The sequence below is a fragment of the Populus nigra genome, chromosome 14 (genome assembly GCF_951802175.1).
Source record: "Populus nigra chromosome 14, ddPopNigr1.1, whole genome shotgun sequence".
Classification (NCBI taxonomy): Eukaryota; Viridiplantae; Streptophyta; class Magnoliopsida; order Malpighiales; family Salicaceae; genus Populus; species Populus nigra.
Genome location: NC_084865.1, coordinates 13,725,736 through 13,795,322, shown reverse-complemented (window position 1 = coordinate 13,795,322; position 69,587 = coordinate 13,725,736). Strand labels below are relative to the sequence as shown.

Here is a 69,587-nt window from a genome sequence, read left to right as displayed (position 1 = left end):
CCATCTAAAAGTCTTGATCAGATTAATCACACATTTATGATCGATTTAGGGTTTCTAGCAAAAAATCAAAATCAAAATCAATGAGGTTTTTTTTAAAAAAAATATTTACAATTTGTTTTCTAAATGATCTTTGTCAATCAAGTCTGATGCATTAAGTATTACTTAATCTTAAGTATTGCTATATATATTTCCATTTGCATTTGGTTTATTAAATTTGATCTAAGAAAAATCTTATTAATCTTCTGCGATGAATTATGAATTATTTGAAAGTTACTATATTTCTTTAATTCTTATTATATCAAAATAATATTTTTTAATTTTTAATATTAATGTATTAAAATGATTTAAAAAATAAGTTAAACAATAAAAACAAATACATATTATCTAATCTCTTGCTTATCAATGGTATTAAATGCCAATGAGTTCTTAATTTAATCTGCAAGATTAATTGTCTTCTTTCCTTAATAATATATTTTCTTCAAAGGGGTCTACCTCTCCTTTGTATAATAATAATAATAAAAAAAAGGGTTAATGTTTGCGAGGTTATTTACTCTTCACTTCGTGTTTAAAACGTTTTTTTTAAAAAAATATTTTATACGACTTTGTTACATCATACTGTTAGGACCGGTGAGTAAGGATGTTAAATGTTATCATTGAGTGTAAAATTAACATGAAATGCGTCCAATTCAATAAAAACTACAAAAAAAAAGGATTAATGATAAATAAACGAACGGGAAAAAAATTGAATATGTTTTTTTTGTGTATATATTATGATTTGAATTGGAGATACAAAAAAAAACTAGGAAAAAATGAATTAAAAAAAAACTCTAGAAAAGTAAGAGGAAAAGAAAATGAATTAAAAAAATGGCAAAGAAATGTCGTAGTATATAGGTTTTCAAAAGAATAAAAACTACCGCAATATAATCACAATTTGTTTGTTTTTTTTTCTAATTTTCATTGTTTTTCAATTAAAAGTATACGATATTCCAAAAACGAAATAAGCTTTTTCTGGGTGTCATCCGATTTTATTTATTTTCACTTTTTTTTCTAATTTTATTACATTTTCAGTTGATTTGTTTAATATTTTATTGGATTGGACACATGACAATTTTGTATACTTCACGACAATGTTTAATATCATTGATTCTATAGAAAGAGATAACAAAGATAAAAAAAAAAACAAATATTTATAAGAATAACAATAATAAAAAAGAGTAGAGAAACATTTTAAACAAACGAAAAAAAAACTATAGAGGAACCTTCAAGCATTAACCCAAAATGATAATGATAAAAAAGAAAATTACAATATATAGCAACACAATTCTTCAGCCTTCACTTAATAGAATTTTACAATTACAAAGATAAAGCTAAACGTCCATGGATTGATTATCAAAAGTCCTAAAGTGGAGATGTACATCGTTTTCATGACAAAAGATCAACGAGTAAATGATTACCTCAACCTTATAGTTATAGTCTAGAAACAAACACATGGCACCCCATAATTTAGGCTATTAAAATAAATCAAAGTATTATTGACACTAATTGTAGTCTAAGTACGTTCCTAAGATTGTGCTTGATTTTGAGGTGTGAATTTGTGTTTTTAAAGTGTTTTTTTTTAATTTTAAAAAATAAATTAATATTTTTTATGTATTTTTAATGATTTTAATATGTTAATATAAAAAATAATTTGATATATTTTTAATTAAAAAAACATTTATGTGATATTATCAAACACAATACACTAACGTTTGATATTATGATAGCGATTGTTTTTTATAATAATTTAAAAATATTAAAAAATTATTATAAAACAAAAAAAATAATTTAAAAATATATAAAAAATTATTATAAAACAAATAAAAAAATATATCTTTTAAAAAAACAATATCACCGCAAAGAAAAACGCAGACGATGTCTATGAAAATAATTGAAGAGCAAGTATAGGCGTGTAGGAGAAATGAAGGGGTTGTCACCGATGGAACTTTCATCATTTCGAAGGTTGCCTCGATTGGACAAGCAAAGCATAAATACCATCCAATATAACCCTTTGTCTCGGTGCTTGGTGAAAGTGATGCACCGCCTAAAATAGTAAGATGGCACCATCACCCTTTTTTTCTCACATCCATTCTCTTTTCTCACATTATATTTTATATTAATATATGCTCATCATGCCACCATCAAACCCTTTTCTTCTCGCAAATAGTGCCCTGGTTTTTTTAATGTGCCTAATTTTCAATTGATGGTCTAATCCATTTTGCATAACTGTCTTGATTGAACCTGGCGGTGTTCTTTATTGGTTAGAACTTGGCATCCACCTCTAGAGCTCATGGAGGGTAGAATTAGCATGTCAAAGTGCCCCGTTTGATTGCACGGCCAAGCCACACTAAAAGCATCATTCGATGTTTTTAATGCGGCCAACCGTGCATGGCAGCCTAATGATGTATAAATATACTTTTAGAACATGAGTTTCCAACTAGTGGCAATTCCTAACAAAGCAAGAAAGAAAAAAGGGCACGAATATTTGTAGAGCAAAAAAAAGAAAGAGGGTGGAATATTTGGAGTTTCAATTTTCCCATGAGACTGCCAGGCAGAGAGGGAACAACATGCATCAAAGAAGGTTGCTTCACATGAGGGGCAAGTTCATGTTGTTGATGCTCCTTTTCTTGTTTACTACCTAGATTTCATTTGATTGAAAAGAAAAACGAAAACAAAAAAAAAAGGAATTCTCAATCTGTGCGTGGCTGGCAATCATTTGACATACCAGTTAGCCCAGTACCCCACTACACAAGTTAATGCCCTTGTCACCATGTCCATCACCGTACAGATTACAGTCCCTAAGATGGTGTCTTCTAAGTTCTTAACCATTAAAAGGGTTCTTGAAGGTCCTGTTCTGAATTCAATTAAATACGTAAATCTTACTCACCTCACAGCACTAGATCTCTTTTCGTTGATGATGGATGTCCCTTCCTATCCTTTTGACCGACAGCCCTAGGAATCCACCAAGTACGAACTTGTTAGCTCAATGCTTACCTTTCCAGTTTAAAATAAGAACATTTTTTTGCTTTATTAAAGGACATCGAGAAGGATGCAAAAGTGTGTTTTCTGCACAATCAAACGAAGAAAGCAAACCTCTCGTTATCACTCTAGCTTGATGACAGACAATGCATTCAAGACCATCATCCAGGCAGATATTTCTGACAGTGATTTGCAACGTTTAAGATGTAAGGTAAATAGGAAATGTCCGAAGCAAAAATGAAAAGTTGCTTTCACTACAAGTTTATACAAACATTTCCTAAAATCCATGTAAAACTCAGTCAGAGGAGTCCCCGATGTTAACAGTACACATTTTACAGTAAGATCTGGGGGATATTCAGGGGAAGGATATCAATCCTATGAAGCCCATCGAATCCTTTTAACCCTTTACCTCGCATTTCTTAAATCAGTTGCCTGTTAGGCGGATTAAAAGGACTGTTCGACGACTGTACCTCGATGCCCAATATTTTTTTCCTTTTCTTTCAAAGGCCAAATGATCTTCAGTATCACAAGTATAAAACTGTCTTTCATCGAAGACCAGATGAAGCGCGTGGTTTCCCCTTTATGGAGTTTATGTGTTGGGTGACAAAGATAACTCCCATCACAATTAAAAGGCAACCGACCAGAGTGCTGAAGAAGAGGGCACCTGGTGACCTAGTCTGGACAAAGCCATACACCCCATTTGATGTCACAACAATTAGGTCAGTAAGGCCGTCATTTGTGAAATCCTCACAGATCAGAGCATGGGTGGGTGGTGCAGGAAGATCAAACGATGTCTGGACACTACCTCCAGGAGATATAACTGCAGCCTCTTGATCACCAGCTGCGAGGATCATTTGTTGATTGTCATGTGCACGCAAAGTGAATGCCTTTAATGTGGGGACCACCATACCACCTTCCATCATCCCTGATGGAGAAGGAAGATTTGACCATGTAGCGCCTGTCAGTATTTGCCATTGCCAAACAGCATCGTGGCCATGCAGGCCAGGAGAGTATGATGTCACCTGAAAGAAATGGTACACTTCTCAATCTTGTTGCAATTAACAGGGCAAAGGCACGAGTGTGTTTACTACAGCATTTGACCACCTCCCCCCCTCTCCCAAAACCAAAGAGCTGATTTTAAATCAGATACTACAGTAAAGGTGATGGACAAACACTATCTAGACAAGAAGCTAGGTCTAGATTAGAACATACCTCCCCTCGATTTGTTAAGAAGACAACATCACCATGACTCCCCTTGCGATGCCTATGGCCATCACTTCTTGGGATGAGAATAGGGGTTGCCACCTCTAAAGAAGATACATCAGTTCGACCAAAATTTCTGCCGAAATCTCCATGTTGGAACAAGTTAAATGGCGAATGATGACATATAGAAGCATTAAAAAGTTGCTCTCGTACTGGTACACCTGAAGTTGCAACAGCCCAACAAGGTTGCAGCACTTCCATTGCTCCACTAACTACAGTCTTCTCAGCTCCATTTCCCCCAACAGCCTGAAAAGAGGAAATGTTAACCATTATAATGAACACACGTATATCAAGCAATTTTACCCACCCCCACCACTTATTTATAAGCAAAAGAAAAGGTTAAACAAATATAGTTCTCTGATTGGCCATGGATCTAAAACAGTGAATAGCACAGATGTATACAGTTGACATTTCTCAATCTCATTTTTAATTACCAATCACAACAAGCTGTATTGCTGTGGTCTGGGTAAAATGAGAAATGTTTTTGTGGCACATAAACAACAACATTCATGACCAGTGACGAAGATATATGGCATATTATGTAATAAATATTTTAGAAAGAGCACATTTGGAATGTTGAACATAATCCACGAGACAGTTAAGAATAAACTCATAGTTTTCATTTATGAATTGCCTTAGATGAAAAAAAACAATTGCACACCTGGACATGATCTAGGACTCCATCACCGTTGATATCAGCATGAAGGCCACCTTCTTGAAGATGAAGCTGATTGCAGCAATGAATTTCATAGAACTTGTTAGAACTGCCTTGATAATTAATATAATAAGCAGTCGAAATTGTTTCAGTTAACAGAGCACATTCAACTTTCATTTCACCTGAATAAGCAGTGGGTGATACAGCACAAGGGTTTCTAAGAACAAATCTCTAAAAGAAAAGGGCTGGGCATTCTTGCTGTAATAGCAACATTTATGTCTGATATAGTGTTTAACAGCAAGAAGATGGCCAACGCATAACAAGTGAGCCATTTACCAGCTATCAATAGCTATAAAATATTCTTCCAAATAAACTACATGATGGCACAATGTCACATTTTTAACATTTACCTTACAAAGGGTGCGGCCAGATGCCAAATGAATAGCTTCTATCCCTTCTTTTTGGTGAGCCACAACAACATTAGGAACCCACCAAAGCTGAGTGTAGTTTGTTATGGTAGGAATATATTGTGATGGCTGCAGCAATGAAGTATAACAAACAATCATCATTATCAAACAATGGATAGGTAAATTTTTTGGTTGACTCGTACAGATTTGGTGCACTGCAACACAATGCCAACATATAGCAAAGGTAAGCTAGAAATTGCCTATGGAACTCTATTTGTTTTTCACCAAAGATCTTCTTTCAACGAGTAAAAGATTCATATAAAAGCACAAAACAAGAATGGGGAAACAATCACTCCAGAAAAGTTTCAGACCTAATTCTTAAACACTTGATAGAATAGACACGGAGTTATTCAAATTCACAATTCACAAACATTAGCAACACAATGCCTTTCCAAACAATGGTAAAGTTAAATCCACATCACTTCTTGTTCTGGTACCAGTATTTCCAACTAAGGGGAGTTACTATTTCAGTAGCCTCCAACCATACTACAGAATAGGAAGCAGATATGTTTTTTCAAAGGATTTCACACTTGAGTGGTAAAAAAATTGTATCTTAGACACGTCATCACGATTTCAAATTGCATGGAGGAAAAGATAAAAAATAGCCAAATTTTAATGTGGAAAGTAAAGCAGATTATTTAAATGAAGCATGGGATTACATGTTAAAAGGTACAAGCATGAATACATGACATATTTTGATCCTCTTTCAAAGGCATGTGATGTGTAATAAATTCTACCTAAGCTTTTGGAGCAAAGATATAACCATCCAGGAAGAAAGCTGATGGCATATGATGGAGGTTGCTATTGGCAAGAATCCAGGGTCATTGACATGGAGCATAAATAGTTCAAAATCTTGTATAAATGCATTACTGAGGTGGTCAGATCTTACCTTCTTTGATTTTGTTGAGCTAGCATATTTTGCAGCTTTCCCAATCAGGTTTGAAATTTTCTTTGTCGTGTCTTTTCCAGGAGGATGGTTTTCCTCAGGCTTGTGGAAAGGGTAGTTTGAGTTCTTTCCATTTGATTTTTTTGATGTTTTTCTTTTGTGGCGCCTAAAGTGTGATAGCTGCAACACAGTATCTTCTCTCCTATCCTGACATAAAGATGAAGGAATGCCCGGTGAACAACTCCCTCATAACAAAAACATGATCATAAATTAATTGGATTAAGAAACATAATTACCCAGTGATGTGGCATAACTCCAAGGATTGATTCCCTAAACTCCCTGCATTCAAACTAAGGAGTAACATGCCTCAGAAAGCTTATCTTAAAGAAAAATCATCAGTGTAAATGGAGATAATCTGAAGCTTATCCTCTTTTTCTAAGTAAATCTTTTAGCGGGGTTCATTTTAGTTTTTTTTTCTTTTCTCTTTTCTTTTTTGGGGGTGTGGGCATGAGTTGAAATTGACTTGAAAGCAATCTAAACTTAATGACATTCTCTTTGACAATTATGAAAGATAAATTCTTCTAGATTTTATCAATAACAAGAATGTATGGTTTTTTATCTGCATTGAGTTGAAAGCTACCTCTCCAGGATGACGACTGTTTAAAGCATGCACATCAAGCTTGTAGTTATGCTGTGGAATCAACTGTGATGCAGCATCTGAAGACTGTGCTTCAATGTTCTACATACACCAAAACAGAAACCTCAGTAACACAAAGGGAGAATACATTTCATAGCAGAACCATAGAAATACTAATGAACTATGTTCGAATACGGATGACACCTGCCCAGATTAATGCTCTCAAATTATCATAGAATTTCAGAACCCACGTGGTTGATGCATTAGAGCACACATTCGTAGGTATTTTACAGCATAAACCCATTTGGAGCACTCCTCATTTTGTTCAATTATCACTTATGATAATATATAGAACACATAAAACTTAAAGTTCTTTGAAGGACAAATGGAATTTGTGCATGACTCAGCAGCAACTTACCAAGTCATTCACAACCATGTGAATAAAAAGCAAGAATCATGAATCAGGAGGACAGTTCATATAACAATTGACACTGAAATTAGTAATACCCACCATGAGATTCGATGCAAGAAAACTAAAGAACAAGTATACAGAATTTAGGTCACCTCATTCTTTCTACTCCATCGAACGGTACCAGTTCGACCAGCAAAAGCATACAAGGCAAAATGGCGTAAATTCACAGTTCCAGAGTTCTCTGATGGCTACAAAGGATACAAAAATCAATGTGTTAATACCCAGCTGCCAGCAATAAATGAAAAGGAGAATGACATGAACTTACACACAAAATTTAGTAGGTTGGCCCATTATGGATCAACAAATACCATCACTTCAGGATGTTTTCAATAGTAAATACTAATGTCCTGATAGTTGTTGCTAGGTTTAAACAACAATAGATATAGCTTCTTTTTTTTCTTTTTTTTTGGAAAGAACAATAGATATAGCTGCAAGGCTGTAAATCACATTATCAAAAGAATACATGAATAAGCCATAAATGTCCATACCTCTTTCTCACCAGCACTTCTTCTATGCTGCTCAGCATTTTTCTCTGCCATGCCGATTTCTTCAAAAGGATCTAAATAATTCTGAGATGGCAACATAAAAGGCATACATGAGTGCATTGTATAGGAATGAAATTCATGACACTAACATCATACAATCTAACAGCACATCTATAAAATAGCTGATGCGAACAAGTTGTGGAAGGAAGCTTGGTTTCTATCTATCAAAAAACATAAGATTACAGACTCAAAGATTCTACAATCTAAATTAAGCACAAGAACAGCACTTAGAAAAGAAAATTGATGAAGCAAGCCTGAGCTTATTTCAAACCTCAACATGCCAAAAAACTTTATTCATTCCTGTGAGGTTTTAAGGAAAACTAGCAATATTAGGAGATGCTTCCCAAGCATCAGATTTCCACAGCTGTGAAGTATTAATTCCAATTCTACCTTGAAAAAATTGAAGCCAATACATCAAACATGCTATTAAGTCATTGGTAATCATTAAAATCAGGATTATGATATATGTTCCCATGTTTAAGATTTAAATGCATAAACAAGGGAAAAAGGTTTTGAACCATGTAATTAACTTTCGAACACAAATAAGTAAGTACTTCTCATAAGACAATTTCTTTTTCCCAATAAGACAATCAAGTAACTGGAAGTTGGATAAATGTAAGAAATACTAGGAATGAAAAATCACAACTAACATACATGTGGCTGCACTTCCATTCTCCCACCAATAATAACCAATCCCATATCCCCATGCTTCAACGTATAGTTACTTATTGATATTGCAATCTCCCTATGATGTGCATTATGTGGAAAATCCTCCTGTACCAAAAACAAAAAGCCAACTTATTTCATTTTGCAAGATGGACAAATAAAATGGGAAATAGCAAGCACGCAAATACTCAAAACTACTAATGATATAAACTTTCACACAACCTGCACATTAGTTTCCCAAAGCTTCTTAAGGTTATGATCAAAGCACATAACAGACCACCCTGAAGTAACAACAACCAAAACTTGCTTTAACGGGTGTCCTTCCTTATATCTCCTCTCAATAACACCAGTTGCCATAGCTACTGCACGTCTACCAGTCGCAACCCGTGTTTTATCAGGCAATAGTGATAGTTCCGTTAACAATCTCGCTTCACTAAACCCCTCATCTACTCGCCTTGAATGTGGCTCCAATACCTATACACATACATACAAGCACAAACTCACAACTAATAACATAAAAAAGTGTCATCAAAAGAACACCACACACTCGTTCTGAAAAAAAGAACAAAATTAAGCAACTGTAGTTTTCACAATTTGTGAAAAATATTAAATTGAAATAAATACACAAAACTGACAATAAATACATGAACCACATGCCATCCCTTTCAAAATCAGGCAGTTTCCAAAAACATTTGCAAAAAACATTATCAAAAGAGATGCATTTGGCAGCTCTAAGTTAAAAGTTAGTATTTTATCTTCTTTATTAACTTTCCATGTCAGCAACATTATTCATTATGTGGATTTAAAAAACAAATTTCTAGGGTTATGTTGTTTAAAATGCGTCGCCCCAAAACAAGATAAATAAACTGCCTCTATCTTCCATTTCTTTCAAAAGAAAGACTTGGTCTTTCTTTTTTTTCTTTTCCTTCTCTCAATGGTACTTTTCCTATTGAGAAATCTTTTCAAACTCTAAAGAAATGAAATGATTTTCCCTTCCAACCTTTTTATTAATTTTTTGCAACCTCCTCTTTCTGGTTTATTTGCAACAACGCCTCTTTTATGGTTTGTTTGACTCAATGTATCCTGTCATTTTATTTGTTACAAGTGAACGGGTGTTTATAACTATAACTGTTAGATTGAGTTCTTTTAAAGGATACATATGCAGGCACAATAGGTATGCAAAAGAAATTTCAAATCAGTTTCTCTTTATCTCTTCTCTTCCTCCGCCATTACAAAAACAAATTACACAAGTTACACATAAAAAAATTATCATTATTTCATTTTTATTTCATTTTTTCTTGGAATATATGGTTGATTTGGGAGTAGAACTAATATGCACTACATGACGAAGCAGCAACCATGAGAGAGATCTCTATAGATTTAGTTTTCCTTCTAACGTTTTCATGCTTTAAATTATAATTTTAGTTTACTTACTACTAAGAGGTTGTTAATTATACTATGTAAAGGCCTCTTAATCATAACATCCTTGGTGGGTCTCATAGAAAGAATGATATTGAGAAGGCAACACAAGAGCTCTTAGAAGCAGTGGTGGCAAGATGTGATTTTTCTTTCGTTTACAACTTTTTTCCTCCTTTTTTCGGTTAAAGTAATGGATGTATGTGTGAAAAAAAAATAATGTTATAACGGATTACACATACAAATAACATCTTGATGTTCAGGGTAAGCATGAATAAATCATTGCTAATATTGATAAGCATAGTCAAGCGCCAAGTACGGTAGCATACCATACACTTGGATCCACGATTACAAAATTAAATAATGCTATTTGCAATTTTTAGTTTATTTTTACTAATATTTGCTTAACAAAGGTCATGCATAGTAGAAAAATGTTGAGATATATAAATTAGTATATTCACGTAGTTTATGTAAAGCATTCATCACATGAGTTTCTTAGTTATAGTTAATCATACCTGGATTTTGGCGTCGTGAGTGGCAACGAGGACTTCTTTCTTGCCGTCGCCGTTAAGATCGGAAACAATCGGCGGGGGGAGACGGTCGGTCTCGTATTTGATTGGATAATCGTCGGTTAAATGGAACCATGCCTCTCTAAAAGAGAAATCTCCTTCGTGCTGTATATAAAAACAAAGAATTAGTGTTAGTTAGGGTTAGAAATAGCGATTGCTGAGAAAATTTGGGGGTTAGGGTTTAGAGAGAGCAGACCTGGAGAGAGAAGAAGATGGCGAAGGCGGAGAGCATGAGAATGGCTAGATCGCGTTTTCTCATTTCGAAGGAAATTCGATTCTCTTCTTCAGTTGATAGATCAAGAGTGAATTTTGATCACTCCATTACAGCTCTCCGTGATGATGCAGAGCAAGAACAAAAATGAAAAAAACTGGAGCTTCGGGTTCGTACTAAACCGTGTCAGAAATTTAGCTGACTAGAAAGGTTTTTTCTTAAAATGTTAAACTACACGTCGTTTGGAAATGGATAAAGTTTATGGAACGTTTGAAACGACATGTCTTCTGTCATAATCGTATGAGAATTGAGACCCCACTCCGGCCTAATGACTGGGTTGCTGGTCAGGGTTTTGGCCATTGGATAAACCCAGTTTTTTGTTTTTTTAAAAAAGAAAATATGAATAAAACAATTTTAAGTTTTTATTATTCATTTTGTCTAAAAACAATGTTAGAGATTAATATGCTTTTTAAAATAGTTTTTTTTTAAAAAATTCTATTAAAAAAAATTTATATATTTTTAACATTAACATTAAAAATCATAAAATATTAAAATAATACTAATTTAATAATTTTTTCAGTCAAAAATATTTTTAAAAAGTATTTAAGAGTTTGTTTGTTTTTATTTTAAAAAAACACTTTTAAAAGAAATTGAAATTTTTTTATTTTTTATTTGCTTGAAATTAAATATATTTTTATATTTTTGAATTATTTTGTTATGCTGATATTAAAAATAAATTTTAAAAAATAAAAAAATTATTATTTTAATATATTTTTAAATAAAAACACTTTACAAAATAACTATTATTATAATACCATCTAAAAAAACATAGGGGTGGCAAACATGGTTAGACCATGTTTGGCTTTGATATGAATTGGGTTTTTGCATATAAAATTAAAAAAAAATATTATTTTAATTGTTATAAAATAAAAATTTAAAATGTATTTATCTGTGGATTTTGTGTAAAAAAAAATATAAGTTATTTGACTATAACCAATCAGTTTTTTCTTCGTAGTCAGGCAAAAAATATAAGCAACCACATCACCTTTGTCCACCGTCCAAATATCTACGAAATTTAATTCTGGTTTTGTCTGCAATTCAATCTAGAACAAAAGTATTAATTGATGGCGAAATTAAAATATTTCAAAGTCAGTTTTAATTGAAAAAAATACTAAATTAATATATATTTAAATACTATTTAATAATTATAACATGAATATTAACAAAATATCATACGTCCTTGAAACAATGTAGCGATAGATTTTATTCATTCCATGAAAATCATTATTGAATTGATTAGGGGGTGTTTGATTGCTTGGTAAGTAATTTTATGAAAATTATTTTTTATTATTTTTTATTTATTTATTATTAAAAAAATTGATCAATGAAAAATATTTTTCAGTTAAAGAAAAATTTGGCTTGATTTTCAGAAAAGTGTTTTTCTTTTATTTTAGACAGAAAACACTTTCCAGAAGTCATGAAAAATTTAGAAATATCATATTATTTACTGATTATATCAAATTTGGTCTTCAAACTTATGATTAATATATATTTTGTTTGGATCTTTTTTTTTTAATTTCATCCCTTAAAATTTGATTTAATTTGATTTTTATATTAACTTTGGTTTTTATTTTTATAATTGTTATTTGCTTTTCTCTTATCGTTTTTTAATTAAAAACTTTTATCTATCAAATTTGGCTCTCATTATTTTGATTGTTACTTATTTTATTTTAAATAATTTATGATATTTTAATTATTATTTTTTTAATTTAATCATCTTTCAATTTTTTATTTGTTAGATTTGATCTCTATTATTTTGATTATTATTTATTTTATTTGAGATGATTTATGAAATTAGATTTTTTTTCAATTTCATTCTCATTCAACTTTTTAATTTGTAAGATTTGTTCCTCATTATTTTAATAAATTTTTTTTAAAAATAAAACATTAATAAGCTGTTTTCCAACCTATTTTCCATAACATAATCAAACACTAGAAATTGTTTTCCAACTTATTTTCCATAACACTACCAAATATCAAAAAATAATTTACTTTCTAAGAATTCACTCTTCAAGAAAATTATTTTCTAAAAGGAAACTATTTTTTAGGAAACAAACAGGGTAGTGGGGTCTTTTGACAATGTTCACTAGTCATTATCATATTGAACGAAGATAGTTAAGTTTTTTTTATATTCTAAAAATATAGTGAAATAACCAAAATACCATTGAAAATAAAAAATTATAAACTAGCGTTCAAGGGTTTTTTTTATATTTTCATATTGATTTCTTTTGTTATTATTAGGTTAGCTGCATGACAATTTGATATTTTAATAAATATAAAATATAACTAAAAAAAAAAGGTAGTGAAGTTGTGCTCCTGCTCTTCGGGCAGCATATAAGACGCCTCATGACAACTAGAAACCAACTTTTGTGGTGGCGATGGAAGCGTCACACTGATATCTTCTTTTTAGGATGTCGCATGATGGTGATGGAGTGATGATGTAACCTTAATGACCTATTTTTTACTCCTCCCACTTTCCTCTCTCCTCCCTTTGAAAATCAAGCTAGTTATTCAAATTTTCAAAGTTATCTTTTTATTTATTGAGATGTCAACTTCAATTTTTTTTTATTTTGATTTATAATTGTTGTTCTTGATTTTTTTGTAAAATTTCAATTTATTTTCAATCTCATCATTAAATTTCTATTTTTGATGTCATTTTTTTAATTTGATCCTCATTCTTTTTATTTTTTTGTTAAGTTAATTTTTCTTTTCAATTTCACCCTTCAATAAAATTTTTTTGTAGTTGTCCTCAAATTTAGTTTTTTTTATTTCAATTTTAATTGATCCTCATTTTCTTAATTATTATTATTATTGTTTTGGATCTTTTTCTATACTTGATTTTTTTTCAATTTCATCCTTTAACATTTGATTGATCAGGAATTGAGTTTCGTTATTTTTCTAAATAAGTTGCTTCCAACCTAATAACCCGGGTCACTGGTTTGAAAAGTTAACGGGGGTTGATATTTTTTTTACTTATTTTCTTTTTAGATTTCATCATTTAACATTGGTTTTCTTTTTATAAAAAAAACTGAGCCTTAGTGATTATTATTTTTTATAAAACTATCTAGATTTTATAACCTATATTATAAATTTAACAAGTTAATTTGAATTCACCAAATCCTTTTTAAAAGATCCCTTTCTTAAAAAAAATTTTAATTTTTTATCTAGCATGTTTATATATATATATATATATATATATATAAAAGAGTTAAATTATTAAAAAAATATTTTTTAATAAATTAATAGCTGAGAAATATCCAGAGTGCCTTCTAAATGACCATCCATCCGTAAGTCAGCTTAACCCAACTCTCTTTAAGCCAAGTACTAGTTTACTCGAAGATAAGAACAAACTTCATGTGCTTCTACTACACTTAGCTCGTCCATTTTAATGTCGTGAATTTGAAAACATTATCTTTTGAGCACATTCCTCCAAGATCTTATCGCGTTCTCCTCTCTGAAACTAGTCTTTTGCGCACCATTCCTTATATAACCTGATTTTATTTTAAAATATTTTTTTAAAAAAAAATAAAACAATGTTATTTAAATAAAAAATTTAAAACAAAACTTGAAACAAATTTGTTTTAGATAAAAATTAATAAAAAAACCATTAAAGTTGACCTTACTAGATCTCATCTAAATTTAATCAAATCAACCATGTTGTAGGTTAATATTTTAGATTACTCGAGTTTTATCAAGTTAACTACTAACTTGGTTTGGTCAAAGCTAAATTCAGCTGAATTTAATAATTATAGTTGTATGGATTATAACTCAACTTATTTATATCATTCATGTCTTTTTCGGATGAACCAAACAAAATCATGCAGTGCTTGGATGTGGACATGAACACGTAAGACTATACTATTTAATCCATTAATACTGCCTAGTCAGCAGTGACTCACATGGGTTAGTATTTTAGAAAAAAATAAAAAATAACATCTTTGATGCCTCCACCACCCCCCAATAATTTTAAAAAATTTCTTCAATTTTTCCCAAAAATATTATGAGAGGAAAATTGAGATTTTTTTTTTAAAATAATTTGATAGCTTCACAAAGCATTGATATTAAAACCTTAGCCTTTTTGTGGGACACATGAATACCAAATCAGATCGACTTGTTCTCCATCTCAAGGGGCAAGTAGGCACCTGCAACAAGTCTACAAGTACCGCAGTTATAACACTGATCTTAATTTTTCTGCTTCAATGGCAGCGCCTGGTACTTCTGCATCCACTAAGAGGATGTTTGCAGTGTCTGAAGGTGCCAGGCTGCACATAGCCATGACAATCTTTCAGTTTGGTTATGCAGGGAACCATGTGATCATGAGAGCTGCACTTAACATGGGTGTAAGCAAGCTTGTTTTCCCCATTTATAGGAATATTATTGCTCTGGTTCTGCTGGTTCCCTTCGCTTATTACATAGAGAGGTATGTGGTTAGACTATATACTAGTATGCATTTTTGAGATGCATGGATAATTTCAGATCCGCCCAGGTTTCTAATTCGCTTACAATTTTTGTTTCTTGTTGATGTAGGAAAGACAGGCCAACACTAACCCTTTCTCATCTGATACAGTTCTTCCTCCTTGGATTTCTAGGGTAAAATATTATGGATATCATAAATTTTTATACGGAAAATTTTACATAATTCAACTTCCAGTTCTTCCTCTGAAAGATGTTTCTATTGTGACAGGATAACACTCAATCAAGGATTCTACCTTTTTGGTTTGGACAACACCTCACCTTCATTTGCTTCTGCTACAGAGAACGCTGTGCCTGCTGTGACCTTTATCTTGGCCACCTTACTCAGGCAGGAATATATAGCTTATCGTACCTCCTAAATGACTTCAGCGATTTGAATATACTGGTTTGATGTTGTTGTACATGCTTTGTTTTGCAGATTAGAGCAAGTTCACCTGAACCGTAGAGATGGCATAGCCAAGGTGCTTGGTACTCTAACTTCCTTCATTGGGGCTTCTGTCATAACTCTTTATAAGGGACCAACAATATATAGCCAAAATCCACCTTCAGACCAATCAGATTTGATGTTTGCATTAGGAGATGCCAAGGAAAAGAACTGGGCCTCGGGTTGTATCTGTTGTTTTGGCCATTGCCTATGTTGGGCGAGCTGGATTGTGTTACAGGCAGTTGTCTTGAAGAAGTACCCAGCTCGGTTTTCAGTTTATTCGTTTACTTGCTTCTTCAGTATCTTGCAATTTCTGGCAATTGCAGGCTATTTTGAGAGAGATTCCCAGGCATGGCATGTTCACTCCGTTGGTGAACTCTTCACCATTTTCTATGCGGTTTGTAACGCGAACTGATATCATGATATTCTTTTTTAGCGTGCTTGCTGTGAAACTTCATGATTGCTCTGGTTTTTGAAGGGAATGATACAAGGCATTGGTTAATTTAATATCTCTACTCTGCAAGAAGTTGTGTATGACTAATACAGTTAGACTTGGGGCTGCAGGGGTTGGTTGTCTCAGGGATTGGATTTGCCATACAAATATGGGTCATACAGAGAGGTGGACCGGTGTTTGTTTCAGGCTATCTGCCTCTACAGACCATGCTCGTAGCTGTAATGGCATCTATTGCTTTAAGTGAAGAATTCTACTTGGGAGGGTGAGTTTCATTGTCCAGACAACCAATCAATTTTTTTTCATCTCTTTATATCTTTTTATTTCAGAATCGTCAATCATATGCTATAGAGCTATCATTTGTGAAGTCAGTTAATCAAATATTCTTACAGAATGATTGGAGCAATGCTAATTATAGCTGGGCTTTACCTAGTTGTTTGGGGAAAAAGCGAAGAGACCAAGCTTGCCACAGCAAAGGATGCGGTCATGTTATCATCTGACAACAGTCAGGCAAGATTTCCAGGCAAATCCTCTCTGGTCCAACCGTTACTTAACTCCGGGGAATAATGTGTTAAAAAGCAGTGAAGCACAAATCCCTGAGGCAGCTTTCGGAACAGGGTTATCAGCAGCTTTTGTAAATGAACTGATAAGTTATGGACTCATAAGAGAGTGATTCAATATGGCAAATACGGAACGAGCAAGTGACATCAAAGGACATTCAATCACTGAGAAAGTCGGATGCAATTCATTGATGGACAATTGACTGGTGCTGGAACATTCTGCTGTGCATGCATGGCTCCACTATCAAAGATATTACTGTTAATGAATCAAAGATAAAGCCTTTAACCAATCAGATGTAACATGACTTGATTGAATTCATAGAGTATATATTTTTTCCTTGATCAAGGAGATCTTGCCATTGTAGCTGATATATTGTCTCGTTCTTACTTGGCCATTGGGCATCAAGAAGACACTGTGGTGCCTTAATGCAGCAATCTAGCTATGCTGGATACATAACCTAAAATCAAAACCAGAAACTTGCGCTGAAAAAGAGGAAATTCTAAAGGTGAAGCTTCTAAGTTGAGACCCACTGAAATGTGCAGATTCCCTTTATTCTGTCCTCGTAAAGGACACATCTAACATTTGAACAAACATAGAGGTAATAAGAGCCCAAACAAAGTCCTTTCTTGTAGTTCTTACAACTGCGCTCTTCTGCTGGAAGCCAATGCCTATTGTAAAGCCACAGTGAATCAGCTGCAACAGCTTCGCTGTCGTGGTTCCGGTGCCAAGTATAATAAGCATGAGTCCTATTTTTAATCTCAAGAGTTGCATGTCCGAAGCTTGTTTCTTGAAAGGCAGAGTAATTAGGACGTGGTTCAGTGTAACTAAGTAGAAGATCGATCGGAGCATTAGGCTGCTAGTTACTTTTGTAGGAGTTGGTCATCTGATATGGAACTACAGAGGTTTATTGTGCACCTGTTAGCTATGCCTTCAATGTTTCCACCATCTCACAAGATCGACCTTGTGACCTTGTTTTCGACAAACCATTTTAACAAGTAAATTAGGGTAAAGTCTTGTCTAATAATATATTATTTCCCCTCGAAAGAAACAGAGGAATTAATTGACAAAACAACGAAGGAAACTATTGACATTAATTTCTATACACAGGAAAGGCAACTATTCAAGATATCCTCGATTCACTCTAACGGGCTCAAACCACCACCCTCATGCTTTCTCCTTCCATGTAGTGATAGTTATTGCTGTAGTGCCCTGGAGAGTGAAGAAGAACAATCAGCGATGGAGTCTCAGCTCGATTAATCTTAGGGAATTCTTGTTCAAGTCAATTGTACTGTGGTGTGTATTTACAACACACAACCTCATTCTGTTTCTGCAGAGATGGAAGGCTAAAAAATTATCAGATCAAGAATACAATGACATTCAGAGGGGTCTTATGCCATATGCTAAGTAAGAAGAAAGGACAATAATGAAGGCAGATGCGCTCTTGATGGAATACCAAAGCGGAGATGTGCTTTGCGATGCCCTGTATCTTCACCCTGCAAAAAAATATGAATTTAGGCCATCGTTGTCACAATTAAAACTCGAAACCAGGATTAGTTTTGAGCTGGTCTAATGAATTAGTTTCGCGAACTAAGTATTTCATATCGAGTTATTGAATGGCAAGGCACTGAATTTAAGATGGTCTTACGATCTCTAGAGAAAAAACAAGTTCTTGATTGCCAGCAGTCCAAATCCATGGCTGATATGCAGTGCTCTTTCCAACATAGCGACCCCATGAATTCCACCTCAAATTGTCATGGAATGGATAATATTCTGCATAAGAAAGAAAGATCCCTTTCGGATTGGACCTGTAATGTTCCAATGTGCTATCAGAAACAAATGTCTGTCCCAAATCACCTGCAGAAAAAGAAGTCCATGTTAGAAGACATCATTTCGTATTGTGTTTGTAACTGTGTTTTATTAAAATTTAAATTTTTATTTTTGTTAAAATTAAGTGCTGTTTATACTTTTTGGATCGTTTTGATGTGCTGATGTCAAAAATAATTTTTAAAAAATAAAAAAACATCATTGACATGTATTTCGACACAAAAAATTATTTAAAAAATATCCGCAACCACACTATCAAACACGCTCTAAGTATCATCATACGCCGCGAGTAAATGGAGATAGAAATTAAAATTACTGATACTTGCCAATGATCCCAAATGTTTAATATATAGAATGTATTCTCTCTCTGTTTTTTTTTTCCCCTACGAAAGAGATAGAGTGGCAGTTATGATTATGATTTTTGGCTGTGGATTATTTACTATAGTTTGGTGTATTTTTTAAAGTATTTTATAAAAATATATTTTTTTATTTTTAAAAATTAAATAATTAATTTAAATAAATAAAATCTGAATTTTAACTAATTTATATTTAGAGGGCAATCCCAAATAACTCATCTTAGTTTTATCGGTCAATTCGTTCATCAACTGAAAACTTAGTTTAGATTGAGTTTTAAATTAAATTGGATTTTTTTTTAACCAAAACACTTCCATTTTCATTTGTTTAGAAAAGAAATAACTAGTGCTGATCCGATCTGTGAGTTAATCTGTTCAATCCAAAGCCCGGATCTTAGACAGGGTCAACCCGTCTTTTCAAACTATTAAACCAGCAAAAAAAGAAAAAAAAATATTAAACCGTTGCTCTGTCTCTCTCTGATTGGATCTCTCTTTCGCTTTCTATCTACAAAGGCTAAGCATTTGTAACCTCCCAAATCTCTCTCCATTTACAACATACGCATTTCTTAATTTCCCTTGCTTTTTTTTTTTTAACAAAATCAGATCTGTTAATTCAATCAGTGATTTGTGTTTTCCAGGTCAAGATCTAATCTCGTATAGTTAATTTAGTTGATGTTGTTCTTGCTTATGCAAAGTAATTTTAATTTTAGCTAGGGTTTCTACTTCACCAAATCAGATCGATTGTTTTTTTTGCAGGCGATGGGAGAGAATGTGGGCAAGGGGAATGAGATGAAAATGATGTTTGATGATGAAGATTTTGGAGAGAGTAAGCAGCAGCTGCAGAAGATTGATCCTAGAAAAGCTCGGTTTCCGCATTGCATTGTGTGGACACCGCTTCCTGTCATATCATGGTTGATTCCCTTCATTGGCCATGTTGGTATCTGTAGAGAGGATGGAGTTATTCTGGATTTCGCTGGCCCTAATTTTGTTTGCGTTGATAATTTCACCTTCGGAGCTGTTGCTCGCTACATCCAGATCAACAAAGATAAGGTATAATTCTGTGTTTATTGACCAATTACTTGCATTAATTTGGTGTTTTTAGCTCTGATTAATTTAAGCTGGAGGATATATTGTACAAGGATGTGAGTTGTATGTGTTTAAGTGGATGATTACTTGGTTTTTTGAGCTCTTTTATGTAGTTAATAATCGTTGTGGGAAATTTTGGCAGGACTGTTCCATGTCTCTCCTTCCTACTGTATTCAACAATGGGGATCAATACGAGGATGAACCTGGTACAGATGCGTTGGCGTGGGATGATGCTATACGAAAGGGCACACAGGAATTCCAACACCACTCCTACAGCCTGTTCACTTGCAATTGCCACTCATTTGTTGCCAACAATTTGAACCGATTGGGGTTTCATTCTGGTGGGTGGAATGTGGTGAACCTTGCTACTTTGATTTTCCTCAAGGGTCGTTGGGTGAGTACTGGAGCTATGGTGCGATCTTTCTTGCCATTTGTTGTTGTATGTGGTTTTGGGCTCATATTTGGTGGTATGACCTTTCTAACATTTTTGGCATTCTTTACTTTCCTTCTTGTTGGTTGGTTTCTTCTGGGTACCTATTGTTTCAAGGATTTGATCCAGTTGTAGATTTTATTTTATTTTTTTGTTATTTGATCTTCTTCGTGTATTAGAACCCTAGTTCAGCAAACTTAAGTTAATTAATGTGTATACATAATTGAAATTGTGAAAATATTATATGTAACTCAGCAGACAGATGGATTGAAGGTTTTGATAGTTCAATGCTTCTTTGGTACTATTTTCACTCTTGGTAGTCACGGATCTTCTTTTCCTTTGTCTAGAAAACAAGACTCTACTGCTTTCATGTGTAGTGAATCAACAAGTGATAATGAATGATTGCTTTGTCTTGGTCACTCTGGATTTGTTGAACTGACGAAGTCAACTTGATGGCTAATCAAAATTCTTATTTTGTGTTTGATGACAAGCTTTAACATACCCCTTCTCTTCTTGATAGCTAGTGAATGATTGCTTGTCTAGGTCGCTCTGGATTTGTTGAACTGACAAGTCAACTTGATTGCTATTCCAAATTCTTATTTTGTGTTTGATGATAAGCTTTAACATACCCCTTCTCTTCTTGATAGCTAGTGAATGATTGCTTGTCTAGGTCGCTCTGGATTTGTTGAACTGACAAGCTAACTTGATGGCTTTTCAAAATTCTTATTTTGTGTGTGATGATAAACTTTAAACATACCCCCTTCTCTTCCTGATAGCTAGTCCACTTTCTTATTTTGTGTGCTTCAGACATGGAGCGACCACACCTCTTGTATCCACATGGTTTCATAGTAGGGGGGAATGTATTTCTCTTCCATCAGCTTGTTAGCACGAGCTTTCGAAATTGCTTCATATTCATAGCACTACCGTGTTATATTCTGTTGTTGAAAGAGCTGAAGGTAGATGCAGAGAACTTGTTAGGCCAATTAAAAGCAAAAGATGTAAAAAAAAAAACACAAAAATGTTATCAGCAGGCAGATGTTAACTTGTCAGGTGTTAACACTGTCCTTGTCTTGGTTGCCTTTCCTAGGTTGCTGAGGTTTCAAGGACCAAGTTTGGTCCACCATATCAATCGACCTTTCTGTCATGGGTCACTACTCTCTCGTGAGGCCAATCAGAGAAATTTGTGATGGAAATATCATGGTTACATTTATTATATTAGTGCAAAGAATGGTGTCCTAGAACTTTTTTTTTTTTTGTTTTATTGAAGGAACCCCACCCTTTAGAAAGTATATTTTATGGGTCCGGATCAGCGAATAAAATCCCAGCTATTTTAGATTTTTATAAAAGGTACATGTTCTGACTCAAACTTGAGACCTGCTATGCAGATTTCAAGCTTTTTGTCGCTATGTCCTTTGGGGTCGGTGTCCTAGAACAAGAACACAAGGGATTGAAATGTGCTTGGAAAGAGATAAATTTGAGAAATATGTTCTTGGATAGGGAAGATATCTTCTCAATCTTAATTTTCTTCATCCATCTTTAGAGTAACCTAAATTACTGAATAATTTTTAGGTGCGATTTCTTGAAATGGACAAGAACCAGCACGTGAATAATGTGAGAGGATCACGTATCGCAATCTTTACAAGGCAAAATTCACCAGAGAAATTTATGACGAAGGACATAAATATGGATACCACCTACCTATTTACAATGAATATCATTGTCTTTACTGGCAAAGCATTTTGCTGAGATACTGTTTGTTTATTTATTTATAGATTTAAACAAAAATTAAAAAAATTAAATTTTTTTATTGATTTTAGATTATTTTGATGTGTTAATGTCAAAAATAAATTTTTAAAAATAAAAAAATATTTCAAAATATTTTCAAACAAAATATATTTTAAAAATAATTATTATTACAATACCAAATAAACTTTTTTGTAATTTTTTTAAGGTCCTAATGAAAAAAAAAATCAAATACTTCTAAAATAAAAAAATATATATCTTTAAAAACAATCAATATTATTTGGAAGTGTGGTTACGGTTATTTTTTAAAGTATTTTTCACTCGAAAATGTATTAAAATAATTTTTATTTTATTTTTTAAAAATTATTTTTGATATTAGTGCATTAAAATGATCTGAAAACATCAAAAAAATATTAATTTAAAGCAAAGAAAAAAATAAATTTTTTTTTAAAAAAAACATTTTTAAAACATAAAAAACAAATAAAGTGCGTGCTCTCCTACCTATTGAAAAAGAAAGGAAAATGCTCACAAAATTATCGTTGGTCCAACAATATTAATCAGTCTTGTGCGGGCAGATTTTTCTCATTTTTTATTTTTTACTTAGCCTATACACTTAGATCGTGTGACAAGTTAGCTTTTTTTTAAAAAAAAAAAAAACAAAAACCACACACCTTGCACGTTATCTTTGTGATTTCATAAAGATAAGTAACTTAATTCCTTAAGATGTTCAAGAAAAATTGTTTATTTTCAAGTATGTGAAAACATATATGTATCATCTCGTTGTCTTAATCGTATCTTTTTTAAAATAGCAACCAAATACTATATTTAAATATATAATCAATCTATTTGACTTTTTCCCTTATTTTTTATTTTATTTTATTACCAAATCATTGGACTCTCTTTTTATTTTATTTATTTTATTACCAATATCATTTGACTTTCTCTCTTTATTTTTTATTTATTATCGATATCATCTCAAAAACAAATTTCCTTTTATTCTCTACTCTATCTCCCACGCAAGCAAGAAAATATTTTTTAATTATCTAATAGGTGATTCAGAGATAAAAGTTTAAGATTAAATAGTTTGCTTTTCATGTGATCTCAAATTCAAGTCTTATGATTACTAATATGATGGCCACTAAAAGCTTACATGGTCGTTAACTTCAAAACTTGTAGAATTAGTCGAGGTACACACAAGCTGATCCGGACACCCACGTTAATAAATAAATAAAAAATTCTTAAGAAAATCACAAATAATAGACCTTCGGTGTTTATTTTTTTAGGTTCGACCCACTGTCTAAAATGCTTTTAGAATTATTATTTTTTAAATACATTAAATAAATACTTTTTAATTAAAAATATTTTTACAAAACATATTTTACACTGTATTACCAACATGCATCAATAACAAATCAAACCAACCAAAATTGAATTTAATGGGAAAGTAAATAAACAGAATTTATGATAAAGAAAAAAAAATATAATCCGAAAGAATTAATCAATTGGCATTTAACACCAACCAATTAATCAGAAACATTAAATCAAACCCCTATTAGCCGTCCAATTAGATTTATTTTCGTAATTTAAATATTCAACGGCCACAAATTAATTAAAAACAAAACAAATCCTCTTAAACACCCTCAAATCTTAGTGAGTTCTCTCCACGTTGCATGAATTTCTCTTAATCCTTATCAAAATGGCAAACATGTAATATAACTAAAACGAAGCCCTCTTTTCAACCGCTTCTGTGTATTTATAGCAACGTAAGAAAAAGAGGCAGAACTAAGGCAAAGAAAGCGTATCTGTCTTCTGTGATAATAACCTCCGAGTCTGTTTCCTTTGAAAGTCTGTAGAGAGTTCGAGAAATGGCATCTGAAGATGGACAAGTGATCGGGTGCCACACTGTTGAGGCGTGGGACGAGCAGTTGCAGAGAGGAAATGAATCTAAGAAGCTGGTATTGTTTTTTGCGTTCTTTTTTGTATTTTAGGGGGTTGATTTGTGATGTGATTTTGATTATCTTGCTTGTAATTTATGTTACTGGGTTTTTTCTCGCGGTGTTTTTTTGTTGGGATTTTGATATGATATAACATAGATTTGCTCTGTTTTGGCCTCTGTTTATACTATGTTTACAGTTTTTGCTTAGACTGAATTTGATTGTTTCATTGTTTGTGATTTGGTAACTGGGGGTTGATTTGTGATGTGATTTTGATTATCTTGCTTGTAATTTATGTTACTGTTTTTTTTTTTTTTGCGTGTTTCTTTGTTGGGATTTTGATATGATATAACATAGATTTGCTCTGTTTTGGCCTCTGTTTATACTATGTTTACAGTTTGTGCTCAGACTGGATTTGATTGTTTCATTGTTTGTGATTTGGTAATTCGGCTTTGATCTCTTACTGGGGTTTACATTTGTTTTCTTTTACATAAGGAAAAGGGCTGTAATCGACGTAGCTAGGGCGAGGACAATCAAGCTCTTTTGAGAGATCATGAAGTTTATTTTTTGGAGCAAAAATATACTTCCTTTGAATTGAAAATGATTTTGTGTTTTTTGATTGGTGGTTTTGTTTGATAGTTACATGTGATTTTCTTTGTTGGGTTCTGATTTTCGGCAACCTTGGAAAACTATTTGTCTCAGATGGGCTCCACTAGTGGCTTGGCTGTCTTTACTCTTTAGGGACCAAAGCATTGATGGCTCTTAATCTTGGATGATGACTGGTTGCTGGTGGGGTCTCCTGGGATTGGATTGGTTTTTCTACTAGTGGAATCTTTGAATGAGTATTTTTATCTGTCAAGAATAAAACAAAGAAGCGCTTGTTTATGTTTCTATGAGACAGACGTTATTGTGTTTTCCTTAAACAAAGTGGCTTGTTTAATTCACAACGTATTTTGATAATTAACTTATCAAACTTTTTTGGCCAAGTTTGTCCTTTTGTAGAGAGAGTAACAAGATGTCTATTTGGGTTATTTTTCTACTGCATAGATTTAGCTCTGTGGTTGATGCAGGTGGTGATTGATTTTGCTGCTTCATGGTGTGGTCCGTGCCGTGTCATTGCTCCTTTCCTGGCTGAGCTGGCTAGGAAACTTCCCGATGTTATCTTCCTTAAGGTTGATGTTGATGAATTGAAGGTAATTTTACACAAATCATTGTGTTCAGTTTCTGGTGCTGAAGTTGTGAGGTTAGGATTTGATGGGTGATTTTTTTTTTTTTTTTTGCAGACTGTCGCTCAGGATTGGGCTGTGGAGGCAATGCCAACTTTCATGTTCCTGAAAGAGGGGAAGATTGTGGACAAAGTTGTGGGAGCAAGGAAGGATGAACTGCAGCAGGCTATAGCAAAGCACACAGCTCCTGCTGCTGCTACCGCTTCTGCTTGAAGCTGATGAATTTACTTATCGTTTTTTGATATATGCTATTAGAAATCTGGATTCTGAAGCTTGGTTTTTATCTTTTGCTTGAATGGTAAACTATTAGAAATCTGGATTCTGAAGCTTGGTTTTTATCTTTTGGTTGAATGGTGAACTATCAATGGTTTTTGCTATGGCATGAATCCATGTGTTCAACCGATGCTTGTTTTATGAAATATAATCTTTACAGTTATCCCAGTTGCTTTTAACTGCAGCTGCTCAACTCTCATTGCCATGGACATTTATTTCTGGATTTCTTTTTGGCAGTTCATTAGATTCATGAGATCCAATTTATGTGGGGAGGACTTTGGAGCATCTTCATGAGTGGTGTTGTTGGGTATGATGCCACATTACAGTTGGCTCCTGGAGATGTGATCTTAGAAATCAATTGTAGATAGAATGTCCTCAAGGTTTCCTTAAAATGCTTAATGCCCTTTTGATTTTTAATCCCCCAACCAAAAAGAGAATAAACGAGAAAGCTAAAGGAAGAAGAATAGCTTTCTACAGTATGTAACTGTTTTTGAGCACAGGAAATTTTAGTTGGGTAGGCAAAGCAATAGCCTTTTGTTTCGTTTACGGTAGATTCTTACGGGCCAGCTCTAGAAACGCTGACAAATCACTCGCTACATAACAACAAATCAAATATTCCATTCTACTTCAACCTGCATTCTGTGCTGCAATTTTTCCACAGTAGCACTTGACCTTTAGTAGTTTCTGAAGAACTGCAGAATGTTTTTGGCAATAGGGTGAGAAGTACCTATTTCTTTCCTTGCCGATTCCGTGGATTTCATGTTATCGTTTGAGAGGTGGGAGTTTTTGGAGACTTGAAAGGCCACCTGATAGTGCTTGGTACTGAAAAGGAAACTCTTAAAATTGAGAGAGTTTTATCTGGGGTGTGATTGAGAATAGTGAAGTGTTTGGAATGGTGAATCCATTAGCCTCTGGTGAGATTGCAAGCATTTCTAGTCGGAGTTTTGACCGAGTTTGGGCAAAACACGGTTGCACCTGCCACTTCTTGGCTTTGCTTTGACTGAGTTTTGAACACCCCACTGTCCTCAAATGATGCCCAGGGTTTTCATGTTACAACCACAAAGTCATGCCCAGGGAGGGTGAGCCGAAGGACATTGGACTATGGATACATGGAAACGAGAAGAAACTAAGTATAGAGTAGCATCCTGAAGAAACCAAGTATAGAGTAGCATAAAATTCTGGCCAAGTAAAATGAAATTGAGCTGGCAGAATGCTCTTTCAAATTCAAGGAGGAACTACACAAACAATGGTCATACTAGGATCCGCTCCCAACATGAAAACATACCTGGGGTTTGATTTTTCCCCGCTTAATACAAACACAAGATAAATCACACCACTAGAAACACTTCTTTCTCCCCGCCCACATCCACTTAAAAAGGAGGAGGACTGGGGCTTGAAATTCACCAATGGGCCTCAAATTGCAGAGCCTGGGAATTTTCAAACTCACCTATCTAAGGATTGACTAATTTACAGTAGTTCATAAACCAAATTAAATTAAGCACTAATTTGCCTTGAGCAACAAACACCCTTGCCACAGCCTCCCAGTTTGAAAGACTGCAGCATCTTTACCTATCCCACTAAACAACCCTTTGCTGTACTCGTAGCCTCTCGTACTATTGTTCTTCCTTGCTTTTCTTGCAGGTAATGTGTTGTTAAATTATTAGTTGCAGTATAAATAAGGGACCTTGTACTTCCACGTAATTAACCCCTCCAATTTGTAGGGGCACAAACAGCTTCGACTGACAACTTCTTCATTACATTTGGACATGGATCTTGGCCAAAGTTACTGTTGGATATGGTAACGGCACATCTCTGCTTCCCTATACATTTCTGTGAAAAAAGAAACGAACCCAATGAAAAAAATTATGCAAGGATGCTTAGAGATTATAAAACAAGAGCAATGTTACATACCTTCTCTAGGATGGCATAAGAGGTAGAAGCATGGCAAGCTCCTTGCTGATAACTTCCACAAGTTCCTAAAGGAGTTCCAAAGCTTGCAAATTTTATGGAAGTGATGGATTGACCTACACTACACCGAAGGTGAACCTTGGGGCTGTGGAACTCTTCAGCTCTTCCATAGCTTTCAATTTGCCAGTTCTTAATAGTTGGGTGGAATTCAGAGACCTCAGCACAAACACTGGCCAGTGATCTCTTCACAAGAGAAATTCTTGAAGGATCCCCTCCAAGTTCCTCAAAAACAACCAAGAGATTATTGGTTGGCTTCAACCAAGACCGAGGAACATGGTACCTGGAAAATGAAGCTTGTCAGAGACAATAAACAGGCTGTTTTCATTTTTATTTATTTATTTTTTTTGTTTTGGGGGGGGGGGGGGGCTGCTGGGGTTGTTGGGCTTTAGGTTTTTTGAGTTATATGAATATTTCAGCATGTCTTCGTAGTTGAAGCAGAATTTACCATCTTTGAGTGGGCTGGCCACACCCAAGCTGACATTTTGTAGGACGGAATGTTCCAGCATAACTGCATCCATTGCAATTACCACTAGCATATGCAGTCCAGTATCTTCCTATGCTTTGCCCATTAATCCATATTTGACCCTTTCCCATACCTTCCATGTCCAAAGCCAACGGCTCATCGCCTTCAGGTGCATTGAAATATGCCTGTAAAGTTCATAGAATAAGTCAAATTCTCCAAACAAATGACCCGTTTTCTGCAGCAACCTAAGTTGCACTCCCCTTATATTTATACCTTATGCCATGTCAATGGCTGAGGTCTTTGTGCAGCTAAAGATGATTGCATCCACTCAACAGAGGTAACACTATCTGGAGAGAGAAGATTCATGGCTTCTCCTTTCAGACCAACCTGTTGTACAGAAAGCAGTGAGGGAATAGTTCATTAAATTAACAATAAATTGATGAGTGCTAAGCAGTCAGGAGTACTCAACCTGGTAGGTCCATTTTTGCCAAGACAAGTCCCATTTTCCCTGGTCAAGTCCATGCAGTGCAACTGGACCAAGGATACCAGTGTTCCAGGACTCATAGTGTCCACCCACATTCTTCAATGACAACAAACAAAAACATTATCAGTAACTTAATTCACTACCCAAATTAAAGATGAATAATATCTTAGTCACAGGGTTTTCAACATCCCAGGTAACAATCTTGAAAACTTGGCGTAGTGTATATTGATAGGAATGTGCTCTGACCTAAAGTATATAGGCTTATGCAATTCAATAAAAAGAACAAAAAGAACACTCATGTTTCATGATAGGCTAAGCCTTTAATAGATTTTGCTGATTGATTTTTTATGTTCCCTTAGAAGAGAGCAATATAGTGAGTGGGCAAAGGAATCCCAGCTTCAAACAAGCATTTGTCAACAGCTCTGTTAAATTTCAGCAACTGTTCATCAAATAGCCAATTTCAGCTGTTTGAACTTATACCCCGCTCCTAGTCTTAACACCGTATGAACTAAAACACTAAAATATACACAAAAGTGGACCAGTGAAACTAACCAAAACACTAAAATATACACAAAAGTGGACCAGTGAAACTAACCGGCAATCCAACAGCAACACTCAGTAACGCAATTCTGTTTGTCCCAGGACGCAGATTGACCTTCCCAGTATAAGTAAACCTCCTATTTTCTCTCGTCCCAAAAGCAGAACCTATATGATGCATATTTAACTTAGTAATCGCTAATCAGCTAAAAGACAATCTGTGAATGATGCAATTTATGCACATACCTGAAAGCTGTCCATTAATAAAGATATGCACAGCATGTCCTGTTGATTGAATAATGAGAGTTGGGAGTTCCCCTCCATGCAGGAAGGATTCAGATGATCCAATATCAACACTGTAGGAATACGTTGAAAAGTGCAATGTTAATTATAACATTCAACTATGAAATGTCTACATCCTAAGGTCACTGGGGGGGCACATATTGCAGGATCGCAGAGGAACTTGATACAACCAGCTGTCTTACCTAGTCATGTACCACAGATAATCACTGGCATCCCTTGTGACATTTATCTGCTCCAAGAGACCAACAGTTGTGAATGTTGAGCTGTCATCCAGAGAAGAAATATCCTCATCGTAACTCTCCCATGAAAATATCCCATTTGTTGGCAACATTTCCATTTGAGATGTTTGAACTCCAACCTAAAAACAGACAATCGTATTTAGTTCTCACACCTACTTTATGCTATATAACTGAAGATGTTTTTTTTTGTTTTGGAAGGAGGGATGGTAGATTGTCCCCCTGGAAATTGTTTATAACAAATTAGGAGGAAATTCCTTACCTTAGCAGTATTAAAGACCACATTTCTGCAGTCAGGAAGGATGCTGATGGACCAAGGAGGCAAGTTATAGTGCATGTTGTTAAACAACACTCTTGCAGCAGATTTTGTATCATAGTTTGCAAGAAAAGCTGCACAGTCGCCTGATTCTGTCGAGTAAACATGAACCTGCAAATACCAAATATTGACAGAAATCAATACACAGTACCAGATAACAGGACTTCCAGAGCAATAGGAGTCTCAGAAGAGAAAAGTAAACCTGTTGATAGGTTCCTAATTGAGTGACAATGGGATCGACTGAAACTAAAGCTCGCTCGCACATCTTAATGGATCTATGAAGCTCCTTTAGATGGCCATACTTTGGTTGCCTGATCAAACCTATCAAATTTACGAAGTCAAAGTGGTTAGGAATCCATGATGGAAGCTAATGTGCTTAAAGACTATTAACATGATACAATTTTATTCCTAAAGCTTGGATTTTCTTCAAGTCAAGTTATATTGTTGTGGAGTATGGATGAAGGGTTGACGAGTCCCCAACCCTTTGAGTGTAACCGTATCACTCAAATCCTTACCATATTCATCTATTGGAGCATCGTAGTCATAGCTGGTGGTAATGAAAGGCCCTCCAGCACTGCGACCAAAGTTGGTCCCTCCATGGAACTGTTCCACAGAACACATAGGAAATCAGTCTCTCGAGAACAGAATTTACAATCCAGCAATTCTATGTACTTGGAGTAGCTTAAGAAAAAGGAAATGACCATGTAGTAATTAATGAAGGATCCTCCTTTCTGTATGAATTTAGCAACTGCAAATGCCAAATCTTGAACAGGACGCTGGTGAATTGTACCACCAAACTCTGAGAACCTTCACGATATAATTGAGAGGAAGAAAATTAGGTGAAATGCCAATCCATTGTAAATTGTGAATCTGATATAGCAAAGCTAAAAGAAGCAATGTGCATACCATCCACTCCAGGCCTCTGTCCAAATTGTCGGCTTGTAAGGTTTGTTAGGAGCAAACGAATCACAGTAAAAACCATTGCATGTGTTTATCTGTCGGTGGAAAATGCGGACTTGTGACTTTTTGTAGGAGTATCAACTCAGAGTGAGAATAAAATGAGAACTAAACCAAGATCTTCTGTTAGGTAAGTGCGCAAGGCTACTTACCACTGGATCCGGGGCATCATCTTCCTTGCACATCACCCAGGGAACTCCAGTTCCTGTTTGTATGGCCATATTTGCAGCCCATGTCATATAATTATAACCAGCAGCACCAAACAACTTACTTTGTACGCCATACTCATTCTCAATCTGCAGAGCCGTGGGAAGCAGAAAATGAAAAACAAAAGATAAGAAACAGTGCAATGCACTACATGTCGAAGAGTAAAAAATATATAGCATTTTACAAGATTTCTTCCTTTTTTTCTTTTTAAACCATAAAATCATTAGCAATTTGTTGTCATTTCAACACATCGAAGAGTGTAGTAGCATAATTTGGCAACAAAAAATGAGACAAGAAGCCAAAAATGAAAAAAGTAATAAAAAGCCAAAGAGGCAAAGAACACAAACCTGTGAGAGTATAATGGGGCCACCCTGGGATTCAAACAAATTTTCAGCCTTCATTAATCCGACAATCTTCTCAGTGAACCCTTGCATTGCCCTCTGCAACAGTATATGAGCACAAGATTTGCTTAGTGTTCGCTAATTCTGCATTTACTTGCCATAAATCTTGATTCACAGTACCCAAACTACATAAAAAAAAGAGGAGACAAAAACCTTGAAAGGCTCGTTGTCTGTTCTAAAGCTGATGCCTGGAACATACTTTAGCCAAACAGGAAACCCTCTGCATATAACGCATTAGTGAATTTAGCAAAAATGAAAATTGTATTCACAAATACATTGGACAAAAGAAACCGAAAAGCCTTCAAATTGCAGAGCAACCACAATGGGAGAAGAATCAGCTAGATCCAGAGAAAGAGAAGAAGTGGTAAGTACCCAAAATTCCATTCTGCACAAACATAAGGTCCAATGCGGAGATGGGCATAGAGGCCAGCTCTCTGTATTATCTTCATGAACCTCACAATATCATATCTCCCTTCAAAGTGGTACTGTAACAATCCACACATCCAAACAATGCAAGAAAATAAATCAAGAGAAACCAACGCAAAAACCTCAGAAATAAAACCAGGAGTACAAAGATAAGTACATTTCCAGGAGTAGGCTCATGCACATTCCAAAACACATATGTCTCAATCACATCAATCCCTCCATCTTTTGCCTTCTGTATCAGATCTTCCCACATCTACCACAACCCAACATTTTCCAAGGAAATTAGACACCCATCAAAAACACAAAGCAAATTACACAAAAACACTACGAAACAAAGGAAGAAATCAAAAGGATTAGCTTACATCAGGAGTGCTTCTTGGGTAGTGAATAGAACCAGAGAAAAGAATTCTTCTTCGGCCATTAATCATGATTGCCTTTCTATCATAAGTCACACTACACTGGATCAACTCAGAACATCCCAAAAACACAACCAAAAATACCAAACTACACAACTTGTAAGCTGAGTTAGTTCCCATTTTTCTTGTTTCCCTTCACCTCCCTCCTCTATCCACCTCAGTAGCCAAAGAATGAAGGCAGAAAGAGAGAGAGAGAGAAAAAAAGAGAAGGGGAAAGGTTTCTGTTGTTGTGGTCTACTTGGTCTATTGTGAAGCCATTACTGCTTTAGAAACCACAATTTCACAGGTTTCAGACACTCGGCTTTTAGCAGAACCGTTTATATATATAGAGAGAGACACACACACAAGCACCAACTACAAACTGTACATGCAGTGTGTGTATACAGCTGGCTGTTTCACTTACAGTTCACATGCGTCAAGAGTCATCATCAGTGCGTGGCTGTGAGCTACTAAAAAGTAGCAGCAAGTAAAATATTAAAGAAAATAAATAAATAAAAACCTGACAATATAAAAGGGAATACGGTCAAACAGTAAAACCAAGAGGCTTTTATGCACTTTTCTCTTTTCTTTAACTTGGATTAGAGACCAGAACAGCATTGTTGGCGATTGCTTAGCACGCGTTAACATAATCTAGTAAGAACCAAAGAGTTAAGTGTACTTTGGTGGTTATTATTCCAGTATCTTAAAATCTTGTTTGTAATATTCAATTATTCCACAAGACATAATTTTTTTTTTCTTTCGTTTCTCTGTTGCCCTTATAAATCACGCAATATATTTATTTCATTGATTTAACAAGCATCGCCTCACCTTAACAATTGATATTCAAATACTTCTTGCATTGTTTTCGACATAGTTCTTGAGTTTTTGTACCTCATTCACTCTTTATGCAGATTCCGATTAGTGTTCTAAGATACAGAACGTAGAAATAAAGAAGGTATATCGTTATCTTAAAATAAAGATTCATTGCATGACATACTTTTAATCATGAAATACTAACTAAACTTGAGATTTTCAAAGATTTAACATAACTAGAGATCCTGCAACCCCCAGTTGTCACTTGCAGATCCCAATTGGTAAAGAATTGATGGGTTTGACCAGTGATTGTCAGTGTGTAGTAGGGGTGATATGGTAAAGAAACTAAAAGGTTGATGAGATAGCATCCAAAAAGATGCCAAATTTGCTGCTTTTGTCTTGGAGGTTCCTTCCTCAATTCCTTTAGGCCCCACAGGAAACCCTTCCATGTGAGCCAAGAAGGCAAGAACCATCCTCCCATACTCTTTTATCATCTTTTTTTTTTGTCACACTTCTTGCTTGCAAACTTGTCCAGTCTCCACATCTTTCCTTCAGTAGATCTCTGCCATCTCTGTTCAAGAGCTTAACCAGACAACAACCACTACCTGTCATTCAAAAACCAGGCTTGCAAACAATTCTTGCCGATTCATTTATTTCCTAAACTAGACCCTTGTGTGCTATATTTATTGACCTTAAAGAACTTGCAAAAAAAATAATTCCACCGAATGTGTAGTCTCTAGACTCTTGCTTCTTGCATTGTAAAAATCAGCATGATGCTTCATATTTCAACAATCCAATGATGTATAGTACATTTTGGAATTCTATTTTGTCAAATTTTGCTACTAGAATGTTTCGAGGAATTAGGGGTGTTTGGAACTCCAGTTAGACCGAAAGATTTTGAATTTAGTTTTAAATTATTAATTTTTTTATATTTTTAAAATAATATAAAAAAATAAAAAATATATATATTATTTTAATATACTTACAAACAAAAACTATTTTTACACCCTATTTATTTTTACATTTCAAAAGTATTTTTAAAAAAATTAAATTTTTCTTTATTTTAAATTAATATTTTTTTAACACTTTTAAATTATTTTGATTCATTAATATAAAAAATAATTTTTAAAAATAAATAAATATATTTTTAAATAAAATATACTTTAAAAAATAACCACAATTTAATCCCTGCTGATCTCAAACAAAACCAATTAACCCTGCAGTTGGGATGCTTAATTTGACCAAAACCACATCAATTTCAGTGCAATGAGGCATACTCATAATTCATGACGAAAGCATTTCTTGATTTGACATCAATCTAGAACATGATCTTCAATGTGGCAGGGATAGGTTTGCTAAATATGCATAATTTTTATTTTTTTTAACTGGAGCATATTTCATCCAGAGAAAAAGTAAAAACTGAAGCATCATTGTTGGACTTGGAAAAAACAGTCGACGGCAACCAGTTCTTGCCTGGCGGCAGAAGGATTCTTGCCTGTAAATCTTGACTCCCTCTTAATAAAACAAAGAAAGAAGGAAAACATTACAGCTACAGCCAACTTCATGTAGAGATGTGTGGAGATTCAAGAGAACATGTGTCTTCTGTTCATATTTTCAAAGCTTGCCCATTTTAATGATCACCTGTCCATGTGCTACTTAATCCAACTAATACTAATCAATATAATTAATCAATTTAGGTACATGGTCATGATCTTTGTTTTACACAGCCCCCCATGACACATGTTTATGTTTAATAGGCTAAGGAAATTAGTGTAACGTGTGAGTGCGGCTTTCATTTCAATCTTTGTTCTTTCTTGTTTGTCTTTCATTTCAATGGCGTGAATGATGGAAGAAAGTGTGAGGAAACCCTAAAACACTGGGGCCCTAGTTGCATTCCGCTTAATCTGACCACTAACTTGATTCTGGCCACCCACTCCATACCGCAGATATCGCATTTCTTTATGTTAATTAATAATATTGGGGTCAATGTTCATGTCAGGTATTTATCACTCGTTAATTTATATAAACTTTTCTTAATCTATTTTTAATGCAGTGGAGAAAACACTTATGGAGTGACAAGATTTTGTTTGCTCAGAAGGGTGCAGCCCTGCCAGGTTTGCCTTAATTCCCAGGCGCCTCATCAGAACCCTGGCTGGTTAATTACAGTAAACTTATAAGTAATTAATTAGGCTTGGAATTGTAGTTGAGCGGCCTGAACTTGATTACCCCGTCAGGGAGTACTCATTTAGCACTCCAAATTACTCGACAATGGCCTTAGTTTCGATGGCCCTGTGCACCATTTACAATCATGGTCGGTCCAGCCATTCATTTCGAAGAACAGTGAAGCAATCTTCATGTCAGGTTTTCAAAAGACATCTCATGTGACCCTCCTCCTTCGTCTTCTTCCTCTTCTACCCAAACTGCAATGACAAGTTTTGCTTGAGTTGAGTAAAGGTAACAAATTCGACGAGTGCTTTTGCACAAATGATGGAGGGAACCTCTTCTTACCAAGACAGATTCTTCCATCACAGATAAAATCTTCCCTAGCTGCCTGCCCTCTCTATTGAGACATCCTTATCATCATTTTGTCCATAAAAGATGGTCATGTCTCGATCTTCACATGTACAGAGAGGGCAACAGCATCTCACTGTGAATATAATACCGCGACTAGCCTCTTTTTTAAGCCTTTTGTTTTCACAGATACAGTTTTTTGGAGATAGATAGATTACTTTTTTACTCTAGGATTACATTTTTATCGTTAAATAAAGCACACATCCATAAAATCTTCATGATTTTTTTTTAAAATTACAGGGTCAATTGCAATCATGCTTGCCGTTTTGGCCAAGCTTATAAAGACGACGGATAAATCCAGGACCTACCTTCTTCGCCATGGCTAAATAAATCCAGGAAAGTAGTTGGAGTTAGTAGCTTTCATGCTGAGAGGTAGAAGTGTGGGCTTACTGTTGTCATGGCCCTACCATACTACACGTCCGTACATCGACAACACATCCAAGATGCGATACGAATCTGATAGAATTTCTTGCCCTTTTCTTTCCGTATAAAGACGACGAATTTATAGTTTTCATTCGTTTCTAAGGCCGATCAAGATTCTTGATTTGTATTTTTTTTTTTAACTTGTAAGGAACTTCGACGACTGTGTTTATAGATCACTTTATAAAACTATCATAGTTTTAGATTTAATTATCTGATTAAGTTTTAACTTAGTTATTAAAGGTTTATCATCTAAAAATTATTGATTTTAGTGTTTTTTAAAAGAATATTTATCTTTAAAATATCAAATTAATAAAAAAATTTAATTATTTTTATAATTTTAATATGCTGATGTAAAAAATAAAAAATATTTTAATATATTTTTAAATAAAAATTAATTTTAAAAATTACTTTGCACCCCACCACCGTATTAAACACGTACAGAGTACAAGATGGATGCTATATACTAGAGTGTCGGTCATCGTTGATTAACGTTTTTTATTTTTTTTTCAGGCAGCTATGAAATGTCACGACAAATATATATATATATATATATATATATATATATATATATATATATAGCTAATATTAGTTGATTTATAATCGAAAGCAAGTTCTTGTGCTGCATCTATCTTTTTACTTGGAGTGAACACTCAGTCGGCTCCTTTTCCTTTTCTTTTATATTTTTTTTAATTATATCAAAAATAAATTTTATATTCGATTTAGTACAAGCCTTAAGAAAATATCTCCTATATTTTTTTTATAAAATTGGAAGCTTGCTAGACTGAAAAGCCAATTGATATTTATATCCACGGTTCATCGAGGGTTGCAAGTGACAGAAGCCACTTGTTGAATGTGGCGGTGGAGCACGACCGTACGCATCACCAACCGCAAAGCACTTCTTTATTTTCCAATGTGCCCACGGTTCATTTCTTGAGCGGCCCACCACCAAGAATGCGGTGGTGGAAGGAATTTAATTATGGTACATCCATTCCTTCTGCTAGCTAGGAAAAATGTCCACTTTTATCATTTTGAAATAATTTTATTTACACTCTCTTGTTAGTATTAATGAGTCACGGTTCAAAGCCTCAGTTACCAGTTAATTAAATTATTTTTAAAATAATATTAAATTATTTTTTAATAAAATATTAATGTTGATTTAGACAAATAATAATAATAATATATATTGAATCAAGTTGATCTTGTAAAACTTTTATTAAATCGAGTCATTAGATTAGATTTAATAATAATAATAATAAGTACTTGTAAAACTTTTAGTTTAATTATGTAATTGCTTGTAAGATATTCTAGAAATACTCTAGAATGTTTAACAAGATGTTGAACATTGAATGAACAAACGTGAAGTGAGCTAGAAGCATGAAGTGGGGAAACAACATTTATACCAACATTTTCTCATGGGGCTTTGCTTGATGATTTGATGCTTGCTCGATTTGAGTGAGTTACAGGCTTTCTCATATGCAATGTTCATAAAATCATGTAATATTGGTATTATATCCATGAACTCTAACTCTAAGTTTTTATTTTATTAATATCATGTATTAAAGATATCAGATCTCGATTCTGATGGATGTAGCTTAACTGGTCAGACTCGAGTTTGTTCTCTAGAGGTCACCAGTTCGAGTCCCACAAATCTTAAGGTCATTAAAAACTTATATGATCGTTAACTTCAGAATCCATGGTATTAGTTGAGGTGCACACAAACTAATCCGAACATTCATATTAATAAAAAAAATAACAGATCTTAAAATATATATATATATATATATAGTTACATTTTATGTACTATACAGTTTCAGATTTAGATTTGCAAAGAACACAGAGATGTTTCATGAATCTAAAACAACTCATCTTAAATTCATGATCAAAGATATTATTTTTAAGTAATAAAAATAATCATACCAGATGGTTACAAGTGGCTTGTTAGGCTCATTCACCGGCAAGGGAAAAGAAGAAGAAGAGCAGCTGTGGCAAAGAGTGAAAAGTACCGTCTATCAAATCAAGATTCAACGGGAAGGAGGGTGAAAGCAAGGGGTTGGCGAGGCAAAGAGACAAGGTGATTGGCTGGTAGTTAACGGTACACGTGAAAGAAGATGGCTGAGAAATAAGGTGGCTGTTCGCTGGGGTCCACGGTTGGAAAAGCGTCGGTGCACTTGCCCTGCATCCATGATTGCTTCCATGGAACCCAAGGAAAAACCATTATCACCACCGTGAATACCAATTACTGTTCGGTATTGTAACCGTTGTGGTTTTTAATTATTTTTTTATTTAAATAATATTTTTAAAATTTATTTTTAACATTATTATATCAAAACAATTCAAAAACATATAAAAAATAATAATTTAAAACAAAAAAATCACAATAAAAGCTAACACTTTTAATTAGCTTTTGTTTGGAATTGTAGGAATTTTCATAATTATGATTAAAAACAATAAGTTCTGAAAATTATTTTTAGTTGTAGTTTTCATAAAGATAATCTTTAAAAAAATATATATTTGATTAAAAATATTATTATATAAATTCTTACATGTAAAATAAATAAAAATATATATATTTTATTAAAAAACATGTCTTCGTAAATGAAAAATAAATTATTTTAATTTCTATAAAATCAAAATTTAAAACATAATTATTTATAGGACCTAGCTAGTATAAAAAGCAGAAATTATTTAGTTAACCAAACAATTTTTTCTTGATAATTAAATAAAAAACAAAAATTATTACAATATTAAACAATCTTTTAGTATTATTATTTTGGAAATGATAATTTTAATTTATCAATTGAAGCCTTTTATAAAAATTTATTGATAGATTTTGAATGCAATTCATGATTAAATGTGAATATAAAGATTTATTAAAAAAATATTGAAACTTTTTTTTAAAAAATGGATTGATATAAAAAAATTGTTTGAGAGCAAAATTGAAAATAAAAATAGACAGGGTTCGTTTTTTAGATTTCCCTTTTTCTCTTTATTAAGATCCCACGTCCGTTAACATTGATAATATTTATTTTTATACATCAAGTTTTAAATTTATAATTAAAGTATTTTTATTACTAGAAAATACGTCAACAACATTTCAATAACGTAAAAAAAAACTTCGGTTCGATCCGCAGTAAAACAGGCTAATTATCTAATTTATTCTATCATTATGTAGCTGACATGATGCCACGACACTACGTCCGTTAACGTCGGTGGTGCCGTGACGTTAAGTTAAGTTGTCAATTATGCCCCCTTTTTGCATTGAAAAGAATATTCCCACGAGGTGCACGTGGCAATTGGTGAAGTAGCAGACGAAACGAGGATCCTACTGATATATTTGCCGCCACGTGGTTAGTTTTGGTGCATTTTGGACTCGCACCGAAGCTTCTAACTATCTGTTTAGTAACGTTGTAAAGTAATAATAAGGATCGTTTTTTAAAATATTTTTTTATTTAAAAATAATATTTTTTTATTAAAATTTATTTTTGATATTAATATATTAAAATAATTATAAAATAAAAATAATTTTTTAAAAAATATTTTAAAAACACAAAAACAAATAAGATACAAACCTTAGTTATATGTTCTTATGAATTTATTTATTTGGTTTTAATTTATTATATATTTAATTCATAGTTTCTATCTTTTTAATGTTTTTCCTTATCTTATTTTTAATGTTTTTTTATCTTTTTTTTTTAGAAAAGTAACCAATTAATTAACTTAATTTATTTGTTTAGGATGTCAAGGTGAAGGCTTAAGCTTTCGTAATTGTATAGAAAAGAGAAAAGGCTATGTGAAATTGACGTTTAGGAATGTGGTGTAAATTTTTTTTGTTTTGAATTCAAAATTTTTTTTTTGTTAAAATTTAATATATTTTATATGTTTTAAATCGTTTTAATATACTAATGTTAAAAGTAAAAAAAATATTATTAATATATATTTCAATACAAAAAATTATTTAAAAAACAACCATAACCACACTAGCAAATATTCTCTCAGTTAAAATAAAGGCTTCCTACTTTGAAGCTTTAACTATGGAATTTAATCTTGGTGCTTTGAACCCAGAAACTTCGTACGGAGGACTAATCTCTGAACAAAATACATAACGTTAAGAAATTTTTTCTGCTGGATCACGTTTAGTGCCAATACTTCACCAGGTTAATTTGCCGGATAACGAGAAGGACCAGCCGGATCATGGAACATAATTATTGAGGCCATTTAACCAGGTCAACACAAAAAAAGCTTTTGCAATTATGAATTAATTTAATTTTTTAGAGTAGCATTTGATTACTGCTTGGATACACAGAAAAATCAAAGATAACAAGAATATTATAAATATATATATATATTTACTTCCTAAACAATTTTAAAATAAATTTCTATATTTTTATAATAAAAATATGTTTTTCCATTTTTGTATTCCAAAATAATAACTAAAAGCTACTATCTCAATGTTCCAAGCCTGTTTGTTTTTGCGTTTCAAAAGCGTTTTTGATAAAATTTGAAAATTTTTTATTTTTTTATTAACTTCAAATTAATATGTTTTTAGTGTCTTCAAATCATTTTGATGTGCTGATGTCAAAAATAATTTTTAAAAAATAAAAAAATATCATTGGCATACATTTTAACATGAAAAGCTATTTAAAAAATAACCACAGCTACATTTGCCAAACAAACCTAGATGATGATCGAAAGGAAAAGGAACCAACGGTATATTCAACCTAATCATTCTTTTCCCATGTGGCTGGGCAAAAAAAAGAGAGAGAAAAGCCTAGCTATAGGAACACAACGGTTAAATAGGCAATTATCAAGCTCTGTCGCGAAAAACAATGATTAATTAGCACAAGGAAACTCTACTTGATTGCCGAGGAAAATATTAAGAGTGTGATGCACCAAACCCTAGCTACTAAACAAGCTTGAAAAGGCAATAAATTCAATTCATTAGGATCCTGCACGCGCTTCCCATGCACGCCATGCCAAGACGCCATGCCTGCCTTCGTTTCCAAGTCTTCCTCGCATACTTCTTGCACTTTTTGAGCGCATCATTGTCTGCAACATGGAAGCAAGTCGCTTGACGTTTTTGGGGCCAGGGTGTTGGCGCTTTATTAGGGTTCCATGGCACAATCTCTCATCTCTGGTTTCTTCTGTTCATCAAAGCAAATCTCTTTCTGCACTTTCAACGAACTATAATGGTAAAGTGTGGATTGGATTCCCTCACCTTTTCTCTTTTTCTTTGTTTTGGCGGGGTCGTGTGGCTAATGGACCTGAAAAACCGTTTCTTGAATGCGCGCTTGGCGCCATATAATGGCAAACTAGGGTTAGGTTCATGCCTCGTCAAGGAAAAAGGTTTACTAGCTAGCTAGGGCTTAAATTTGCTGAGATAATTATGCCATCAGAAATGGCTTTAGTGCGAGACTTTACCATAAAATTAGCAATATGCAAATAAGAAGCTTCGCGTGTGATCGAGCGAGCACGCTCCCCCCTCTATAATTATTTTTTGTAAGTTCTCATTTGTATTTTTTTTTGACATTTTTAAATAATTGCAATATTATTATCTACATCAAGCAAGTAAATATATAAACCTTATACTCATGAATAATTTGTAGTTTTTTTTATAAACTAGATGTTACCATGTGTAAATTAAAATTTTTTTGCAAAGTTAATAAATCTTTGGAAAATAAAAGGTAAAAAAAAATTTAACCAAAATGTTTGAATCAAGATTTCTTACAAAATATGTTTTTGTTGCTGTTTTTACTTGAAAGACAATATTATAAGCTTGTATTATATATTTATCATAAAACAATGAGACCATAAGAAAGAAAGGAGCTTTCTAACATCCAATCAAATCTATCATATACATACCTTAAATTATTTTAAAAAAATATATATGATAATATAAAAGCTAAATTATAAGTTCTTATTATTTTTCCTTAAATTTTTAATTATTTAAAATAATAGGACTAAATAGAATGAAAAATAAAAATATAAAATATAAAAGGTAATGTAAGGAAATAATAAATTTCAATACAAAAAATCCTTTTTTTGGGACCAAAATGCTTGCAAAACAAATCAAGTCCATCAGAAAGCCCAAAACATGAAGTGGGTTTTCCTTTTGTTGGTCACTCACTCTCATAGCCCATGTCACTCTTCACTTCACTATAGCTGCATCAACCTTCGACTAAAACCCTTCAATTCATTGATATTTTTGGAAGAACAAAAATGGGATTTGGAGCTCTAAGAAATGCAATTCGACCCTTGTCAAGAACCCTAACAACCCACGCAAGAAGTTCCTCAACGACGCCGTTTTTGGCCTCAAAACCAGAGTTCAGGCTCTCTCTCAGCGGTGGAGGCCACTCTCCATGGACTCAAATGATCAGGCATTTCAGCTTCTTATCAGAAGCAAACCCTTTTGATAGATTAACCAGCACTCGATTTCCTAAACGAAGACCCGTCGATAAGCCTCGGAGAAAAAGAGCCAGCTTGAAACCTCCAGGTAATCGATTCGATTTTTTATTTTTTTCTTGATTTGGGGCTTTAGGGCTTTGTGGTTTTCGGAAATTTTGTAGCTTTTGTGGTGGGATTTGGGTGTATTTTTGTGGGTATGAATTGTAACTTGACAGAAATAAAAATTTGATTGGGGGTTTTATGGGAGTAGGGTGTTAGAAGGGATGAAGTAGTTTTTTGTTTTGTACTTTGTGTTTTTGTGGGTGTGGATTGGGTTTTTGTCAGAAATGGTAATTGGATTGAGAATAATGCAGGTCCATATGCCTGGGTTCAGTATGTACCAGGACAACCCATTAAACCCAATAATCCTAATGTAGGGAGTGTTAAGAGAAGGAATGAGAAGAAGCGCATCAGGCAACGCAAGGAGTTTATACTGGTTCGTGTTCATTAATCCTATAGAAAGTTCTTTGCATGTGTTCAGAGTAAATTATTTCTGTCAATTATTTTGCTGGTCTTTTCTTTGAGTATTGCAGGGTAGTTGCTGTTTAGACTTTAAAATTGTGTTTTTTTAAAGGCAGAATAAAAAAGAAATCAAGCATGGTTGATGAAAAATATCATGTACTACTTGTGTCAGTTAATGGACAGAGTATATCATAAAGAAAGCTAGTGAGGGAATATATGGTGAAAGGGAAATTCTAGAATTGATTGCTTTGTGATCTAGTATTCCGTGGCATTGTTTGATTTTGCGAAACCAATCAGAGCTTGAATGGAATTTTATATCCACAGAATTAACGAGTTTGTGCACATTAATTTGATGAAGATGCTAGGATTTATGCGTTATAGAAAAATGCAGTTAATTTTGTTTAGTAGGAGAAAACAATCATGTAGCCCCCCACCAACACCCTCAACCCCGTTTTGAGCTAAATTGCATTAACTTGTAACTGTCTAGGGGAATACCTAAACCTATTGAGGTAATGCTGTAGGGAGTTCATTTTGGAATTGCTTTCTAGATGACAGTCTCATCAATGGGCAATTCCTTCTAGAGGTGTCAAAAGGATTGATAGATTCTGTTTGTCACCAACCCCTAAAGACTTGGAAATTAATTTCTGATAGGGTATTTGCACTAATCAGTTTGTTTTTTTATACTCCATCCTCACTTTCTCGTGAGCTTTTACTTGTTTTTGACCATTTTATGTTTGACTTTGTGCATTCTGTGAAGGCTTCATTTAAACTTTCTCAAGAATTGTGGGTGGCATGCGCTGATTATTTATCAACTATCAAAAGATAGCCAGCCTATCCTGAATTATGTGGGGATGATTGGATTTGATATCACCTGACATGGGTCTTTGTGTAACCAATGAGAGTGAGCTCTTAGCTTCTCATAATTTACTTTCTTTCGTAAGTTCCATAAATAAAGATGAATACAAGAATATATTCTGCAATGCAGGATATTAATTCTTGAATGGCATAGTTATGTGTTATTTGGAAACAAAAAAAAACATTATTTGTATATGGGTGTCCCTTAACAACTTTGTTTGTGATATGCATGCGCTACCCTTGTTCATTTTGCTAGACTCGTAGATTATCATGGTTGATTCTCAACCTTGAGAGAACACTGTTAACACTTGTCTTTCGTGGGCTTCATTATGGGTCTTTTTAGAATTCATTGTGAATTGACCAGATTTTATGCCAAATGAGAAGTGTGTGGTATCAAATGGCTTGATCTTTTGTTCTCCTTTTGTCTTATGAGTTGTCAACACTGTTTGTTTTGATTTAACCTACCTTTTGTTATTATGAATGTGTGTGTTTGTGCCTGTGCATTCACAAATCCTCGTTTATTTTAATCTTATATCCCCCCCAACCTTGTGATTATCTTGAAACATCCTGTTGGATGGCTGATGGCTTTACTTCAAACTTGCTTTATTTCCCATCTAAAGATAATACCAGTTTCATCAACGAGGACTTGGTTTTGAGTATGAACAGGCAGAGAAAAAGAAACGTAAAGCTCAGTTGCAGGAGGCTAATAGGAAGAAAAGAATTGCGAGGGTGGAGCGTAAGATGGCTGCAGTAGCTAGGGATAGAGAATGGGCTCAAAAACTGGCAGAGCTGCAACGACTTGAGGAAGAGAAGAAAAAATCCATGTCTTAATAATTCCTTATTCATCTATATGTGGTACCGTTGCTTTTGCTTGATAAAAGTTGAATATTAGACCAAATTTTGTAAGTTCCTCGCATGTAGTTCGTTCTTGTCTTTTGGTTGGGTTTAACCATTGCTGCTCTTGATGTCATTTAGTCTTTATAACAAATTCTTTTTGCGTAATTTTTTATTTGTGCTACAAAACTCTGACTTATAAATGGGATGATGTAGGTTTGTGTGCAAGATTAGGAAAACCTATTCTGCAACTCCTTAGGGTGTATGTTATTGGTTCCTCCATTTTCTCTTCTCTTCTTTTGGCGAACTGAGCAATTATGCTATTCTGGATTTGTATCTTGATAACAGACCTGTACCATTTATTTAAAAAGTCACCTCCCAAGAAATAGAAAAGGGGAAAATGCAAATCCTTTAATCATGTTGGAGGCTATGATGACCTTAATGTAATTTGGCTTATCGAAGGTGATGGGAGCAAAACCTGCGAGCATGCATGAGTGTGCATGTCTTTGTGTGTTTTGAAAGCCTCATGTGATACTAGGATGTTGCAATTATTTATACAGTGCAGGCCTTCTGTTGATCTCTCAAGTTATCATGGCAGGTCTTATTTTGCTTTTTTTTCTTCTTCTTTTTTTCCTTGGAGGGGGAGAGTGGATTTAATGAGGCAGTTTATAGAGCCGCCCAGAGTTATCTTACCCTTAACCATTCACATGATGCTAACTTATATGGCTCTTTTAAGAATTGGGATTGCATAAATTCCCAGGTCGGGCTTTGCTTCATTGTCTATTATACATTCCTCGAGTATGCTCTGTGTATTATAAATTCCTTTAAGCTGACTATTGGACACGTATGGATATGCAATAGAAATTTCATGAGGTATCCACATTGTTGAAAGTCATTTTAAGTATTAAGCATTTCTTTGGATTATTCTTCATTCTTGTACTTTCTAGCCATAATGTATTGTATCTTATGGTATTCCGTATCTGTACTTAGATGTGTACAAATGTGGACTGAATTATAGGAATAATTTCAAAGGCATGACTGTATTGATGGTATGAAGCCTAACTCCACATTATTATCAGGCAAAGCAAATACCTGCATGAGAATTCTGGTAGGCTTCACCAGCTCCATATAATTGAGGGGGGCTACCAAGCATGCCTGCGTGAGCATGTTCAATATACGGGACCAAGGCAAATTGTCCCTTCTTGTTGCTCAAAACTGCAAGCGTTACTGTCAGATAATCCCCACTAGCAATCAATCTTGGAAGACCCAACAAATGGGTAAAAGGGCCCCGTCTGCTGTGATAAAAGATAGTGACACAAGAACCACCACCACGATAGGGAGCCCCTTTCTATTTAATTAGGCTCCTTATGGCCGTCCTCGTGGAGCTACAATGGCACCCATCTGTCTGGATATATTCATCCAAAAATCGAGATATATTCATTGGTTAACGTACGGTGGTTGCAGTTAATAGTATGGTCATGAAGAGTTTCCAGGGGAGGCGGCTGTGATAGGCAGCTTTCTCCTCGACTAGACACTGTTGGAAGGCAGATGGTGTCATCCTTTTCCGCTATCCATCTGCACAGAGAGAGACAGTAGCCCTGTTAGCATACCAAAGAACACTGCACCATGGACCATTCCACACCAGTTTCTCAAGAATTCAATGCCGCCATATCCATCTATCGTGTATACGGTTGAAAATATCTGTATAGTTCACGTGTTGATGAAAAATATTGATGGTTAATATTTCTATTATATTATACAAGAAACTAAAGCAGCTCAATGTTTCCCAATGCTCCTTATTGGGCTCATTTTTACTATTCCAAGTTAATAAATAGGTTACCAGATACAAAAACTTGGCCCTTCTCTTTTTTTTATTTATTTATTTATTTATTTTTATTAATGTGAATATCTGGATCAATTTATATTTATCTCGATTAATCTTATAAGTTCTGAAATTAACGATCATGTAAATTTCTAGTATCCATCATATTAGCAATCAAAAAATTCAAACTTGAAACCACATTAAAAAAAACCCCTTGATCGCATAGGCACTCACCTTTTTTACTATACTTTATTTACTATAAATCTTTTTATTTTTTAATTTTGCGAACTACATGTCTGTCTCCTACTTGATGGAAAGTAAAAAACAGTGTTAGGTGTGCAATTCTAGTCCAGGCCAAAGGCTGTATGGGCTTTTTTATCGGTCCAGCATGCTAAAAATATATATTTTTAACTTAAAATAAATCTCAAATTAAATTACTAATTACAATGCTATTTTAAGAACCATCTCATGTTTTTTAAAATAATATTAAATATTTTTATGGTTATATTTAAAGTTAATATTTTTTTAATATATAATTATACACGTTCCTAGTGTCTAATTTGCAACAAATAATCAAAAAATTGTAAACGAATATTTAATGGGAACAAAATATTATTTTTTAAATATGTTCTTCATGAATTGATTATTATTTTCCGTACATACACATAAAAATGAAGAAGAGATGATTTTTCTTTATTTTTCATTGAAATTCTCCTTTTAGATACCGGTAAGCTTTTATTTTAAAAAATATATTACTAATAAAAAAAACAAATCTTTTTGTTTTAAAACAGTTAAAGGAATAAGAAAATGAGAGTTTTTCCTTAAGAAATAAACTTTCCCACCTTAATTTAAATTATTAAAATTCTTGTGAATATTTATTTTAATTAATTTGGTTTTTATTAGAAAAAGGCACCATTAATAAAAAAAAAGAAGACAATTTTCATCGAAAAAAAGAAGAAGTAGACTTCGACTTAAAGAAATACGTTTCTAGCTCAGAATTTAAATACTGCAAATTCTTACATATATTTTATTTTAATTGCCACAGTAAAATAACAATTATCTTTGAAAATTGTCCACCATAATTGCGCGGGTGTAATTTGATACAGGCGCATGGGCTTTGGGGTGATATTTTTTGTTCGTTTAGTTTTTTATCTAAAAAAAAAAAAGTAATTAAACTAGTTTTTTTTAAACTGGAAACGGTTCAAACCGATTAATTTTAATTTAGTTATTTTAGAATAAAAACCAGTTTAAATTGATTTGGTTTATTTTTTCAGTTTTGTTTGATTTTTTGGTGTGGCTCGGTTTTTTCAGTTTGGGTTCGGTTCAGTTTTTCAATTTCAGGCTTTTAAAATCGAACCGGTTGGTTTTTTAAAAATTCTAATCGGTTTAATCAGTTTTTTTTCACGATTCAGTTTTTTCAGTTATTTTTTTCTGGTTTTCTCAGTTTAATCAGTTTTTTAATTTTTTTTCTCACCCCTAACTCAGCATACCCTAGCTTCTTTTTTTTATTCATTTTGTTATTTGTTTTGTTTTGAGCCTTTCCTTGATTCTGACTCTCTTAAACTTGATTTTATGCTTTCTGTGAAGGCTTCATGTAAACTATAGGAAAAGCTTCCCACAAGTAGAGTTGTTTCTTGTACTCTTTTCATGCACTTTTATGAAAATAACTCGGTGTTTGCAGCCTCCGTCTCATATTCAAGTAATTTTTGTTGTATTTCGTGCTTGTTGAAAATGATCTAGAGATTGTTCAACTTTTTCAAGGATTAGTTGGTGGCATGCAATGATTATTTATTAAATACCAAAACATGCACTGCCTATCTTGAATTAATGTGGGAATGATTGAATTTGATGTCTCCTGACATAATTTTGCTTCTCATAATTTAATGTCCTTTGTAAGTTTTGATGTGACTGGTTTCCATATTCTTTTTACCGTACTTTCAAATTTCTTTTTATTATTATAGTGATATCCGAATTAATTTGCATTTATTTCTATTAATAGTATAAACTTTGAAGTTAACGATCACATATAAATTTCTAGTAATCATTATATTCATAATCACAGAACTCGAACCTAAAATTAACCATCTATTATATAATTTCTCAAAATTAATCCATGTAGCAAGCGGTTTTGGAGATCAATATTTAATCCTCAAAACTTTAGCTAAAGTATCCATCTAAATTGAATTTCAGTTCTGATATTAAAAAAAACCCGATTAGTAGCCAATTAAATGAAAAAATTAATCTTTTTGGGCAAGAACGAGAGGATGAATGAGAAACTTTTTATTTTAAGAATAGAAAATTTCCTTGCTAGAAATTTCAGGAACGTATCAAAATAAGTCGATCTAATAAAAAAATTCGGGCTAGAAGCTGGCGGATGGAAAGTTCCTGTTCTGGGTGAAAAATCAGTGAAACAAATGAGAAGAGAATTCATCCGAAGAAGAAAAAAAAAAGGAGACTGGAGCTGATAGGAAATGATTTATCACCATTGAAACTTGCAATTCAACACTGGATGCGAGAGGAGGAGGAAGGAGATTGAATTAGAATTTGACAACGATCTAAAAATTCAATCTAGAAAGAGTTTTTTTCCTTTTCCCTTCTTTCACCATGAATTCTATCAAGATTTTAGTTGGTAATAATTTGATTACGAGCTCAATATTATTGTGTAGCCTTCATGATATTCTTCAATATCTAATTTGTATTATTGAAGTACTTGATTATCAATATGTGCATCATTGCATCAAATGCCTTTCAATTATTGATTTCCATTTAAATGAATTATTGTGCACGTTGATAGCGCGAGATTCGACATGCTATTCACTTATGGTGAATGACATGAATATTTGAATGGAAGACAAGAATGTGCACATTGGCATGTGGTGAAATATTATAGAAATTAAAACATGTTTGGAAATGTGGTAACGATGATGGTTTAGAATATTTTTAGTTTAGAAATATAAAATAAAATTCATTTTAAACAAAAATAAAATAAAATTTTTGGATATGAGCATGTAGAGGCAAAGAAACATAAAGCTCAGCTACAGGAGGGTAAGAAGAAGAAGGGAATTGATAGGGTAGAATGTAAGATGACTGTAGTGGAAAGGGATAGACCATGGGCTCAAAGTCTGACAGAGCTGCAACAGCTCTAGGAAAGAGAAGAAAAAACCCATGGCTCAATCGTTTCGCGGTTCACAACTTTGTGTGGTACTGCTGCTTCTGCTTGTAATCCCAACGATGCCAGTTCCTCGCATGTTTTTCCTTCCTGTCTGCTGGTTTGTTTCATTAATGGTTATTTTGATGTCATTTAGCCTTCATAACTCTTGTAGTTCGAGGCTTATAGACTGATATCAGAACGGTGTTCTTTTTAGTTTCTTTTTTATTGCAATATTTATCAATAACTGCTGCAGTATTTTCACAACTATAACAAATCCGACACTTTGCTTTTTCACAATTTTCAATTGTCATTTGAAATTTTTGATTTGTAAATTGGAATATTGTACTTTGTTCGGTAGGATTAGTAAAGCACATGCTACAACTCGATGGGGTGTGTTTCAGTATGTTCTTCCACCTTTTATCTTCTCTTGGCAAGCTGGATCGATTACGTTATCCTGGATGGGTACCTGGATCACATACTAGTACCATTTACTCAGAAAATCATCTCCTGCGAAATGGAAAGGGTAAAATGGAATCTTTTAATTATGTTGGAGGATTTCACCAAGTCACTGTAATGATTGTAAAACCTATGAACAAGCACGTCTCTGTGCTTCAAAAGCCTCGTATGATGCTAGCATTTTGCCATTATTTATACAGCCTGCTACCTTTAATGAGGCTTTGTTTATAGAGCTAAACGGCAGCTTTTAATCTGCTCTGTTTTAGTTTGGAGTAGGAGAGAATTTAATGAGGTAATTTATATACCTAACCCGAGTATCTCACTTCTAAACCTTCTACATGATGCTAGGATGCTACTTTTAAGGTCTCTCGAGTTTTCAAATTGCGGTTTCACCTGCCGGGTCTCTTCCTGTGATTGCGAGATGTTACTTTGTGAACGAAAAGCTCTTAAAGACTACGCCCAGGATTGAAAGATCATTCTACCAGGTTGTGTGTTCTGCCCCATACCTGCTGTAGTATGTCCGAGTTATGTCTCCCACACTTTCGTGCACACTGTACCTGAGTGCTAAATGCTGATGCTAAAAGCTTGCCGAGCGAAATCACAAGCGATGGAATGTGTAGCTGGGAGCCAGCTACAATTCGTTCTCGTGCTTTCATGGCTACATTGATTATCAACCTAACTTGACATCATTCTTAGGTTGCAAATGCCATTATGTTTTACAGGTTAGCCCTCATTTGAGAATTGCGAGATGGCTCCACCAGAGGATTATATAATTGAGAGATGACTGCATGAGCATGTCCTCTGCACAGCACCTAGGCAAATCGACCCTAATTGTCGTTCAAAACTGCAACAGATGGGTACTAGATTGAGACTCGGACATGAGAGTTAGATTAAATCGTCCCCCCTTGCAATCAATTTGAAAGGCCCGACAAAAGGGTACAGACCCCATCTACTGTGATAAAATTGATAGTGACACAAGAACTAACACCATGATAGGGGAGTCCCTAGCCATTTTATTATGAATCTTATGGCTGTATATGTAGAGATTCAATGGCATCCCCGCCCCCACAGAAACCCACACCCACACATGGACCTGTCTGGCTATATTTATCCTCAAGTTGAGATATTATCTGTATATAACTTCCTAGATTGGCTACCCCGTGGTGGTTTCAGTTGATAATTTGGTCATGAAGAGTTGCCAATGGAGGTGACTCTGATAGGCAGTTTTTTCTTTAACTTCACTGTTGGAAAGTAGATAATGTCATCCTTTTCAGCAATCCATCTGCAGTAAGAGAAATTTAATAGCCAAATTAACAAATCAAAGAGCACTACCAACCAATGCATGGACTTTTTGTCTACAGGGTCAACCGCATTTCAAACCAGATTGGCCAATAAAAGCTTCATTTTTTATGTTTTGGGGCCAACCACAATTTAAAATGAAGTTGGCTGCGTAGGCAAACAGGCCCTAAATATCTATATGATCATTTCTCAAGAAATTATTCAGCACTTCCAGACAGATCATGCTCATAGATGTGAGAGGGAGTAGCACATCAGATGCAACAGTATGAGATAATTTTAGGGACCAAAACTACCTGTAAGTTGTGACGAGATGGTGAAGGAAGATGGAGATTTCAAGCCTGGATAGTTCTAGACCAGGGCATAGCCTTTGTCCACCTCCAAAAGGTGTAAAGCAATTGTTTTTAACAGAAGCTCCTGTTTTCTGTAGTTAAAAAGAACAGCACATTGTTCACAAGATTAGTTTTTTCCTTTTTGAATTTTTCAGCTGAGAAGAAAATTGAGAGTGACTGAAGCCTCCTCATGCGCCCTGGTTAATAAAAAGTGACCCTTGTGGACCAAAAATCATTATCTTGCTAGACAAAGACAGCAGAGGTGATTCTAGGCTCTATCAAAATGGTTTTACAGCTTTACCTCCCATCTCCATGGATCAAACTCATATGGGTTTTCATAATTTTCTTCATCCATATGTACAGAACTGAAAGATGTCAAGACACACCATCCTTCGGGAATCAGAATTCCTGCAAAATTAAACAAGAAGTTTCTTATAATTTCCCAGAAACATTACTTGCGTGTATCCTTACTCGATTTTTAGAAACATATTTTTCACTACGTCAGGAATTCCAAATCACAGTAGGAAAAAGAAAAAAGAAACAGAAGAATGATCACACACACACACCTTTGATCTCTACATCCTTGAGAGCTTTCCTCCAAACTGCATTGATTATGTTTGCTACTCTAAGAGTTTCATTTATCACCTAGGGTCATAGACAAACAAACAAATAATCTCAAGTTATAAACATAATTTCATAATCTATCTCATGAAATTAGTTTAATGATGAGACCTTGATCTACTGTAAATTAATATTCATCATTTTCATCTTCCCTTTCAACATTTGTTACTTACATTCTGAGTAAATTGCAAGGACATGTAATCAGTCCAACAATAATCATCACCAGAATCAGTCTTCTGCCTCTTCAATTTCATGTTCTCCTCCTACACAATCACAGGAAACATCACTACCCCCCACAAAAGAAACTCCAATATGCAAAAATTATTGCCATGCATTCAGTTTCAACATTTCAAGAATAAATCACTGGTGTAGATGTGGCAAGGTATCCTTCTAGTACTAACCTAAGTAAATAGCACCATGGCAGAGCTACCATCGAAAAAGCAAAAACGTGAGTGTATTTAAGTGAAACAGAACATTATATACGAATTAGAAGCGGTAGTAATGACCAAGAAGATACTACAGTAGTGGTGCATCTCTATTCACTAGTAGTTTTTCTGGGGACTAAACGCAAGCCAAGCCAAGGATAGCAGAAACCAAATCCTGCTTCAACCAGCAGCTAGCCAGTTCACGTTCGTTTATTTCAGGCAGTTCTTTTAAAACATTCCATTGTCTTAGTACAAACTTTTCTGCTCTTATCTTTGCTTCTAGTGTCAAGTTCTAATCCATCAATACATCATGATGCTAAAACTTAATGCAAAGGCAAAACCATGTTCTTGAATATTGTTAGATGTTCTCTAACAATCTTATCAACTTAACTCCTTTTTATAATAAATTTACTATGAAGTAATTTATTATAAAATAAACCTTATAGGTAGCATTTGATTACTATCTTGAAAAAAAAAAAAAAAAACAGAGATAGTAGGGACATGTCTTCATGCACTTCCTGATTTAAACATATAAAAATTCATTACAGAACTATTTTTGTTTTGAACATGTTTATTTTATGTTTTCGTCATATATCTTTAACTAAATACATTTATATATTTTTATATTTATTTCTTCTATGGAACACTAACCCAACACGGAAATAATAAATAAATGGACAAGCAAAACATTTTTTTTAATCATAAATATCCATTTTGATTTAAATTTTTAAAATAAATAATCAATCAATCATATTAGACATTAACCAATTGATATCATTTAAAAGATTCATTCATATAACTATCTTAGAATTTAAATAAAATTATTTTTCACAACCACGTCTAAAAATCACAATACAGATAATTTTCTCTCTAATGTTTTTTAGTACCTTGTACTAATATTGATAATAAATGAGAATAAAGTTGTCCTAATATTGATAATAAATGATAATAATGTGATGCCTAGAGTGGTCTCAACCCAGGTGGTCCTTGCCCGACAGCCGTTCGACTCTATAATCGTACGGGTCATAAGCTTCCACGAGTTGTGGGGCCCTTTAAAAAGGACTCACGTGTGTGTCCATTGAAAAGACTTTTTAAGAAAAGTCAACCACTATACAATACGTGATGAAGCCGACAACGCATGGCCCATATAGCAGTGAACCTCGAATAATCCTAGCCGTTTGATTAAAAAGATGCAAACTCTATCTTGTGGTGGTTGATATATAGGGTAGAAGATTGAATACATATAAATATACATATATATATATACCGTTAATAGCTCTAGAGCGACAGGGCAGTCACTGAGGAATTTGACAGCTAAGGTCATGGACATGGGCACGGTTTCTTCTCCAGGGATCATCAGCTCAATAACATGTGAAATGATGAAATCCAACGATAGAGATTGCTTGTCATTTTGTTCACCAGAAATGTCACGTAAAAGCACGTCCACTGCATCATTAGGGATTGTATTTTGCTGTTCTTGATCTTCTGATTTCTCCAAGCCCAATTTTCTTTGCTCAACAATCTTTTTTACTAGCTTGAATATTCTCTCTTTAGCCTGCATGTTTATAACAAGTTAAAACCTATGAAAATAACTTCGGTAATGACGGCGACGGTGAGACATTCATTTTACGCTGCCGTTTCAATATCTTCAACAAAACAGATATCTATCATTTATGTCCTTTTCTTTTCTGTATTACAAGACACTAACTAAACATAACATGGTGTTTCTATTTTTATTGAGTGATAAGTACTAATACTTTCAAAAATATAATTATTTTTTTTTACCTTTAAGGATTTGTATAATCTCGTTCCTGGTAATTTGATCGGCAGACAAATCAACCCTTTGATGAATTCATCGAATTCTCTCTTAAGAAAATCCAAATCATCACTTGGATCAAGGCTTAGCAATGCTTTAACCAAGACTTTGAACGTGAACTGAAACATTCGCAGAGTAAATAAAAGTTTAACAGGAGTTATTAGTCCCTTAAGTATGGCTCGAAGAACTTCTTATATATCTTTAGGAGTATAAATTGGAGAGAGGAGAAGAGATGAACCTTTTGGGTTTCTTCTTGGACGAATAGAAGGGGCAGGTCCTTCCAGGAAGTCAAGGTGAGTTTGACATGGTGCTCAATGTCTTTGGTAATTCTAGTTTTGAACTGTGGTGACCTCAAGAAACCACCAATAAGTGCATGGACCTTCTTCTGTAGAGTTCCATTGGTTTGAAGTATAGAATATTCTCCAAATATTTCCCTGATTGATTTAGGATAAGCAGGAATAAAAATGTTGCCATGGTTTTGTAAAACAACTTTGTTCACTGCTGGATCCGTGGATACTATGATGGGTGTCCCCAGTATGTGTGTTTTGAACACCTTCCCGTACCTGCAGACATACACACAGACACACAGATTTTGACCCATTCCTTGTTTGGTGGTTTTCATTGATTGAAGAAAGAGGGCACTTGCATGAAATGAAATGATAAGAAAATTGTCATTTCAGTGCAGAGCTGAAAACTCTATGGGGACATAGGCTGTGCTTGCTGACTGGAGGAAGCAATAGGATACATAGGAGCTTCAGTATTCTATGGACATAGGCATGAAGATAGGCTACAAATTAGCAAAAATGTTGACTCGTCTAGAAAACCACTACTTCTGAACCTTCGGCAATCGGCATGTCTATCTATGGCCTCTAGACCATGAAAAACTTGTCGGCATTGTGAGCTTAGATTGGCTTGAAGGTAATTAATTGTTACTGGTGAAGGACTTGTAGGCAAATATGTGTATTCAAAAGAACATTTTGGCCTACCAAATTTACAAAATCTTTCGTAAGAGGACAAATTAAGAGATACGGTTCTCTTTTTTCCCTACATGCAATTTCACAATGTATTAATTAAAATTCATTAATTTAAGGGCTCGATAAAAAACAACGACAAAAAATAGAGTGCATAACATGCAATTCAATAGCCCTAAAAAAAATTAAAGCTTGATATTACATATTCACAGTATCCCTCGTGAAATATTTTATTTTTTGGCAAACCACACTATATCATCATGACCATCATCAACAAGACCATCACCATCACACACAGTTACTGTAATGAAACAATAATGCTGGTCAGATCGGCAAATTAAGGAGAAGTAGAAGATCATAGCAATATGCTATCTAATTCTAATCATGTAAAACTGAATATTGGAGCATGAATCCATGTTAACTCATGTGGCATATCTTGTAGTAAAATTTTTCTGTAGAAGTAAAACACTAGATCAGTTGATCACAGAACTTGGGTTGTTACTAGTAGTGCTTGGAGAAATGGAAAAGAAATCTATCAATCTATCTTGAGTAATTCCATGAAGATTAATTTTGAGACAACTTAGAACACATTCGATGACAAGAAATTTCAGCACTTGTACCTTAATTGTATTTATTTTCATATAAAAAGAAAATCAGGATATATATATATATATATGATGTTAATTACGATTAAAAAAAATATAAACCAGGAACGAATTTATAAAAAATGGAAACCCTACATCGTCCAAGAGAGACTAACTAGAACATGGCCTGAATAATCTATATTGGTGAGCATGCGAACTTGTACCCACTTTAACTTTTTAATTAGCTTTTCATATAAAAAGAAAAAAGAAAGAAGAAGAAAGCAGAAGAGATTAAAGATATGATCAGCTTTTGAACTCACAGGGGATGTAACGAGCTAGCTAGCTACAGAAAAGGCAGGGAGATCGAAGATCATAAAAGCAAGAAAGAAACTGAGAGAAATTAAAAGCTTACAGTGATCTGCGTTTCTCCATGAAACTAACAGGTTGAGAAGTGTAGCCAGCAGCAATGAAGTCAAGAGTTTCTCCTATCAGAGGCCAGCCAAAGCTTCCCTTTGGAAGCACTCCACTCTTTTGTTCCATTTTCATGTCGCTGGTGCTGCTGCTCTTCTCTTTACTATACCAACACCATCCAACAAAGATACCAACCAAAATCCAAAATCCTATAAACCATTCCATTCTCTCGAACAAAACTCTCTTTTCTCTATCTTTATTCTGCTTGGAACCCTAGCCAGGAAAGCCACAAACCCTGCAACTTAACTTCAGAGCTATCCAAGCTGACCCTCTAATAACAACATGCACTAGCTAGTCCTATGTTGCTCTCCTACTCCCTCTTGCGTGTTCGTGTGTGGTTTTATGAGGTGGTTGACAAGAAGCCTTTCCTTGTAAGAGAAATGAATGAGAGGGGGCATAGATATCTTGAGTGGGGAGATTCGGGAGATCTAGAGCAACTATCATTTAATGAGTTGGCCATATTGGGTGCACCCAGGCCGCCAGGCTATGTATTTTGTCTTCACTTCATTTACTATGTTTTTTTTTTTGCTAGAAAATATTAGATTGTGTGAAGAAGAGTAATTTATTTTAGTATGATTATAAATCAATAAATATTTTATCTATTAATTAAGAGGATAGATAAAAATTATTTGTTTCCTGGTACAGTTAAATAGGATGATACGTCTTCTATATATAATATATACATATATAGGGAAATATCTATTAAACTTTAATTTAATATTAACTCAGACAATTTAATCGGTAAAATTCAAGCTTTCTAGTTATTACTAACATTTCTTTGTATTCCTAAACAAAATTCAATAAATTTAAATAAATTATACTTAATATCTCTCTATAAATATATTACCTAAACTTTAGTGTAGAATAGTATAGTAGGTGAATAGGTATAAGAAAAAAAAAACAACAACCAGATAAAGAAAGGGAATAACTCATGAGATTATATGACTTTTCACTCATCCAGTACATTTATTCAAGGAACTTTGAAACTGAAACATTAATTTTACATAATTTATGAATATTCAATAATTATAATGCGATTATTTCATGAATTACTCATAATAATATTTATTTTAATTATATAATTAATATATCAATTTATGTATCAGGATATTTTAAAAACCGAAAGAAATTATTAATCAAATAAGGATTTGGTAGCAAATATTTTTGATTGACCAAACCCAAATTTAAACTTATTATCTCACGAGCCGCTATTCAATTCACAAAACTATTTTGGGTTTGAGATTTTTATTATCCAAGAGATTTTTTTAAAATAATCTCTTATTTGATTTTAATTGGATTTTTAAATACATTAATATTTCAAATTAAAACATTTATGTTGGATTACGAAACCCAACATAATTTTAAACTTTAATATGAATAGATCTCACATGTAATTTGATCTTAAAAAAATTATTACATGTTTTATAAATCAATTCCAAGATACAACTAAATATTATGTGCTAAACGTGATTAGATAATTAATTGGGAAAATCACGCTAAGAAAATTGTCATTATTTCTTTAATACAAGAAAAGATTGCTAAAATAGAACTAACTTAAGAAAAAAATTATTCTAAACCTTTTCAAAAGAAATCTTATATTTCTAAAAATAGAACTGGAAGAGACATGCTTAAAACTATACAAGAACAGATAATTTTCAACTCCTCGGTCAAAATCATTCATATACAATCACTGTAAGGGACATAAACATGGTCTTTGGAAATTATTTTATTTTGTAATCAAAATGATGCTTTCTCTCTGAAATGATCTTCATAATATGAAAACTGACTCGTCTTCAAATTTTTGGGAAAAAAGTTTTTTATTACTGTTTGAAAGCAATTTGCTGATTGTGTGTCTCCATTGATTTATCGAGTGTACTAGATTGATGATTGGCGTTACATTGCGGTTGGTTTTAATTTTTTTAATATAAAAATAATAATATTTAGATAATGATAATTTAAAATAAATCAGGTTAAATTTATCAAAATATAACTCCTGAGACCGAAACAACCTATATAAATGAAAATAAAAAAAAATTATAAAGTTCAAGACCTGATTACTCAATGCTAAATATAAAAACAAAGAAAATAAGTTCAAAAATTATAATACCGGGGAAGAAAACTCGAGTCAGCTCGGGCTAACTCGAGAAACCCACAACTCGCAATATGAGATCAGAATAAGAAAAGAATTTTAAAAGAGGGACCGAGTAAAAAATAAAAGTTCAACAAAAAAAACTCAAGCTAACTCGGGTTAAATTTACCAACCCGTTACGAAATAACCAAACATAAAGAAAAGTGAAAAAATAACAAATTTTAAAAGCAAATTATTTTATGTGAAATTAAAAAAAAACTCATAAAAAAATCAAGAAAAAAAATAGACTTTCAAAAGAAACACTGACAAAAAAAACCGTGGTTAGATTTAAAAAAAAACTTAGTAAGAAAATACAAGCTAACCCAAGGTAATTTGACCAACTCACACCTAGGATAACCCATCACAATAGCTTTTTTTTTCAAATAATATTTAATAAAACATGCTCAAATATAAATAATTTAATGACAAATGATAAAATAAAATAAAAATAAAAAAACCGAGTCACCTCAAGTTAATTCAACTAACTTACAATCTGAGATATGAGACAGTGATAACCTAGCAAAAAGAAACTCAAGACTCGATAAGTCAATGTTAAATGGTGAAAATTAAAAAAAAGTAAAAGGATTTAAAAAAAACGAACTTAAAAACTGAGTTCATCATTGAAATTAATGAATCAAGTTATAAGACTTGGATTATCTTATAAAAGACAGACATGAAAAAATTTAAAAACAAAGTTCTAAATCATAAAAAGATTAAAATCAAAACAATAAGGACTAAACCATGCACAAAAAATAATTGAAAGAAACTAATCAAGGATTAAATTGAAAAACTAAATAAATGATCAAAATGATAAAAAAAAAAGGACAATAAAAAAATGAGAACCAAAATTGAAAACCAAATAAATTTATATTAAATTCCAAAGGACAAACTTGAAAAATAAATTAATGAAAATGATAAAAAAAATAACAATTAAAAGAATAAAGAACATATTGGATACAAAAATATAATGAGATTAAATAATGAAAAACAAAATAAAAAATAAAATAAACTTTAAAAAATATTAAATTAAAAAAATAAAAAAAATAAAAATCAAGTTTAAAACAAATATAAACTAGATCACGCAACATTTTTAAATGTTTCGCATGAATCCTAGGACACGAGAGAGAGAGAAGAAGGCAAGGAGGAAAAAAATTCATTGTCTTCAAATCACCACCGTACTGACTAAACGCAGCGCCCTAGGAACTGCACTGCCACCTAACATATCAGATGAGACGGTGGCTGAAAGTTTTTGGTCACCAGAATATGTCTTACGCATCTTTAAAATGACACGCGAGATATTAACGCGTTGACATGTGAACAACACAGCCAACCTCTTTAATTAATTTATTAATATTCAAAAAAAGGTAATTACTAGACAGGATACAAGAGCAAATAAATATTACTTAAAAATCAATTTGTAAGGATTAAAATACCCTCCCAAGAGGCTTTCTTTTTAGTCCAAGGTTATATATGTAATTTAACTTTTCAAAAATTATGCAAAGAGAAATAAAAACCTTTTTTGCAAATGGTCAATTTTTTTAGCTATGAAAAAATATTTTTGGTGTACATTTCAAAAAGTATATAACTAAATTTCTCCCACCCAATATGCAAATAATATTTGAATCCCCTAGAAAATACAACTTTACCCTTGCTTCCAATGTAATTTTTAAGTGCAATGAAGGATAAAGTGGTCAAAACACTACTTGAATCCATATTGTTTCTTATAACAATGAATAGGAAAAAGTCGAGCCTTTTAGATTTTTTTTATAACAAATAGAGTATTTAATATGAAAATATAAATTTAACATTAATATTCACATTTTATTCAATAGTTAATATATAATTTTATTTTAAATATCTATGTTTTATTCATAGAGTTTTAAATATTTATTATTTGCATGATTTATTATTTAGAGCCTGTTTATTTTTATTTTTCAAAAATATATTTTAAAAAAAATATTTTTTTATTTTTTATTTACTTCAAATTATTTTTTTATTGTTTCTAGATCGTTTTGATGTGCTGATATTAATAATAATTTTTTTAAAAAAATATTATTTTAATACAGCTCTAAGTAAAATATATTTTAAAAAATAACAATTATTATAGTACCAAACATATATATTGAATGACAACATAGTAGATACTATAAATTAAATGTGTTTGTTACCCTGAGCTTCTAGTTGAATTCATGTATAATTTTTTCTTGTAGTGTTTTTTAAATTGAGTTTTATTTTAAAATATATTAAAATAATATTTTTTTATTTTTAAAATTTATTTTTAACATAAAAGATCAAAATAATATAAAATTATAAAAAAATTTATTAAAAAAACATTTTAAAATATAAAAACAAACACAGGCTTTGCTTTGACTTGAGAGCATGTTTGGCAGTGTGGTTGCGGGTGCTTTTCAAATAACTTTTTGTGTCAAAATACATACCAATAATTTTTTTTATTTTTTAAAATTATTTTTAATATTAGCATATTAAAATGATATAAAATATATAAATCATATTAAATTTTAATAAAAAAATTTAAAAGTTTTTAAAAACACAGCTGCAATCATATTCCCAAACGTTCCTAACAAATTTTGTCCAAGTAAATTCAAAAGAGGGAAAAAAAATGTGATAGTAGTTTTGACATTTGGGCTATGATTCACCTAGATGGGAGCTGGTGTGATGCCACGCAACTCAAGGACATGCAGTGGGCACGTAAGACAAGTCCACTGGAACTATACAGGGCGCCGAAATTTGTCAGCCATCTCCTCTTCCTCTCCACTTTCCTGCTGTGGACACCAGAGAAAACCTTCGTATTGTCTTCATCATTCTCAGTACTATCACTGTCACCGTCACCGTCACCGTCACCCCCACCCCCACCCCCACCCCCACCGTCCACAGAACATTACCAGTACAGTATTATTATCATACCATCTTTTGAGGCAAGTACTGTTGTATATAATATGAGTTGTGATCCAACTAGGTTTTTAGTTAGTGTTTTTGGCCTTGAAAAATCAACTGCGGTTGGTGCCATCTGTCATGGTTGCACTAGGAGCAAGTGGAGACGTTTTCCTGCATGTTCATTATAAGCTTCGGCCACTTTTGTTCCGTTCAATAATTGAGTCTGTAATCAATTGTACATTAGAAATCAGATTGATCACCAGGGGTGCAATCAGTAGAAAGATCTCCTTGACCGGGACACATTGAACATCTCAGTTGGGGTCAAGATACAATCATGGAGAATTCGTGACTCCAGCGAAGCTCAATCACTAGCTGTACACAATGAAGTGGAACCAATTGACGCAGAATCAAATGGATATGGATTGCCATTGGCAAGTTTGTAATTTGACCGGCACTTTTGAATTCCGGAAGAAGGCATGATTGGCTCAAGGAATCAACTACAGGCGACCGGCATGAGGAAGTGGCAAGAAATAATTTCTTGTTATACTATCGATTTGCAACCAATTTATGTTCTAAATACATACAAGGAAACATCAAATTGAATTCATCTTCATACTTGCAGCAAAGCACATAACAGCACGGAATAACATGGGAAAACTTACTTCAATGGAGCCCCTACAAAAAATTATTTCAATGTCTCGATCGATACCTTTACATTTACAAAAGACTTGGACCCTATATAGGCAATGAGGGAAGGTGCGTTTATCATGAAAAACGAAGCAGCACGAAGGGAAATACATCAAATGAAAAACAACCGTCCAATTTGTGGGCTCCGCATGTGGATCCTGCAATCTAACAGGCTGAAGTTTTCCATTTGATACGAACTGGGTACTCCGTGTTGCGTAGCATTATTCAAGCAAGACTTGATTGCGTTGAACGCTTTGCAAATATTAACCTCAATGCTTCCACCAAAGCTTAAGCACTGGCACCTTGCACCTCTAGGCTACTTCAGTGTTCAAGATTGGCAGCAGGTTCTGGCTGCTAGCATGCAAAATTCTGAATCTCCTAGCAAGAAACAGCTCCACCAATGCTAAGAAAGAATACATTTGAATGATCTAATGATAATTTAACTGAAAAATGGAAATGCATGCCATTCCAGGCAGCTAGTGCTGTTCAGCATTAGCTTGCACAGGCAACAGCTTTTTGGTCAAGATTGCTGTAAAATGAACTCAATGTGGTAATAGCAAGCGCATCTCCAAAGAGTGAAGCACGTGTCGATTTCAATATAAGAACTTCCACATAATCACCAACCATGGGGTTCCGCGCCTGACTTCCATCCTCATTTCGATTTGGCAGTGGCAGATTGGTAAATAAAACTCTATGGCCCCTATCACTCTTGCCAATAAGTTCTGTGTCTGGAGCTCTCTTGTTGGGCCCTTCCACTAAAACAAGTTGGACAGATCCAATCTGGGAGTCAAAACACTGACCTGTACTCTCACGGAAAGCCTCAATGAGTTCTGCAAGCCTCCTCTGCTTGACCTCATCAGGGACATCATCAACATAGTTCCTATGGGCATGGGTTTTTTCCCTCATGCTATATGCAAACATATATGCCATATCATAACCAACAGCCTTTACAAGACTTAGTGTGTCTTGGTGTTCCTCTTCAGTTTCTCCACAGAAACCTGTAGAAATGAGCCCAGGAATTAAGAGGGCAATATCAAAACTGAGGTTTAACATCATAAAAACTAAGGCACATAGATGTTGTATATGTAAAACCAGAGGCAATTCCTATGTGGAAAATCTAAATCTAAATTAAATTGACAAATAGATACGAGCATCAACAAATAAGGAGGTTGGTTTGTCAAAAAAAAAAAAAATTGTCTTCCCAAACAGGCCAGTTGGGGAACTTGCGAGAGCAGGGAGAGAATGGCAACGATACTAAAGACAAGGAAGTAAAACTGCGTGCAGTGGTCCTAAAATCAGTTAGTATAACTGCACGATTGAGAAAATGGTAAAACCTATGAAATTCCAACAGGATAAAGCACAAACTACATGGGACAAGAACAAAATCAGCACCAGACATTCTAAAGAGTACTAGAACACGTATAAGCGTTCAGTTGGTCTTAGCTCTGACATGAACAGCAGGATTCAAGGTAAACAGGCCCAAAAATAAAGCTGCTTATATTATTTTACCCAATATTAACTCCTATGATGTAAGAGAACTAGGAAATCACAACAAGGAAGTTTGTCTCAGTGACAGCCTGACATATTAGGCCCTGAAAAATTACAGGTAGTAATCAGAAAATATTTTTCCTACGCCCTTTCAACTTAATGATTTGGTTACATGGGTGAAAAAGCAAAAAGACTAACCAGGACACAAGCATGGGAATCGAACCCCACATATCTCACTCCACAGTAAACTAAGACAACCTATAGGTGAAGCAGAATTTTGATATATCATCTAAGCATAAAAAGTTGTGAGAAGTGCAAGTTCCAATGTTATAGAAAATGAAGCCATTTTGATAGGATCTCTTACCACATATGAAGTCGCTGGTTATCCCTACATCTGGAATAATTCTCCTGATTTTCTGCACAAGATCTAAGTATGCCTCTCTAGTATATCCCCTACGCATTCTTTCGAGAACTGTGCTACTCCCAGTTTGAGCAGGTAAATGGATAGATTTGCAGATATTATGTCTGTTCCGCATTACATACAATAAGTCATCTGGGAAATCTTTAGGGTGCGGTGATGTGTATCTGAACCGCATTTCAGGAAATTCAGTGGAAAGCCTATCCAAGAGATCTGAAAAACGTAAACCTACCCTTTTCACCTTGCATGTGCTGGAGAAACCATCACTATACTTCCAATTTGTTCCAGGTTCAACTTCCTTTTCAATCTCAGATGCATCATTATAGCTGTTTACATTCTGGCCAAGAAGAGTTACCTCTTTCACACCTTCTTTCCAGAGTTCTGCCACCTCCTTCACTATTGATTCAACAGGACGTGATCGCTCTCTACCTCTAGTAAAAGGAACAATGCAAAACGAGCACATATTATTGCAACCCCTCATCACTGACACAAAAGCATTAATAGAATTTTTAGAGATCCTCACAGGACTAATATCTGCATAAGTCTCTTCAAGTGAGAGAAGGGTATTGATCCCTTTCTGACCATATTCGACCTCTTCCAGTAATCGTGGCAAATCTCTATAAGCATCAGGTCCACAAACCACATCAACCATCTTATCTGCATCTAATATCTTATCCTTTAACCTCTCAGCCATGCAACCCAACACAACAACCTTTGGTGGATGATGCGACTGTGACCTGCCAATGGCAACATTGCTCTTCCAGTGTCTCTTTAGAAACCAAAAGTAATTAAGTCTCTGCCAGACCTTTTGCTCTGCATTGTCCCTTATAGCACATGTATTAATAAATATGATCTCTGCACTTTCAGGAACATCCACAATTTCACTATATCCAGCATTCTTCATGATAGATAGAACAATCTCCATGTCATTTACATTCATTTGACACCCATAAGTCTCATGATAAATACGGCCTCTTGGTAGAATTTCAATATCTGGTGGGACTTCTATAGCTGGCACAAATCTTGACAGAAATTAAAAAAGAAAGAATAAATTCAATACAAATTCTATTAAATACAATGCCCAACATTCATAACTGAATTGCAATTCAAGCATTTATTTCATTTTTAACCCTGCATTTTCAATCTTTACAGCAACCTTCACCAAAGAAACATGTTTTAAGGAGCATAAAATTGAATAGCAATCTTCTAGCATGAACTTGCTTATCAAGCACTAAAGTTTCAATCTTTAAAGCAACTTTTGCTAAAGAGCTTGTTTCGAAGAGAATTCAATCAAAACCAATGATAAATGAATTGCCTTTCAGGCATAAAATCAGCTATTAAGCCTTAAAGTTTTGATGTTAACAGCGAGTTCACAGAACAAAACCAGTTTCAAAGAAAATAGGACGGGAAGCAGGCATAGATGTGACTTGCAGTTCAGTCCTAAACTTGTTTATTAAATATTAAGCTCTAAAGCTTCAATCTTTATAGCTCCCTTCAGTAAAGGAACCTGTTTCACGTAGAATCCAAATGAAAGCAACCGAAATTGAATTATATTGCAAGTATTAACTTCGTATTAAGCTCTAAAGTCCTAGTCTTTACAGTTACTTTCACTTGAGAAACCTTGAGAATTCATTAACTTGTTTGGTTCCCTTTCAGACATTAACTTGTCATTGAGAAGCTAAGTTTAAATCTTCACAAAGCCCTTCACTTCAAAAAACTTGCTTCAAAGAGAATTCAATGGAAACCAGAGGTAATTGAATTACATTTCCAGCATAAGCTTGATTATTTGAGCCATAAATCTTTAGTATTTCTATCACCCTTCACGCAAAAAAAACCCATTTCTAATGGAAACCCTTCTGTTCTAAACTCCCAAAAGCAGCATTTCTACAAGAAAAAGGAATAGCAGTATCAACTAAATCATTTTAAAACAAATCACTAAAAATACACATCCAAATTCAAATTTGTCCAGAACCCTTTAAAGAAAATACTCACTGGGGCTGTGTTTGAGAGACAGAAGCGGAGACGGGGGCGGAAGCTGAGGAAGCAGCTTGAGCAACAAAGTGGTGAAGGCCAGGACCTTGAGTGTTCTTAGAAAGGTGAGGCTGAGAGAAGTTTCTTGATAGAGTGAGGGAGAAGTTCCTCTTTTTGAGTGGTCCTTTATTGAAATGTCGATAGCAATGATAATAAGAAGGGCGTGGTTTCTTTGAAGAGAGAGACCTGAGGGTTAAACAGCAGCATCGCCTTTGGATCGTTGAAAGAGTTGATGCGAGAGAAGACGCCATGAGAGAATCAGAGCCAAGAAGAGAGGAGTCTGTAGCAGCAGCGCTGAACAGGAGCTAGATAGGGATTCCTGTCGTCTTGTCTCTCTGTATTTCCCCAAAAAACGGTGCAGTTTTTGAGTATTTGCTTCCCATTTTAAAATGGGCCCGTACCGGCCCAATTATATTTCCATATTTGAGAGAACATCTCTCCTATATTGCTTCCGATTCATACCAAGCCCCACGGCCGGCCAGGCCTGTACTGGCCCAATACAAGTTGCTTGTTAACAATAGCTAAGAGGCATGAAAACAACCGTAGTTCCATGCTTGTTTGTAATGTTTAACAATGTAATGATGATTTTTTTTTCAAAATCCTTAACATTAATTATTAAAAATATTAAAGCCTTTTTACACCATTTATTAGTTACTAGCTATATGCCCGCGCGTTGCTGCGGGCATTGCTGCGTATATAATATTATATAATTACATTAAAAACGATAAACTTATAATATAAAAGTTAGAACTACAATATAAAAGAGTTTGTTTTGTAAACATAGGTTACATCTTTTGGTGTATACATAGTGTCACAAAAGATGACAAAAGAGTGCTAATTATACAATTTGTACATCAGTGCAAAATAGAGGGATGTTGAGGTGCAGAACGAAGTGAAATCCCTCCTTCGAAATGAGACATATCATTTTGTTGCTAATCTTCCTGAAAAAAATAAAATTCGCAAAGTAATAAATGAAATGATGAAGAAATTAAGTCATGCATTCAAAAATTTCAGCAAATATTATGGAAGAATAAATGCAGCAAATCAGTAAAGAAACAATTAAAAATTAATATCATATGCTGTAAAAATCATTGTAGACATTAGAAAAAAGGAAGAGAAGACTTGGATGTATAGATAAAACATACATACATATATGTACTTGGAGAAAGCGAATGGGACGAATGATAAAACAATTCAAGTAGATGTAACATAAACATTTAGATGAAAACAATGAATAGCAGAAAATGAATCATTATCAGTAACAACTCTAAATATTTTCCTCCTAGGTGTTTAATTTGTTTAATGTTTCCACTTATAAAAAGAGTAGATGAAGTATGGGAATTTTTTTTTCATATCGCCGAAATTTCTAATGAAATTTTGGCAGAGTTTCCCCTATATCGGGAGATCCCAAGTTATTCATAACACAACCTGCACACAATCTGAGTAACATTTCATCCATAATCACATCCATTTTCAATACAATCAATTGCATAATTCAATCTAGAATATGTTAAGGACTATATTCATTCTTAAAGTCCATTATAAGATATAGTAAAACAATTAATACACAATTTTAACAATAATAAAAACAATTTAGGCAATAATGTCAATTGTAGAAGAGAAAAAATCATCAGTGTGCATCTATAAGAAAAAGAAACATCAATCATCAGTGTATTATGCCTTTTTAAGTAAGTTTAATAATAATCATGCATCTTGAGTTGCATTGTTCAAAAAATCCAAAGCTAATCATATAGTATATATATTGAATGTATCATGCATTTTGAATGAACTTCAGTAACAAAAACTAAGAATTCATATGTGTCTTAAGTAACAAAAATTAAGAATGCATAATTGGTGTGCAAAACGACCTCTGATGATGGAGAAAGGTTGTCTTTGTTTCTTTTAGTTTGTGGTTTATCTTCTTCATCGAGAATGATTGATTTCTGTTTTAGATGACTGCAAAATTAAGGAACAGAGAATATTATTTTATAAGGAAGTTTATTTATAGGGAATGCAGGTGATGTATGAAAGTAAAGGCATGAAATTGTTCAGCAATGATTAAAAGTATTGAATATGAGAATATAAATATATGTGTAATAAAACGAAACTTACATTTTTTCTGAATGAGGATCGGTGAAATCTAAACTTTTCTTAGCCTTTAGGCGGTAACTGTCTTCTTGGTGTTGAGATGGTGGAGTGCTGTCAGGTGGTGTTATTGGACTAAGCGTGTCCGCTTGAACTATTGATGAGTCTTCAATAGTAATGGTTGTAAGAGTGGTTGAGGACCCAGCACCAAATTGTTCTGATTGAATCTCTGAAGACTGTTTGATGCCTTCGTTAAAAACATTTGTAACAAAGATGTCACATCTGTTGATTGCTGATTTATAAGCCCCGAAACGTAGTTGAAAGATTTTCATCTTGTTCAATACTTCAGTCATTTGTGGTGGGACTGTATAAGGATTAACATATTTCTTGTCATAAACCAGATGATGTGCTGAGGCGTTGAAAAAGTTCTCAGCAGTTTTTCCAGATAAGAAGAATTTTGTGACATCTTTGTCATCAGTTACAATGCAGTTCACTTTGAACCTGCACCAAGACATCAATAGTTATTTGTAATGGAGTAAAATATAAATGTATTAATTTCATGAAGAAATAAATCTATATGAAACGCAAGAAATCCAAAACAGAGCTGAGAAGAAAAATGGAAAGCAAAAGAAGGTACCAGACGAAATGAAACGCAAGAGAAATATGCAGGAGAGGAAACAACACAAAAAGCAAAGATAAACATTACAATTAGAATGAAAAAATTACTTAACAGAGGAAAGAAGGCGGCGCAGTCTACTGAGGCAAAGATCATAAGAGAAGAAATCAAAAAAAAAAGCATGTCACCCTGCAAAATGCACAGACAAATTAATTAATGTGAAGTGACATGGGGCAACAGGAGTAATTGAAGTAACGAAACCAGATTGGAACAGTAACAACAATCGAAGAAAGCAAAGCAACCGAAAAAAAAATTAAGCGATCAGCGGAGAGCAAAAACCAACTCAATAATCAATTCATTCTATGTTAAGCTCTAAACTGAGAGCAATGAGCCCAAATCAACACAAATAACAGCAAATCAAACCAAACCGAGAGCACCCGAATCAAACCAACCAAGGACTATGTTTACCCAAGAATTGAACCACCTCCAAACCATTGATCAACCCAACCCGAACCCAATTGAACCAATAACCCACCCCCCAACACACACAAACGACTAAACG

General features: G+C 33.7%; 8 protein-coding genes and 1 pseudogene across 12 annotated transcripts; 4 read left to right on the top strand and 5 right to left on the bottom strand.

Moving 5' to 3' along the window:
• Positions 1–3,238: 3,238 nt before the first annotated feature.
• LOC133673108 (uncharacterized) lies at positions 3,239–10,997 on the bottom strand. Its single transcript, XM_062093760.1, has 13 exons — positions 10,788–10,997; positions 10,538–10,696; positions 8,829–9,080; positions 8,595–8,714; positions 7,884–7,964; positions 7,488–7,583; positions 6,927–7,025; positions 6,583–6,636; positions 6,290–6,493; positions 5,344–5,469; positions 4,940–5,005; positions 4,228–4,524; positions 3,239–4,037 (listed from the first exon to the last, which is right to left on the bottom strand). Exons 1-13 carry the CDS (start codon positions 10,848–10,850, stop codon positions 3,561–3,563), a joined length of 2,094 nt encoding a protein of 697 aa, XP_061949744.1. The 5' UTR covers positions 10,851–10,997; the 3' UTR covers positions 3,239–3,560.
• Positions 10,998–14,931: 3,934 nt separating this feature from the next.
• LOC133672880 (protein WALLS ARE THIN 1-like) lies at positions 14,932–17,116 on the top strand. The gene is made up of 6 exons (XM_062093436.1): positions 14,932–15,282; positions 15,390–15,452; positions 15,547–15,663; positions 15,754–16,156; positions 16,324–16,475; positions 16,603–17,116. The coding sequence occupies exons 1-6, from the start codon at positions 15,062–15,064 to the stop codon at positions 16,775–16,777; spliced, it is 1,131 nt and encodes a 376-aa protein (XP_061949420.1). The 5' UTR covers positions 14,932–15,061; the 3' UTR covers positions 16,778–17,116.
• A 710-nt stretch (positions 17,117–17,826) lies between these two features.
• LOC133672569 (purple acid phosphatase-like) lies at positions 17,827–19,511 on the bottom strand (annotated as a pseudogene).
• Positions 19,318–20,768, top strand: LOC133672541 (protein RTE1-HOMOLOG). 2 transcript variants are annotated; one of them, XM_062092982.1, is made up of 3 exons: positions 19,318–19,472; positions 19,705–19,998; positions 20,177–20,768. In XM_062092982.1, exons 2-3 carry the CDS (start codon positions 19,708–19,710, stop codon positions 20,597–20,599), a joined length of 714 nt encoding a protein of 237 aa, XP_061948966.1. In that variant the 5' UTR covers positions 19,318–19,472; positions 19,705–19,707; the 3' UTR covers positions 20,600–20,768. The 2 variants fall into 2 exon arrangements, with proteins under 2 accessions (XP_061948966.1, XP_061948965.1); XM_062092981.1 differs by having other exon boundaries at positions 19,428–19,586.
• A 3,207-nt stretch (positions 20,769–23,975) lies between these two features.
• LOC133673514 (thioredoxin H-type) lies at positions 23,976–25,833 on the top strand. Its single transcript, XM_062094370.1, has 3 exons — positions 23,976–24,162; positions 25,212–25,334; positions 25,425–25,833. Exons 1-3 carry the CDS (start codon positions 24,073–24,075, stop codon positions 25,578–25,580), a joined length of 369 nt encoding a protein of 122 aa, XP_061950354.1. The 5' UTR covers positions 23,976–24,072; the 3' UTR covers positions 25,581–25,833.
• A 994-nt stretch (positions 25,834–26,827) lies between these two features.
• On the bottom strand, positions 26,828–32,658 carry LOC133673513 (beta-galactosidase 3). The gene is made up of 19 exons (XM_062094369.1): positions 32,301–32,658; positions 32,096–32,191; positions 31,885–31,997; positions 31,666–31,732; positions 31,459–31,551; positions 31,057–31,200; positions 30,854–30,942; positions 30,649–30,754; positions 30,463–30,550; positions 30,150–30,268; positions 29,894–30,058; positions 29,578–29,753; positions 29,339–29,448; positions 29,151–29,260; positions 28,541–28,651; positions 28,345–28,458; positions 28,054–28,256; positions 27,552–27,888; positions 26,828–27,470 (listed from the first exon to the last, which is right to left on the bottom strand). Exons 1-19 carry the CDS (start codon positions 32,472–32,474, stop codon positions 27,342–27,344), a joined length of 2,544 nt encoding a protein of 847 aa, XP_061950353.1. The 5' UTR covers positions 32,475–32,658; the 3' UTR covers positions 26,828–27,341.
• A 9,516-nt stretch (positions 32,659–42,174) lies between these two features.
• Positions 42,175–44,983, top strand: LOC133672300 (uncharacterized). Of its 3 annotated transcripts, XR_009834829.1 has the most exons (4): positions 42,176–42,630; positions 42,896–43,017; positions 43,801–43,944; positions 44,565–44,804. XR_009834829.1 is itself a non-coding variant. In XM_062092678.1 (3 exons), the coding sequence occupies exons 1-3, from the start codon at positions 42,357–42,359 to the stop codon at positions 43,867–43,869; spliced, it is 465 nt and encodes a 154-aa protein (XP_061948662.1). In that variant the 5' UTR covers positions 42,175–42,356; the 3' UTR covers positions 43,870–43,945. The 3 variants fall into 3 exon arrangements, 2 of the variants coding, with proteins under 2 accessions (XP_061948662.1, XP_061948661.1); XM_062092678.1 differs by lacking the exon at positions 44,565–44,804 and having other exon boundaries at positions 42,175–42,630; positions 43,801–43,945; XM_062092677.1 differs by lacking the exon at positions 43,801–43,944 and having other exon boundaries at positions 42,192–42,630; positions 44,565–44,983.
• Positions 44,984–51,076: 6,093 nt separating this feature from the next.
• LOC133672776 (3-epi-6-deoxocathasterone 23-monooxygenase CYP90C1) lies at positions 51,077–57,096 on the bottom strand. Its single transcript, XM_062093305.1, has 9 exons — positions 56,619–57,096; positions 54,890–55,214; positions 54,621–54,770; positions 54,103–54,390; positions 52,584–52,673; positions 52,356–52,434; positions 52,091–52,197; positions 51,754–51,881; positions 51,077–51,443 (listed from the first exon to the last, which is right to left on the bottom strand). The coding sequence occupies exons 1-9, from the start codon at positions 56,840–56,842 to the stop codon at positions 51,347–51,349; spliced, it is 1,488 nt and encodes a 495-aa protein (XP_061949289.1). The 5' UTR covers positions 56,843–57,096; the 3' UTR covers positions 51,077–51,346.
• A 5,248-nt stretch (positions 57,097–62,344) lies between these two features.
• LOC133673214 (CDK5RAP1-like protein) lies at positions 62,345–66,672 on the bottom strand. 2 transcript variants are annotated; one of them, XM_062093930.1, is made up of 4 exons: positions 66,286–66,409; positions 66,057–66,177; positions 64,240–65,315; positions 62,345–63,385 (listed from the first exon to the last, which is right to left on the bottom strand). In XM_062093930.1, exons 2-4 carry the CDS (start codon positions 66,086–66,088, stop codon positions 62,880–62,882), a joined length of 1,614 nt encoding a protein of 537 aa, XP_061949914.1. In that variant the 5' UTR covers positions 66,089–66,177; positions 66,286–66,409; the 3' UTR covers positions 62,345–62,879. The 2 variants fall into 2 exon arrangements, with proteins under 2 accessions (XP_061949914.1, XP_061949913.1); XM_062093929.1 differs by lacking the exon at positions 66,057–66,177 and having other exon boundaries at positions 66,286–66,672.
• Between the last annotated feature and the right edge of the window lie 2,915 nt (positions 66,673–69,587).

Excerpts from the sequence above, each read along its gene's own strand:
- LOC133673108 (XM_062093760.1), bottom strand. The coding sequence starts at position 10,850 with ATGAGAAAACGCGATCTAGCCATTCTCATGCTCTCCGCCTTCGCCATC. Across the intron at positions 7,584-7,883 it reads GAAGTGCTGGTGAGAAAGAG|CCATCAGAGAACTCTGGAAC; the intron begins GTATGGACATTT and ends TATCCTTTGTAG. Across the intron at positions 4,525-4,939 it reads GAGTCCTAGATCATGTCCAG|GCTGTTGGGGGAAATGGAGC; the intron begins GTGTGCAATTGT and ends TCCTCTTTTCAG.
- LOC133672880 (XM_062093436.1), top strand. The coding sequence starts at position 15,062 with ATGGCAGCGCCTGGTACTTCTGCATCCACTAAGAGGATGTTTGCAGTG. Across the intron at positions 15,283-15,389 it reads TTCGCTTATTACATAGAGAG|GAAAGACAGGCCAACACTAA; the intron begins GTATGTGGTTAG and ends TTGTTGATGTAG. Across the intron at positions 15,664-15,753 it reads ATCTTGGCCACCTTACTCAG|ATTAGAGCAAGTTCACCTGA; the intron begins GCAGGAATATAT and ends TTTGTTTTGCAG.
- LOC133672541 (XM_062092982.1), top strand. The coding sequence starts at position 19,708 with ATGGGAGAGAATGTGGGCAAGGGGAATGAGATGAAAATGATGTTTGAT. Across the intron at positions 19,999-20,176 it reads TCCAGATCAACAAAGATAAG|GACTGTTCCATGTCTCTCCT; the intron begins GTATAATTCTGT and ends AAATTTTGGCAG.
- LOC133673514 (XM_062094370.1), top strand. The coding sequence starts at position 24,073 with ATGGCATCTGAAGATGGACAAGTGATCGGGTGCCACACTGTTGAGGCG. Across the intron at positions 24,163-25,211 it reads GAAATGAATCTAAGAAGCTG|GTGGTGATTGATTTTGCTGC; the intron begins GTATTGTTTTTT and ends TGGTTGATGCAG. Across the intron at positions 25,335-25,424 it reads TTGATGTTGATGAATTGAAG|ACTGTCGCTCAGGATTGGGC; the intron begins GTAATTTTACAC and ends TTTTTTTTGCAG.
- LOC133673513 (XM_062094369.1), bottom strand. The coding sequence starts at position 32,474 with ATGGGAACTAACTCAGCTTACAAGTTGTGTAGTTTGGTATTTTTGGTT. Across the intron at positions 32,192-32,300 it reads ACCCAAGAAGCACTCCTGAT|ATGTGGGAAGATCTGATACA; the intron begins GTAAGCTAATCC and ends GGGTTGTGGTAG. Across the intron at positions 30,059-30,149 it reads AATTAGGAACCTATCAACAG|GTTCATGTTTACTCGACAGA; the intron begins GTTTACTTTTCT and ends TGGTATTTGCAG.
- LOC133672300 (XM_062092677.1), top strand. The coding sequence starts at position 42,357 with ATGGGATTTGGAGCTCTAAGAAATGCAATTCGACCCTTGTCAAGAACC. Across the intron at positions 42,631-42,895 it reads AGCCAGCTTGAAACCTCCAG|GTCCATATGCCTGGGTTCAG; the intron begins GTAATCGATTCG and ends AGAATAATGCAG. Across the intron at positions 43,018-44,564 it reads AACGCAAGGAGTTTATACTG|GCAGAGAAAAAGAAACGTAA; the intron begins GTTCGTGTTCAT and ends GAGTATGAACAG.
- LOC133672776 (XM_062093305.1), bottom strand. The coding sequence starts at position 56,842 with ATGGAATGGTTTATAGGATTTTGGATTTTGGTTGGTATCTTTGTTGGA. Across the intron at positions 54,391-54,620 it reads GATTATACAAATCCTTAAAG|GCTAAAGAGAGAATATTCAA; the intron begins GTAAAAAAAAAT and ends ATAAACATGCAG. Across the intron at positions 52,674-54,102 it reads TCGCTCTAGAGCTATTAACG|GAGGAGAACATGAAATTGAA; the intron begins GTATATATATAT and ends GTGATTGTGTAG.
- LOC133673214 (XM_062093929.1), bottom strand. The coding sequence starts at position 66,575 with ATGGCGTCTTCTCTCGCATCAACTCTTTCAACGATCCAAAGGCGATGC. Across the intron at positions 65,316-66,285 it reads GTCTCTCAAACACAGCCCCA|ATTTGTGCCAGCTATAGAAG; the intron begins GTGAGTATTTTC and ends ATTTCTGTCAAG. Across the intron at positions 63,386-64,239 it reads AACCAGCGACTTCATATGTG|GTTTCTGTGGAGAAACTGAA; the intron begins GTAAGAGATCCT and ends TCATTTCTACAG.